We start from the raw sequence: 55,133 nt of genomic DNA, 5'->3' as shown, positions 1-55,133 counted from the left end.
ACACTGCTGAGGGGAGCAGCGGGCCGGTCAGGAGAGGTCTGCCACGCCATGTGGTCACTTCCGGGGCAGGTGGGAATCGAACTCATGAGGAAGTGGCTTTAGTTTCTCAGTGCTGCGCTCCAACTGGCAGCGCCACCAGAGAAGGCCCTCCCACAGGTTTTCAATGCCAAAAAAAAAAAAAAAAAAAAAAAATTCAGGGTCAGCCAATTACTGGAGCCTTGGTGCCCTCTGCTGGCCAATGCCTTAATCTGTATTAGTGTACTGAGTTTTTTTCAAAAGGGCATTTATTTCTTTATCCATCCATTTCTCTTCTCATTCAGCCACCCACCCCTCTATCCATTCATATATCTACTGACCCTTCCATCCATACATACATCCGTCCATCCGTCTGTCCAATCCATCCGTCCGTCCATCCATCCATCCTCCATCCATCCTCCATCCATCCAACCATTCACCCACACACCCACGCATCCATCTACCCACCTACTTACCCATCCACCCACCCACCCACCCATCTTTCCATTCACCCTGCACCTCCCCCACCTCCTCAGCCATATCCATCCACCCACCCACCCAGTCTCATTGTCCTGTAGCAGCATCCTCATTCCCTGGGGCTCTCATTGCAGCCCCACCCCCACCCCCAGGTCCTGCTCTGCACCAGGTCTCGTGGCAGACCTCAGCAGCACAGAGAAGGAGAAGCCCACATGGTGCGCCACTCTCCTGTTTGCAGGATGCCCTACATGGCATCATTTATCTCCACAATAGCCACCAGGAGATGTAAGCTCCCTCTTTAATTGACAGGGACACTGAGACCAGAGAGGCCAGGCAGCATGGTGTAGCAGGAGCCGTCCTTGGGGGCAGAGACCCTTTGCAAATGGAGGTGCCATCACTACTCTGTGGCCATAGGTGGGTTCCTATGAGCTGCCAACCATGGCCAACTGTAGCCTATTTGCTATCTACAAATTACAGCAGAACATTCCTTCACCACCTATGGAGTACAGCCCGTATCACAAGGCAGGCCAGGGATGCCGAGGCCACTGTTGACCTGATTATGTGACTATCTCCATGGTGGTCTCGGATAACTCTGGCCATGATGACATCAAATACTTTGCTGATGCAAATGTCTCTTGACCTATAGTCACAATGTTCCCCTCCCTGTCTCTCGTAAAACTTTGTCCCCCATGCCTATCCCACTCTGCAGATTTTATTCCTCATACCATTGTCATGATCAGTGTTTACTAGCCTGCAGGCTTTCATAAATGGCAAAGAATTCTGCTCAAGTAGCAGAGTCTGGCCTTGCAAACCTGCTCCGGGACTGCTGTGTCCCTCATCGGTTCCCGCTGGAAAGAGGCAGCAAAGTTCCTGTTGTAACACTTCAGCAAGCTTCTTAAGCTCTATGGACTGCAGTCCCTCACCTATTAACACACCAGAGTGTATTCCTTTGGTATACACAGCGTGCCAGGCCTGCCTTTGAGGTACACAATGAACAGATGGGAAAAGCCCCTGCTCCCCCACACTGGGCACTCTGGAGGTTAAAATGAGGATTGAATGAGACAAGATTATATCATAGCACCATGTCAGTGCTATTGTGTCATGTCATCTGTTACCACCTAGTTGAGGATCAGGAAAGAACTTGGTATGGTTTCCTGAGAAAAGAAGAGGTGAAGGACTGGTTGATATTAAGTTTATTATTTTGCATAGAAGAACTTGGGGGTAGGCCAGAGATGGGGTGGGGGTCGGAGTGAAAGGATTCACCAGAGACAGTGGAGAGAAGAACACGTTAATTTACTGAAATCTAGGGGAGCAGCAGGTGAGAAAGGAGAGGTCTGCTGTTCCAGGTGGGTTGGCTCCCTCCAAGTCCCCAGCTACAGGAAGCCTGGAATTCAGTTTTCCCAGAATTCTCCAAAAGTCCATCTCTCTGGATGCTTATTCTGGTCCCACTGCCTCCTAGGCCTTCCTCTCCTGTCCATGGTCAACTGCATGGATTCTCAAGATATAGCCAGGTGACATCTTGAAATGGTCTTTGCTTTTAGCTAGGAGTCTGTTCCCTCTTCTCTTCACCTTGGATTTCCTTCTAGGAGAGCTTTTAATGCTCCAGGCCTTTCTTTATGGCAGCAGACACCAGACTGTAGTCGCTTCAGTCCTGGGGCAATGTCCAGTCACAGGCTACACACTCAGGACAGATTGGGTAACGGCTAAATTTGGGAGATGAACCCTGGCAAGACCAAGGCCTTGCATTTTGGGTGAACAACAGGGCAGCGGATATGGAGTTTTAGCTGGACATCAGCTCTGTGTGGCCCAAGGTGAACAGCACTTCCTGAGGTCTCTAAGTACCCAGCACAGAAGGTTCCCAGGGAGAAATTGAGATACATGGAGATTTACGCTCAGGTTGGGGCCCAGGACTTATGGGTTGAGCCATCCTTACTCAGGCCCACAGCAAACATCCGGAAATATCTGGCATTCCTTGGTCTCTGCACATTTGCTTGGGTCACTCCTTTCTCCTGTGATTTGCTCCTAGACACACCGTTCCTTCTTCCTTCTTCAGGGTCTGGATGGACTAAAGGCTGCTGGTCTTTGACTCTCCCAGAGAAATGTGGCCACACCCACGTCTTCTGTTTGCACACCCAGAACTACTTTCTACCCTCTACCCCTCTCGGCCCCTCGGGCGACTCACATGGGTGATAACAATGCCTGCTCTTCCCCCACCCCGAGCCCCCACAGGGCTTCCCAGTGGGAAGCCCTAGAGGAGACCAGCAAGTGGAAGGAGTATGGCTGCTCTTCCAGCTGCCTGGGTCCCTCCCTGCAGGGACGCCACAGTCTGTTGTGTCCTCTCACATGGTGAGGCAGCCCCCTCTCTTTGGCCCCCAGAACCCCACTCTTGCCTTCCTCTGGGCCTGAGGAGTCCATGGTTCTCCTACCATTAACCTCAAGTTACAGCAGTCTTTCTTCTTCTCCTTGCTCCTTCTCTTTGTCCTCCTCCCCGTCTCTCCTTCTTTCTGTCTCCTCTTCTCACTCCTCCCCGGCCTTTCCTTCTGCTGCTTTCCTTTCTTCTCCTCCTTCCCGTCTTCTTCCTTCTCCTTCCACCCTCCTCCCTCTTCCTAACATCTTCCTGAGTCCCCTGTGCACTCTCTTTCTTCTACTTCCATAACTTTTGTGTATTCCAGCCCCCTTCATACTAGGTCTTTGTACGCAAGACCTCCTAGAATTATCCTGATTTGGGTGTAGCCTCCATTTCCTTCTGGGACCCTGACTTGTACCAGGAGTGGCCTCAGGAAAGAGAACCCTGCATTCTGGAATTAGCTTGGTCTTGTATTTGAGCAATACAGGGATTATCTCCTTGCTGGGGGCATAGGATGATTACTGGTAACATTTTTGGGGTGGGGGACAGGCTGGGAGGCCAGACGCTGGCATGTCATTTGTCTGTGGCACTCAGCCCTGTCACGGCAGTTCTGATTATAAACAGTGGAGGCGCCTGGCTTCCGGCTTTCACGACAGCTCCAAGGAGTCTCTTGTGTCCTGTGGGTGCAGAGAGGGTGTAACTGCGGACCAAGCCAGGATGTGATGGTAAAGTGGCAGCAATGCAGCATCGCCGCTCCAGGCCTCTGGGAGAATTCTGATCTGAAAATGTCCCCAATCCGCCTTTACCAGCACAGGCATCCCTTGCCTACCTGGTGCAATGCCTCTGCATCAAAAGTTTCCAGTATCTGCACTATCTTCTAGAGGCTGACACTATGCCCTCAGGCCTGCCCTCCCAATTCTCAGTGTCTCCAAGCCCACAGCCAGAGTCAAGTCCCGCAAAGCCAGGAGAAGTACAAGCCTGAACAGAGAGGAAGTCCACTCTGAGACACATGGGACTGTCAATCTATTAGCAGGGACATTTGGGAGTGGTTGCAAGAATGTTGCACCGAGGGAAGAATTATAAGACCTACTGGGTCAAACGGACAAGGGTGTCCTAGCTCCAGAGGATGATGTTTTTATTTGATCGCCCAGGATTTGTTTTAGTCATGTTAGACTGAATAAAGTTGTCACACAGTGATGGCATTACTGAATGAGGCTGAACCATCAGAACATCTTTGGGTTTCTTTCTTTCTTTTTTTTTAAAGATTTATTTATTTATTCATACAGAACTGGGGTATAGGCCAGAGGCTCAGGGGTGGCGAGAGGCTTCACCAGAGACAGAGAGGGAAACAGAACAGGCAGATCGACGAAGTACACTGCTGAGGGGAGCAGCGGGTGGGCCAGGAGAGGTCTGCCGCGCTATGTGGTCACCTCCGGGGCAGGAGGGGATCGGACTCATGTGGAAGCGGCTTTAGCTTCTCAGTGCTGTGCTTTAACCCGCTGGGCCACCAGGGAGGGCCCGGGTTTCTTTCTTTTTTTAATGTCATTTGCCTCCTACACATTATTTATTTTAAATATTTATTTATTTATGCATACAGAACTGGGGTATAGGCCAGGGAGCAGGAGGTGAGAGGATTTGCCAGAGACAAAGTGGGGAGCAGATCAACAAAGTATACTTCTGAAGGGAGCAGCAGCTGGGTCAGAAGAGGTCTGCGGTACCATGTGGGTCACCTCCCTGGCCGGGGATTGAACTTGTGCTGCAGTGGCTGTGGTAGCCTCATAGTGATGCTCTTTATCCTGTTTTGCCACCAGAGAGGGCCCCATCTTTGGGTTTCTGTGTAGGCAAGAGTGTGAATGCTTGGGAGTAAATAGATCACATATGCCTGCTCACACGCCTGCAGAAGCAGGGCCCTCCTTCACCAAAACAGTGAGGAATGCCATGTCCCTGAAGAAGTCCATGGTGTCCCCTGCAGGCTGGAGAGAGCTGTGGGGTGCGGTCCTGAAGCCCTCTGACCTTGGTGCACATAGTGCAAGCCCAGATAGGTGGCAGCTCTTAACCATCAGAAATAAACTGGGCACCATGGTTACATTAAGTCCACTGGCATGCAGTGGTTATTGGTTACTGGAGCGTTTAGGGGATGGTTGATTAATCACGAGCCCCTAGGGGGAGATGCGTGGAAGCCTCCCAAGGTGCCGTGACACACAGAGTAAGAACATGTTTAGTTCTGTTGGGTAGAAATCATCACCGTGTGGCTGGGTTGCCTCGGACCCAGGTCCCCAGCTGAGCATTCCAGAGGCCCAGAGCCTGGACTGAGTGGGATTCTGGGTCTCCTAAGGAAAGCGTATGCTGGGAATCTTCCTCCACGGGGTGCCGTGGTCATTTACCGGGATGAATGTTCTCTGGGGAAAGGGAAGTGTCTGGACTGTCCAGGAAGTTGCTAGACACTGGCTTTGCCTGTCACTGATGCCAGAATGAACTTCCCTGAGTACATCAAGTAGCAGCTAAGCCGTCTTGGTCTGGGACCTTCTAATGGAAGGTTGGTGGGGTCATATCCCTTCCTGCAGGTGTTTCCTCAGTCCTACATGAAATCGCTGCCTTGGCTCCCTGGCTGTGAGTGGAGTTACATGAGCAAAAAGCATTAGGGGAGAGCTCTGAAGTGGCTCTCCACCCGGCGTTTCCTTGTCGGGAGAGTGAGTCAAAATCATTGTAACCCTTTGCAGAAATGCAGAAATGAGCCCCTGCATCGAAGACTTACAAGATGCAGGGATAACAAGCCCTATCCCATCCCCATTTACCTTGCATCTTGACTGATACAAAGGGCAGGGGGGTGCCGAAGAAGAGCAGAGTTCGCAAGCTGAATTAGGGGGTGATGCCGGGTGGAGTTGCCACTCCAGATGTCTCCACTGGGGCAAATCCACACAGCCCCTCACACTTGGCACGAGACCACTGATCTGGCAAAGTCTTCTTTCCCATCTTTTTATCAGTAAGGACAAAAAACAAGGATTTTCCAGAGAGTACCTTTGGAAAAGGTACCTTTGTGCCTTCACTGTTTTGTCCCCAGGGCTATCGCTTCCCCAGTTCTCTGTCCTAATAGAGCTCAGAGGGACCTTCTCAGCTGGCATCCCAGAGAACATCCTGTATGACGGTGCCCCAATGGGTGTGTTGGGGGGGGGGGGCTCTCACTGCAAAGGCTCAGAAGCGGTAGCCTCACGTCCTCTCCCGTCACCCAGAAGCATCTGGCTGGATAGACTCTGCAGCAGTCTGCTGAGGGCAAGTTACAGAATGAGTTGGGACACAGCCTCTTGTATTCAAAGGATGTGGTGGAGACTTCATGCCAGCAGCCAGGTGTGTGTGCCATCTTCTTGAGTTCAGAATGCATAGGTCAGGAATTAAGGAATTCTCTGTCACTCCAGGAAGTGACCAAGAGATTATGTGTCTGTGCCTGGGACCTTGGACTTGGTGGTTTGGAGTACTTGGGCCTCAGACAAGGAGCAGTTCCACCAGACAGCACAGTAGTTCATTAGATGAGGTAGAAGCTGAAGTTACCTCTTGACCACTTTAGGCTCCTCATCACCCTAAATCAACCGGCAGAAAGGGGACTGTTACTTTTTAAGCCAGGGTGACAGATCCAAATGAGAAGGCAGTTCCATGATTGCCACACAGTGACTAGGACTGGCACCCAAGATATTAAAGGGGACCACAGTTGTACTCTCTTGTCCCAAAGGCCTGGTCCAGGTAGACCATAGGTCTGAGGCACACAGCAGGGGACAGAGAATGGAGGGGTAAAAATGGGACGGATGGTGTGATGATGGTGCCCGGGTGCGGTGATGGGAGAACTATGTGGATTACACCTGAGTGGAGAAGCCAAGTATTGTACAAAAATGAACAGTGATGTAAGGAAATTAAAAAACAATTAATTTAAAACATCAGAAAATGGTAAATGGGGGGAATCCAGAAAGCACCAGACCACTAAGCATGTAAGAGGTGCTTTGGGGAGGAAATTTTGGATCGCTCCACCAGGAGAGAAGTCCATCCACCTGGGGTGCTCTGAGACGAGAGGGGAACATAGAGAAATGGTAGATGAGGGTGGCTGTGATCAGCACTTAGATGACCGACCAGCTGTGGAGGTGAGGACCCTAGCAGCCAGGTGTTATATTGTTTGTTGTAAGCCCATCTTCTTACGCTAAGAACTTCTCATGCTAAGTCACAGTAATGACTAACATTTTAGATGCTGAATGGCTGTAACTTACATTGATAGCATTTTGCTAATACAGTAGTTAGGGAGACAGAGCAAGTCCTCTGTCTCAGGGAAACTTTTTCATGGTGAATGCTGAGACCAAAGGGTGGATCATGCCACCTCTACTGTTTGCCTGTCAGATGGTCCCTTTACCCTTCTCACTGAGCTCTCTGGCCTGGGAAGCGGGGGAAAATCATCACTCCTGTATGCTTGTTGACTTCTGGTTGGTCTTCTTGGTCCAACAAGAACCCTGCATCAAGAGATCAAAAGGAGGGAGGAATGGAGTGAGACATTTATTTCCATTGCTGCCTCCATGCAGGGTCTGGAACAGGCTGCACCCTTCAACCAAGGCCACCGCCTCACAGTGGAAACGTCTCTCCTGGCTTTATCCTTCCAGCATCCAGCAACTGCTTCTTCCCCTCATCCTGTTGGGCCTGGGAATGGTAATTGTTTTGCTACTTCAAACCATGTCCTATTTTTTATATCCTCTTCATCTTTTTGTTAATAATTCCTTTGTAAATAAGACTTCTTCAGATTATTCTTATTTGCATGTGCCATCTTTCTGCTAGCATCCTGACTGGCACAGCTTTTCTATAATGCCCTCCTTTCTTGTACAGCTCTGGGAGTTCTATCCATCCTACCCACCATCAGTTCTTTCATGTAAGAATGGTCTCCTTCCCAAGAGAAGATTTTACCTAGAGGAGAGGATCTTGTCCAGAGCATGGAGGCAAAGGAGAGGGAGATGGTAGGAATTAGTGGTGGGATGTGGGTGGACAGAAAGAAGGAGTCTATAGCGGTCTTCTTGGCAGAGTCAAGAAGCAGGTGGCAATGAAGTGAGTATCGAGGCTCTGATGGTGATTCTAGTCCTGACTTGGTTCCTGCAGAATGTCACTCCAATCTTTGAACTTCTCTGAGCTCTCATGTTCTTCCATTATTAGGTGCAAGGAGTAGTCGGATGTTAAGGTGCTGCCTGGGAGACTGCTGTTTCCTGGTGTTGGCCCCCTGTGTCATCCCCTACCTCTGTGTGTGTAAAATCTGGGGTTTGCTTCTAACCAATACAATCAGACAAGGATGATGAGATGTCGCCCCCACGATAATGTTGCATTGCAAATGTTATACTGTCTTGCCAGTAAACTCTCTTTCTATTGCTGGCTTTGAAGAAGTAAGCTGCCATGAATCCCATAGTCAGCAAATGAGGAAGCTGGGAAGAGTATTCTACCCCAGTTGAGCTTCCAGATGAGAAATCAGCCCTCAGTTGCAGCCTATGAGACCATAAAAGGAAGTCCCAGCTAAGCCCAGGCTTCTGATCTACAGAAAACATACTCATACATGCTATTTTAAGTCACTATGTTTGTAATTTGTTATACAACACAGACACTAATACTGCATAGTGTTTTTAAATGCTGCTTAAATTAGAAGAAAAATTGAATGCCGAAGAAGAGATGGCAAAACTTATATACATACATTATTAATTGGTATTAACACTTTTTCCTTTATTATGAAAGTTTTCAAATATATACGAAAGTTGGAAAAGTAGTATAATGGACCCAAGCACCATGGCCTAGATTCAAAAATTAAGATTTACTTATATTTGCCCCTCCCCTTTTTGCCTAACAATTGCAAAATAAACTTCAAACATCATGTCATTTCCTTCTATGTACATTCAAGTGTGACTATTTGGAAAAAAAAAAAGAGACAGATTTCTTACGTAATCGCATGGCCGTCACACCTTAAAAACCTTCTGGTGGTGCAAGGGATTGGAGTGCAGCACTATGAAGATACCTGCAGCCACTGCACTGTGCCAGAGCTCAATCCCCGGCCAGGTTGCTAAACCACATGGCACAGAGACCTCTCCTGACCCACCCAGCAGCGTATTTCATGAGATCTGCCTGTTCTACTCCCCACTCTGTCTCTGGTGAATCCTCTCACCCCGCACCACTGGTCTAGACGCCAGTTCTTGTATGCATAAATAAATACATCTTTAAAAATATTAACAACCTTGTATCAGACACGTCTCCAATTATCTAAAGAATGTCATAATGTTAGTACATTTTTTGGAACTTGCAGCTTGAAGCAGTATGCAAAAGAACCTTTAAATTGTTCCTTTTCCAGCATGGCTATGATAAGGAAAAAAAATCAGATGATGATAAAAGGATGATGCCTATTAAAGAGTTATTGGCATTTGCCACTTATGTTACATTGAGGGCATCAGAAAAATGAACAGGAGGCACTTTTGTGACAAAGAAAATTAAGAAGCAGAAGCTGAAACTGGAAATGACCTTGAAGACCTTGAGCCTCCTTTAGGCGGAGTCTCACACATTTCCAGACCTACAGTGTTTTTTAAGCTTTTGATCACAGCAAGGAGAATGAAAATGTGAGTTAAAAAGGACAGCGTCGGGGCAAGAGAGAATGTTGTTATTTTTATGTTACCTCCTCTGGGAATTGGTGGGATTCTAAGAACTCAGACTTTGGAGTCAGATGATATATTTTTAAACTGTGTGATTTTGGACATGTTACTTGATTTCTCCTGAGCTCTCAGTTTCCTTGGTATGTGAAGTCGGGATCCTATGATTCATTCCACAATATGAAATAAAGTGATGTGTGTAACCGGACGCAGTGACTGCCACTTAGCTGGTGCTCATGACTGTGAACATAATTACTTTGCTAACTTTGGCTGTTTCTTAGGATCACCTGCATAATTTTTTTATTAATATAATAGTTTATTTTTACATCATTCTGTACCCTTTTCCATCTCAGTTCTAGTCCCCATGGACTTCCTACCACCAATTCATCCATGTGCCATCACCATAGTCCTGTGCATTTCCCTCCCCCCACTGTTTTTGATCCCATTCCCCACTCCACTCCCATAAAATGTCTCTGATATATAGTTGTTTATTATTACTACTATTTTCTCCCTTGGTCCTTTATACTCCTGCTATGAGTGAAACCATCTGGTATTTTTTCTTTTCTTTCTGGCTTATTCCACTAAGCATGATCCCGTCCAGCTCCATCCATGTTGCTGCAAAAGGCATGAGTTTATCTTTTTTAATTGCTGAGTAATATTCCATTGTGTATGTGTACCATATCTTTTCAATGCAGTCATCTACTTTTGGGCATTTGGGCTGCTTCCATGTTTTTCCAATTGTAAATAAAGCAGCCATAAACATGGGGGTACAACATCTGCATAATTTTTCAAATCCTAAGGCCGCTGGAGCACTTCAGTTTATCAGACTTTCTGAGACTGAAGCCAAACACACCAATTTTTCTTAAAGTTCTCTGGCATTCCACTTCAGTGGAGCACCCCTGGGCTAGAGACAGGCTGAGCAGCTCAGCATGCACCTGCATGCCTAGGTCTGTGGGAGTGAAGCATAGCTCAGGGAGGTAGCAGGGACAGACAGGGGAAAATGAGTCACCAGTTAGTGTTCATTCTGGAAAACAGAGTCCTCGCCAGTACTTCGGTAGTGGGAACTTAGAATGGGGAGGTGATTGCAAACATGCTGGGATGTGAAGCTGCTCCGAGACAGTCAGTGGCAGAATGTCTCTCCTACCCATGTGTGCAGGGGTAGGAACAAATGTGTGAAGGAGGTGCCACCTGAGCCCAGAAATTGGGGTAACATAGGGAGGGGTGTCTGGAGAGGTCAGAACCAGGTTGGAGACATAGGCATCTCTGGGACGCCGTCCAAAGAAGAGAGGCTTTGAAATCTGGCTTTTCTTTTCTCCTGGGCTCCAAATTCCTGAGAGTGTCTCCTATTGGCTGAATTTAGACAGAAACCAATGGCAAGGAAACATCAGAAGTGAGGATTTCAGGGTCAGTCCCCTGCAGGGAAGTGTCCCTTTCATAATCTCAGTTGTGGGAGCCCAATCAGGTTTGGGAAGTCAGGGAATGGATCTGGGATCATACAGATATATATTAGGCACATCAATAAGACCCTGAAATTCTTCAGCAAAAAGATAATTACACTATGACATATCCTCTCTGTGTCTTCCTCTGCCATTGAAATTTTGTAGCTTATGAAGATTGTATGGTAATATGGAGAACTCGTGATGAGCTATCATGTTACATTAGCATCCTTCTTTACTTTTTCCTTTTAATACCACCTACCACATCCTAACATTTAAAAATATGAATCTGGGCCCTCCCTGGTGGCACAGTGTTAAAGTGCAGCACTAAGAAACTAAAGCCACTTCAGCATGAGTTCAATCCCCACTCCGGAGGTGATCCACATGGCACGGCAGACTTCTTCTGACCTGCCTGCTGCTCCCCTCAGTAGTGTACTTCATCGGTCTGCCTACTTTGCTCCCCACTCTGTCTCTAGTGAGTCCTCTCACTGCCCCTGCACCTCTAGCCTATACCCCAGTTCTGTATACATAAGTAAATAAATCTTTTAAAAAACATCTTAATCTGGCCCTCCCTGGTGGCGCAGCGGTTAAAGCACAGCACTGAGAAGCTAAAGCCATCTCCGCATGAGTTTGATTCCCGCCTGCCCCGGAGGAGACCATGTGGTGTGGCAGACCTCTCCTGACCCGCCCACTGCTCCCCTCAGCAGTGTACTTCGTCGATCTGCCTGTTCTAGTCCCCACTCTGTCTCTGGTGAAGCCTCTCGCCGCCCCTGAGCCTCTGGCCTGTACCCCAGTTCTGTATGCACAAATGAACAAATCTTTAAAAAAAAATCTTAATCTACTTATGTGCCAGTTATTACTGATTTTTTACCTACCCACCACTTTCACCCCTGTTAGAGAGTTAGCTGTATAACATGCACAGTGTTTGTTGTTGCTATGGCTGGTGTATCTCAAGCATCTAAAACCAAATCTGAAATAGAAGAGATCTTAACAAATATTTACAATAACTAAATTGATATGAAGCAAGCAAAATAGGGCACCCACTTCCCTAGGTATTTGTAATAGTTAAAGGATGTGGATATATAAAATCTCTAGCACACTGTGGATACTTATGTACTTAAAGGTTAATTTCACTTGGGTAGGAGGAAAGGAGTTTAAAATTGACTATGATATCTATTGAGTAAAGATTGACAAACACCCCCAGAAAAACTCTACTATAACTTTAAATATACTATATCTGCAGATGAAAAACCTCTACTATAACTTCAAATAATCAGTGAGGGCAGGTGTGCAGAACCTTGGACCTACATTTGGACCTGCAACTTCCTAGCTTTGTGTCTTTGGTCAAATTGCCTAACCTCTCTGGGCTGGCTTTTCCCTATCTATAAAATGGGAAGAGTGATGAGTCTTATCTGGTGGGTTGTATAAACAGCATCCAGCACAGAACTTGGCTCAAAGTTGATGCGTTTTAGTGTTGGTTCTTGATGCTCACCATCCTCTAGGAGTGCAACCAGGTCTGGAGCTATCCAGAGTGCTGAACACGGTGTTTCCCCCTTCCCTTTTCTCCCCTGGCTCCCTCCCTCAGTTTCTCTCTCCTTTACTCCCTCCTCCCTTTTTGTGCTTGGCTCCCTGGAGCTCTGGGGTCTGAACAGATTTGATTTTCCATATGGTTTCTTCAGGCCCCTTTGGGGGACAGGAAAGGAATGAGCCATGCATGAGGCACTCCCCAAGCAGAAGTCTCAGAATCTCACAGGCAGCGAAGTGGTGTCTGAACAAGCTGTGGTGGCAACAGCAGATCCCCAAACCAGAGCTTGCTCAGAGAGCTTGACACCAAGGACCTGGTGCGGAACATTAGGATCTGAAAAGAGGACCTGAGTCTGACCCTGACCCTGCAGCACAGCACAGAACAGAAGGTGGGTTTTGAGAGAGCTTACCTTATTCGGGGGGAGCAATAGATTGGGGTTAAGGAGGGTGACCCTTGGTTACAGGAGCTGAATAGGCCTTGTGCTTGCAGAAATCTCATCTCCCTCCCCTGGGTTCTATCATCTTCCCTATTTTAGCCATTTATTAACACAATTAAAGGCATATTCATCTTTTTCACCCATGAGTCTACAGAGTTGACTAGCTCCATGAACTTGGCTCCATGAACCAAGAAATACATAACCAATGTTAAGTGTCCCTCTCTCTGTGTTTAAAAATACATTTCTTTCTCAGCAGTGTGGCCCTTTATTTCTTTGTGCCAGAGGCCAGACCACTGGTATTTCACACAGGAATTTCATACAGTGAAGAAGGTGGGGGAGAGGTGTGGCTAGTTCAAAGACAAAAAATAACCTATTTTCTACCAGATGGTTTCGCTCATAGCAGGAGTATAATGAACCAGGCGAGAAAATAATAAGAATAATGAATGGCCATATACCAGAGACATTTTGTGGGGGTGGAGTGGGGAATGGGATCAAAAATGGGGTGGGGGAGGGAAGTGCATGGGACTATGGTGATAGCACATGGGTGACTTGGTGATGGGAAACCCACAGGGATTACAATTGAGATGAAAAAAGATGTACAAAATGATGTAAAAATAAACTATTATATAAAAAAAGTTAAAGGAAAAAAACCTATTTTCATCTTTTTTTTAAGATTGATTTATTTATGCATACAGAACTGGGGTACAGGCCAGAGGTGCAGGGGTGATAAGAGGATTCACCAGGGACAGAGCGGGGAGCAGAACAGGCAGATCGACGAAGTACACTGCTGAAGGGAGCAGCAGGCGGGTCAGGAGAGGTCTGCCACGCCATGTGGTCACCTCTGGGCAGGCAGGGATCGAACTCATGTGGAAGTGGCTTAAGCTTCTTAGTGCAGTGCTTTACCCTCTGCGCCACCAGGGAGGGTCACATCATCTTTTCTTTTTTAAAAAAATGTTTATTTTTACATCATTCTGTGCCTTTTTCCATCTCAGTTGTAATCTCTGTGGACTTCCCACCACTAATTCACCCAAGTACCATCACCATAGTCCAGTACACTTACCCCCCACCCCACTTTTGTCCCTGTTTCTCATTCTACCCCTGTAAAATGTCACAGGTGTATAGTTGCTCATTATTACTACTATTTTCTCCCCTGGTCCTTTATGTTCCTGCTATGAATGAAACCATCTGGTATTTTTCTTTCTGGCTTATTTCACTAAGCATGCTCCCTTCCAGCTTCATCCATGTTGCTGCAAAAGGCATGAGTTTATCTTTTTTGGTTGCTGAGTAATATTCCATGGTATATATGTATCACATCTTTTAATCCAGTCATCTACTTTTGGACATTTGGGTTGATTCCATATTTTCATGTTGTTTTTTTTTTTTAACTGACAACCAGAACATAGGAACCAAAGGATCTCTGGACACCTAAACATCTAGATTAAGCCCTCCTTGTTTAGATGGGGAAAATGAGATGTGGAATGAGTATGTGCACCACTGCACAAATCAGCAGCAGAGTGAGGGCTAAAAGGGACACACTTTTCTGTGCCCCAGTTTCCCCATCTGTACACAGAGGAATTGATCTTGATGTTTAAGTCACCAGTGGTCCTTCTACTCTGGTGTTCGATAAAAGGCAATTCTTGTCATTGCCTAAATTTGGGAAACAAGGCCTAGTCCTAACTTAGTCCAGACTCTTGAGGACACCTCATATGAGTCACTGTCCCAGGCAGAGTCAATTTCCTCCTGTGAGATAGAGGCTAAGAGTTCTCTCCTTAGGGCCTCTAGGAGAAGCAGGTGAAGCAGTGGACCACAGAGCCACACACTGAGGGAAGAGATGACAGTCATTAGTATCAGCACCCTATGCTAATGTTCGCAACTGGAAATCATCAGCACTCTGAGAACCCAGAACAAGTGCAGCTGCCCCAAGAAGTCCATCCCAAGGGGCAGGGATTCTGGGCAATCACATTGAGTCTCACAACACAGGGAAGAACAGAACAGAATAGAGGCTGGTAGAAGAGCAGCCCTCCCTGAGTCACTCAGCCCCAAGAGGGGACAGCTGTAGCATCACAGGCCAGAAGGGCCCAGGGCTGACCCATTTAACAGAATGGCCACTTCTACAGATGAGGAGACTGAGGCTCCAGTAAGTGCAGGGGGGAAACTCTAGCCTCCTGCCTTCTCATCCAGCACCTCCCTGCAAAGATCCAAAGATGGTAATGATGGCGATAACTCGTCCATCTCGTGAGCACTCATCTGACTTGCTAAGGCACTTGCCTTTGCTTAGCACTAAAGGTGCTTTTGTAAGTACCTTTTCCCAGGACTTTGATGCCCATCCTGCAACATTTCAGTTACTCACTTGCTCATGACATGAGTAGCCAGTTTTCACAGAAACTCTCTCTACCAGGTAGCTATTCTCATGTCTACTTCCCAGATGAGGACACTGAAGTGTGTTAACAGGGAAGTTAAGACTCTACCCAAGATTAGGGGCTGGTCATAAATCTCAAGGCTCATTACTCCTTTTGTTTCCAAGGCTCATATTCATCTACATTGAATATACTTTCTAAAGAGCATTTCTACACAGACCATTGCTATGGCATACCCATCATGGAAGGCTGCCGGCTGCATAAAGGGTGTGGTGGGAAGATAGCTGAATCCTGTGGGTGAGAAATGGGCACTGGCAGGGTAGTAGGTAGAGGCCCAAGCTGCAGGATGGGCACCAAGGTCCTGAGCAGTAAGGTGGAGTGAAGACTGGCTTTCTCCGAACGTCCTGATCAAGGAGGCCAGGTAGGAAGTGAGCTGAAGAGACTTGTTCAAATCCCGTCACTCTATTAACTCCACTCAGTTTTTCTTAGTTTCCTCATCTGTACAATAGGCTAGAAGACCTTTGAACATGGCTCCAAGGGGGATCACTTGTATTGTAAATCCTCTAGCCATGGACATTGGGGGAGCTACTCTTACCCAGGCCTTGCTTCTGCTGTAAGTCCAGAGTCCAGCAGAGACAAGAGCTGTGGGATGTGCTGGCCTTGAGGATTAGAGGCAGGGGAGGCTCTGAGGACTACCAGGAGAACTTGGCCCACCTTGGAGAATGAGAAGAAAGAAATAACGGTAATAGGTCGATAGAGCAGGCTTTCTTTAACACCCGAGCACCATGAACTGTGCTAAGAAACTTATTAGATCATTGAATCATCACACTAACTTCATAAAATAGGTTTCATTATTCATAGTTTGCAGAAGAGGAAAACAAGTCTCCAAAATTTCAGAGATTAGTCTAGGGCCACAGAGTGGCAAACCCCAGCCGGACCTGGGCAGCTCTGACTGTGGACACCACCTCCTGAGCCACTGAGCCCCAGCCCAGGGCTGTGCAAAGGCATGAAGAGGTCGTGAGCCAGTCCTGGGGTAGGGAGTGTTAGAGCCTGGAGCTGGGGATCTTCAGACATCATGGAGTCAGCCCCTCACATACCAATGGAGAGGCTGAGGTCCTGGGAATGGGTGGCTGCCTCAAAATCACCTAGGAAGTGTCAGAAAATGTTGGAAAGCAAATCTTGTTCTTATGTCCCTTTCCCAGGACTGCTGGGGTGCTTGCACCCTGAAGGCTGGTACCAGATGCTGCTATATGGGAAGATCTACCCCCCCTGCCAAGGCCTGTGGGGGTCCACTCTTGGTCATCCAAGGGCAGATCCTTTCCTGCCATTCTTCTCTGTGGTGCTTTGGGGTACCCTCCTCTGGGTTGGCTTCCTCCCTGATCTGGCCCTGGGAAACAAGACCTTCACTTTTGGGGTCCTGGGTCCATGGGACTGTGACCCCATCTTTGCCCAGGCACTTCCCAGTATGGCTGCCCAGCTGGCTGTGGACCGAGTCAACCAGGACCCATCACTGGTGCTGGCCTCACAGTTGGCTCCCGTGGTCCTTCCCACAGACTGTGACACTCCTCGCGCCCTGGCCACGTTCCTGACCCACAAGAGCATGGTAGCTGCTTTTGTGGGCCCTGTCAACCCTGGTTACTGCCCAGCTGCAGCCCTGTTGGCCCAAAGCTGGGGCAAGACCCTCTTCTCCTGGGCATGTGGGGGTCTGGAAGGAGGGAGTGAGCTGGTACCCACCTTGCCTCCGGCTACCCATGTGTTGCTCTCCATCATGAGATACTTTGGTTGGGCTCGGGTGGCCATTGTGTCCTCCCACCAGGACATTTGGGTGGCTACCGCACGGCAGGTGGCCACGACTCTCAAGATGCATGGGTTGCCTGTGGGGCTGGTGACCTCTCTGGGACCTGGGGAGCAGGGGGCCACAGAGGTCCTGAAGCAGCTCTGCAGTGTGAATGGCCTGAAAAGTAAGTGTGTGTGTGGGTCTTTCCCCTCTGGGAAGCTTGTCCTACTACTAACTACACAAGATATGCAGCCAAGCACTTGGCAATGACCTTACATTTAACCTCCCAGCAGCTCTGTGAACTGGGCCTGCTCAGGTGTGTACTATATACTATAGCTCAAGGCAGTAATGTGTCCAAGTCACACCCCTGGCAAATGGAGCCAGAGCCAGCTTTTGAGCTCTGATTCTTGCATCGATCATGGTGTGAGCCACGAGATCTCTTGTTTCTTGCTTGGTACAATGAAGGAGGTGAGCCATCTTTGAGCCTCAGGAAGGAAGTTAGAGCCAATGTTGGTTTCTTAAAATTAGAGTTGAAACCTTCATGGACTTGCTGATTGATTGATTCCTTATTCCTCACATTTCTCAAGACCCACCCTCCAATCCTATGTGGGGTTGCATGGGTAAACAAGACAATGGTGGCAGGGCTCTCGAAGGGAAAAATGTGTGATGGGCAGGCATAGCAGGTGCTTGTGATGGAGAGGTCAAAGCCACCCAGAGAGCAGAGCTCTGGAGAGGTGGAGGCGGTCTTGTGGGATCTGGGATGCTTCTTAGAGAAGGTGACATTTGAACTGTCTTTAAGGGAATTAACCAGGGAAAGGAATGGTGGGCAGAGTGTAGCGGGAGGTGGTAGCTGAAAGACAAAAGGGACCTTAGAGTTCATTTACATTAGGGTTTCTCAGACTGTGGGTTGTAGCCCATTTGAGTCCAGAAGCCAATTAAATGAATCAAGAGTAGCAGCACACACACACGATGTGGGGGGGGGGGAGAGAAAGAAAGAGAGAGGAAGGAAGGAAGGGAGGGAGGGAGGGATGAAGGGAGGGAGGAAGGAGGAAGGGACTGCAGTAGCAACTGGGACCACAGCCAAAGCAAATGTTGACCATTTTTTGATTGGGTCAGAAGACCCATTCCTGGGGTGCTTTTTGTCTTGGGTGCCATCGTATGGAATGTATTTATGTCTGTATAGGACTTTAGACACCACCAGGGCCACAGAGATTGCAAACAAATGATGAATATATAAATAAAACATGGACTAGCTTCGTGGAATAGTATGCTGCCAGGAAAAGGAATGCCATTCTGTTCCAGCTATTCCATGGTTGAGCTTGGAGCACATTATACTAAGTGAAAGACGCCAATCACAAACAACCATATACTGCATATTTCATATTTAAATGAAAGGTCTAAAACAATCTAGAAAGTAGATTAGTAGACTAGGGCTGGGGGAGGCAGGAATGAAGAGTGACTCTAAGAGGTAAGGGCTTCCTTTGAGATGATGAAAATGTTCTAGAACTAACTAGTACTATTAAATAGAATTAAATAGTTGCACAGCTTTGTATATATACAAAAAAAAAAAACCCCACTGAATTTAGTGCCTTTTAATGGATAGGAATTATCTCATTTTCAAAAAGAGCCTCAAAAGTAAAAAGGATTACAAAGTGGGAACCTGCCTGCTTGGTCCATATCCTGAGTGTAGCATCTGTTCAGGTACTAAGTGTAGTAGGATGGTGGTTAACATATCCTGGGGTGACACCTAGTCTCTCTGCCCCACATCTGACAATAGTTATGATAAACATACTTCTTAGTGCTCTTATAATACTGAAAGACTAAATGATTGCAAAAGTAATTTAGGATAACACATAGCAGGTTGTTGATAAATATTAGCAATGGTCAGGGCCAGAAGGTGGAGGGAAGGTAGGTTAAAACGACTATATGGACAGACTGGAAGGACATGTGAGCATGAAATACCATCATTTGAGGGAATTTTTTTCTCACCAAATCACCCTGATTTGATGGCTATGGCTGTTACTGTTTTAGGGGGAGCCAATGAGGGGAAATTTTGCTTTCTGCCAGATTTATGGGGGGTGGAGCTAGAAACTGGCTGCAGAGGGAGGGGGCAAAACTGAACGTTCTGAGCAACCCTCCGGGGGCCATAGATTCCAGGCTTCAGGGTGAGCCTGGCCTCTGTCTGCAGTTGTGGTGCTGTGCATGCACTCGGCGCTTCTGGGGGGCCCCGAGCAGATGGCCCTGCTGAGCCAAGCATGGGCCCATGGCCTGGCAGACGGGAGGCTGGTCTTCCTGCCCTACGACGCCATGCTCTTCGCCTTGCCCTACCGCAACCGCTCCTACCCAGCCCTGGGAGACGGTGGACCCCTGCAGGAGGTCTACGATGCCGTGCTCACCATCAGCCTGGAGTCGGCTCCCACAGACAAGGCCTTCAAAGCTGCTGGAGCCAGCGCAGAGGTGGCTGCGTGCTGGGAGTCAGAGCAGGTAGGTCAGTGCAGACCCCCACAGGCCCACACAGGTACGCACACGCTCCTCACCTGCTCTGAGCCTTCCTGACTTTGCCAGCTGAGCACCTGGCTGGCCAGTCCCAACTCCACCATGGGCACGTGGCCTGCCCCTTAACTTGACAAATTGTCTGGTCCCCGAGTATGGTCTCTCTCTCTCCTTTCTTCTTATTTCCCATAGTCAGTCTTTTGACTTGCCTCATCATTTGTTGTTGTTGTTGTTATAATAGTTTATTTTTATATCATTTTGTGCCTTTTTCCATCTCAGTTGTAATCCCTGTGGACTTCCCACCACTAATTCACCCAAGTACCATCACCACAGTCCCCTGTACTTCCCTCCCCCTCTGCCCCATTTCTGATCCCTTTCCCCACTCCACCCCGGTAAAATGTCTCTGGCATATAGTTGTTCATTATTATTTTTCCCCCAGTCCTTTATGCTCCTGCTATGAATGAATCCATTTGGTATTTTTCTTTTTCTTTCTGGCTTATTTCACTCAGCATGATCCCTTCCAGTTCTACCCATGTTCCTGCAAAAGGCATGAGTTTTTCTTTTTTGATTGCTGAGTAATATTCCATGGTGTATATGTACCACATCTTTTTAATCCGGTCATCTACTTTTGCTGCCTCATCATTTTTTGTTATGTCTCTCTTGCTTCTATTTTTCTACCTCCAACACACTCCTCTAATTCTCATCTGTTCTTTCTCTTACAATCATTCTTCTCCTGTTTCTGAATTGTGAGTAAAATGTGAAGATCTGACAGAGATTTTTGGGAAGGTGGGAGAGTGGGAGGCTTTCTGAAATCATTGCTGGGTGTGTGGGGTTGGTGAGGGGTTTAGTTTAGAAGGCTCAGCTGCTTGAGTCTCCTTTGGGGTGTCTGCTTCCTGGTGATATGAAGACCAGTGTCTAGAGCTGGTGACAAGCACACAGACACTGATGGAAGTCCATTAAAATAGTCATTTATCTGATAAATGGCCCTCAGGTGCTACTGTGCCTGTCTTGGACATGGCGATGAACAAGACTTACCTGATTTTAAGGAATTTCTATTCTGTTGTTGGGGTCGGGGGGGATAGTCCTTGTAACATGTAAAGCAAGTTCATCTAGCAATGATGTGCTAATAAAATAAAAACAGGGTAGAGTGAAGAGTGGCTGGGGTGGATATCAGAGAGTAGACAGAGAGGACTATTCTGGGGGGGTGGTGCTTGAGCTGAGCTTTGAATGACAAGGTGGCAACAGATAAGATGTGTATGAAGAGTAACTCAGCTGGAAATGGCATATGCAAAGGCCCTGGGGTAGTTTGGGCTCCAATGGCTATAAGAACAGACAGAAGGGAGTTTGAGTGGCTGGACTCTTGAAAGTAGTGGTGAAAGGAGCTGGGGATAAACTCGGGCCCTCATTATGAGAGGCTGTAAGCCAGGATGAGGAAACGGAAATTTTCAAAAGTGAACTGGGAAATCACCATGAGTTTTAAGTAAAAAAAGTTTTTTTTAAATCACTTTGCCTGCTTCATGGGAAGTGGCCTGTTGAGGGCCAGACTGAGCAAGGAGAAGCTTAGGAGGCCCTTGCATGGTCCAGGGGAGACATAAGAGGGACGGGCATGTAGAGGTGGTGGGCGGACAGTGGGTTCGGAATAAATTCTGAGTAGAAAGCTGAATAAAGCTTGATGATGAATGGGGTTGGGGGGGGTGGAGAAAGAAAGGTGAGAGGAATTGGGGAATCATACCTGAGCTTGCAAAACTGCTCAGGTGGTAGTTCCATTTCCTAAAATGTGGGAGGAGTGGGGTTTTGTAGGTGGAACCAGACAGAACCTCTTTTGTTCATGTTCATGTTCTCTTTTGGACATGTTAGTTTGCTTTGATTGGCCTGGGAGACATCAGAGTTGCTTGTGGTGGTGCTTGTCATGATGGTGGTGGCTGTGGAGACTGAGGCTGCTGAAAGGAGCTAAGATAATGGGGGGATCAAAGAGAGGACTGTATTGGGGGAAAGAAAAGGGGGAATAATCCACATATTTGCTGCTGGCAAGGTGCTCAGGACTCAGAGATGTCTGGCAACCTGTGCCATGGAGTGATGGAGTTAAAAGATGCTCTCTTCCTCAGGCGTCCCCCCTCTTTGGAACCATCTATGATGCTGTGGTGCTGTTGGCCCACGCCCTGAATCGCTCTGAGAGCCATGGGACAGGACTCTCCGGGACCCACTTAGGGGACCACATAAGGACTCTGGATGTGGCTGGCTGTAGCCAGAGGATTCGGACAGATGAGAAGGGCAGGAGGCTGGCTCAGTATGTGATCTTGGACACAGATGGCAGAGGGAGCCAGCTGGTCCCCACCCACATCCTGGACACAGGCACATGGCAAGTGCAGCCGCTGGGCAGGGCCATACACTTTCCTGGAGGGGTCCCACCGGCCAGAGACTCCAAATGCTGGTTTGACCCCGATACCTTATGCATGAGAGGTAATTCATCATTTATATAGCTACCCATCTGTCCATCATCCATCCACCCATTTATCCATTCATCGATTCATCCATCCATCCATCTGTCCGTCCGTTCATCCATCCATCCATCTATCCATCCATTCATCCATCTATCCGTCCATCTGTCCATCTGTCTATCTGTCCATTCATCTGTCTCTTGGTCTATTCATCCACTACCCATTCTTTAAGCCTCTGCATGTAGACAGTCTTATGTGGGAACAAGAACAGGTACCAAAAGAAGACTCAACACTGTTGAAAAAACTAAACCAATGGTTGTGAAGTGCCAGGAAAGCCTGGGAAGGCTTCCCCTCTGCTCAGCAGGGCTATAGCATTGATAGCGGGCACCCCCACTCTCAGTTCTAAACTACATAGCATCCCGTGATAAGGCCATTACCCTCTGCAGGCCCCCGCAATGAACAGCTCTAAAAGGCTTGGTGACTCGCCCAAGCTCACACAGAGAGGTGATAGTTGAGCTAACTCCATTCCCAAATCTACTGATTCCAAAAGCAGAATTTCTCTTATTTTATGACCACAGGAGGGTAAGACATTTTTCTGGTTCCTAACTTGTATTCACAGTTGCTAAACCACCAAGGGGTGCGCTCACCGCTATGTTCACCCCAACGTAGGAGAACTGGAGCCGGGAGAGAATGAAACAGGAGCCTGGGGTCTGGAGTCCAGAATCCATTTATTAGGACTGTCTATGGGTATATATAGGGTCTGTACGTGTAGGGAAAAACAGGAAATGTGCCCAGGGCAGGGAGTGGGGTGCGTGTTTCTACCAGGCCTGGGGCTTCTTGTAGCTTCTACTTGAAACAAAGTAGTGGGCTGCAGCTATCTGCAGGACAGAGAGCACTGTGCTCTGCTGGCTTGTTTGTTGGCCTTACTGGGGAGTGTGCTCACCCATGCACAACATTAGCCAGGGCAGGCAGGTGCACTTTCGACACCTCCTATGGAAACAATTCAGCCCAGCTCATCACCCCTAGGAAGTGGGGCTTCAGTGAGTAGTGAGTTGTAGAATCTGAGAACCACAACATCCAAGACAGAGCTGTGTCCTCAGCAGGGTTAGAATCGTGCTGGTCCAGCCTCTGACCTTCCGGCCCCTGCCAGCCAGTGACCCAGCCTTGGCCAGGAGCTGGGCTGGGCTGGGTGCTGTCCCCACACAGCGGGCTCTGGGGTGCCTGGGCTCCATGGTCTCTTGACAAAGCAGACAGGAGGGTGACCTAGGCTGGACCCCAAGCCGGGAGAGGCCTGGGTGGACCACACTGGTTCCTCAGGTCAGACCATGAGCTGCGCTACATGGGGAGCTACAAGTCCTGCTTCCTGCTTCCAGCCCTGCCGCCACCCTGCTCTGGGACCTGGGATAGTCACTGCCCCGCTTCAGCCTCAGTGTCTCCATCTGTAGTAGGGGAGGGGCATACAGAGGCCAGAGAGGATACGGGCTTTTCCCAGAATGACCACGGCCTCCCAGGCCTGGGCGTGGCAGAGATAGAGGCTCTCATCTGGTACAGTGCCACGCTGGTGGGCTCCTGAGGGGCTGGCAAGCTCCGTGAGGACCCCTGGGCCACTGACCTCAGGCTTCTCCTATCTCACCAGAGTCGTCACTGTGGACCTCTCCACACATTGTTACACCAGCCCCCCGGGGCCTCGGTCTTCCTTATGCTCTGCTCTCCCTTGAATACACCAGGCTCCAACTTCAGAACCTTTGGCTGCTCCCTAAGTCCAGAATGTTCTCTCAATACATATTTACACGTGTTCCCTCACCTCCTCCTGATCTGGACTCAGTTTCCTTCCTAGGGACTTGGGTGAGAGGCAGGATGGTGCAGTGATTAGGATGTCAGAGCAAAACCACCCTGTCAGCCACTCATCTTGTTTCCTCTACAAAACTGTGATCCTGGCCATAGCTCCCTCCAGTGGTCATTGTCGGGAATAACGGAGTTGGCGTGTCAGCGCGGTGGACCAGGTGTTTGGTGTAACACCACCACACCAGCATAATAATCAGCACTGCAAGGCATGTGGCCCAAAACTGAGCACTCGTGGATGGTTCATCAGGCACAGGCCTTGGCTCCCTGCACGTAACCAGCTTGTCACTGCAGGTCAAACTCAGATTGGGGCCCTCAGCAGGACAGTGCTCCTCTTCCAATAGCAGGAAGGAAGAGAGGAGCAAGAAGGAAGGGAGCACCCCCCCTACCCCTGCGCCCCACCCCCCAACCTTTCCCAGGCAGCAGAGGTCATTGTCTTCTTTCCAGAATGGGGTCTGGCGTTTTACCATTGTGCCAGCCCAGACGGATGGCAGGGCTGTCCGAAAAAGTAGACCTTAGCAGCCTCATTCATCCTAGTCCTGTCTGGAGGATGACCGTTGGAGATTTGAATTCAGTATAAGGAGGGCTCGGCAGAGTGAGTGACCGTAGAGTTAACCCCCAAAACAGGTGGTGAGTGACATACAAGAAAAGGGTAATGATGGACAAAAACACTTTTTATTCAGCCCTGCTCTGTCCAGGCTCTGTCTTTGGTGCCAAAGAATCTGAGATGAACAAGGCCAGGCCTCTGCTGTCCAGCTGTCTTAGTCTGGTGGGAAGGAGGCTGAGGCCACTGTGTGCTCAGGAATGTGGTGGGGTCTGAGCAGGGCACGAGGGGCCCCAGGGCAGGGACCTGCAGTGACAAGCTGGTTACGTGCAGGGAGCCAAGGCCTGTGCCTGATGAACCATCCACGAGTGCTCAGTCTTGGGCCACTTTGACCCTCACTCCTGGGAGGGGTGGCTGGGCTGTGTCCCCATTTCTAGGGAGGCCTAAGGAGTGGAGGCAGGAAGTGAGTGAAAGGGGGTGTCCTTCTGCATGTCGTCACTGTGCGGGCTCACGTTTGCCTTGCTCCACCTCAGGTTTGCAGCCCCCTGGCAGTCTCCTCTCTCTGGTCCTGGCCTGTGGCTTGGTACTCGCCGGAGGAGCCCTCACTTGCCTGATGAGGTAAGACCTTATCTGTGCCTGCGCTCACTCTGCCCCTCTGAGCCCCCACCCCACCGGGCCTCTCACAGGGTCCACAGCCCTGGTAATCCCAAAGGACTTTCCTTCTTGTCCCCCAGGACAGCCCACACGCCTGTCCATCCTGGCGCCTCAGGTCAGGGCTCCAGGCCATGTCAAGGCCACGGTGCCTCCTGAGGAGGTCCATTTGGGACCTGAGGGAGAAAGAAGCTTGGGTTCTCACACAAGATGTTCCCTCCCTGCGCTTCAGGCTGTGTCTGTATGTGGGGGCGCAGCCAGGATGACGCCCTGGAGCCACCCGTCTGTGCTGAAAATCCTTCCTGGGAGCTGAAGTCCTGTGTCCCTCAGAATTTCATCACTTCCAGGATGGGGCAGCGCTCACCTGAGGCTCTGGCTGCCTGTGAGGGCTTTGGAACATGAGGCTGGGAAGGGCAAACACCTCAGGCTCGGAGTTGGGGTCAACAGGGTCTTTGGGGGCAGTACCCAGAGGCAACCTCTCAGCACAGCTGGGACTTCTGGGGAAATAGCACAGAAAACGGGAAGAGGGTGGGGAGAGCTCAGACTGAGTGGGCAGTCACGGTCACATCATCCTCTGTCCTGCACTTCCTCCTGCAGATGTGGCATCCAGAAGCTGCAGCTGCTGCGGGGCCCGCATCGGATCCTGCTGACAGCAGAGGAGTTCACCTTCATCCATCGGCCTCTGGGCAGACGGGTGGGTGGGCGAGGCACTGGGCTTGGTGGGCAGGCCAAGGGCTGAGGCCCCGCCCAGGCTCTTGACCCTGTCTTGCCCTCACAGAGACTGAACATGGACAGTGTAAGTGACTCGAGAAGTGTGGCAGATGGGGGGAGCCTGAGGTCAGTGGCCCAGGGGTCCTCACAGAGCTTGCCAGCCCCTCAGGAGCCCACCAGCGTGGCACTGTACCAGGTGAGGGCCTCTATCTCTGCCACGCCCAGGCCTGGGCAGCCGTGGACATTCTGGGAAAAGCCCATATCCTCCCTGGCCTCTGTATGCCCCTCTCCTACTACAGATGGAGACACTGAGGCTGAAGCGGGGCAGTGACTGTCCCGGGTCCCAGAGAGGGGCGGCAGCAGGGCTGGAAGCAGGAAGCAGGACTTGTAGCTCCCCATGTAGCGCAGCTCATGGTCTGACCTGGGGAACCAGTGTGGTCCACCCAGGCCTCTCCCGGCTTGGGGTCCAGCCTAGGTCACCCTCCTGTCTGCTTTGTCAAGAGACCATGGAGCCCAGGCACCCCAGAGCCCGCTGTGTGGGGACAGCACCCAGCCCAGCCCAGCTCCTGGCCAAGGCTGGGTCACTGGCTGGCAGGGGCCGGAAGGTCAGAGGCTGGACCAGCACGATTCTAACCCTGCTGAGGACACAGCTCTGTCTTGGGTGTTGTGGTTCTCAGATTCTACAACTCACTACTCACTGAAGCCCCACTTCCTAGGGGTGATGAGCTGGGCTGAATTGTTTCCACAGGAGGTGTCGAAAAGTTCTAGACTTTTCCCCACCTCCCCTGGGAAATGTCATCTCTTTTCTTTCTTTCTTTCTTTTTTTCCTACTCAAAGGAGGCTTTAATAATGCACAAAGCATGTTCTGTCTGCTTCTCTGAATTAGCTGACAGGTTTTGAACGAGGCTGAGGAGGCAGGACCCATCAGCGGCAAGGGGGGAGGCAGCTGTGGGCATTGCCCACTCTGGGCCAGGCAGGCAAGGACAGTGTCCCAGCCTGAGGTCCTTGCCTCCCCCACACACACTCCGTCCTACCTTTGAGTCACGTCACCGGGTTGGGTGTCTGGTTGTTAGCTGACCTCAGCATTGGGAGCCAAACACTGACATGCTCTATGTCCTCCTTCTCTTTACCCTTGGGATGTAGGTGGGGGCATCATCCTCACTGTACAGAGCAGGAATATGAGGCTCAGGGAACTGAAGCCACCTGCCCGAAGTCACACAGCTAGACAGTGGGGAAGTCAGGACTAGAACCTGGGTTTCAGCCAAGGCCCATCCCAGTCTCTTCCCAGGCTGCAGTAAACAGCTAACTTTTATTTCACTGGCCAGGCTCTGCCCAGCTCAGAGCACACAGAGACAACACATCTATGGAGAGCAATCTCCATCTGAGGGGCTGAGGGATATGCCCGAGGTCCATGGCTGGTGAAGACCAGTGGGTGAACTCTTGCTCTTCCTTATCAGGGGGAATGGGTGTGGTTGAAGAAGTTTAAAGCTGGAGCAGCCCCCGACCTGCGGCCCAACTGCCTCAGCCTCCTGAGAAAGGTAGGTGGGGAGAGATGGAGGGGGGCTGCTGGCGCCAGTGATGTCAGGAGAGGGGCCCTGCTGGCCTGGAATGGGCCATCTGGACGGGAAGCCTCTGGCTCAGTCAGTCACATGTCTGTCGCCATCACATCCCAGCACACCCAAGTCACAGCATCATCACCAAGACCTCAGGGCACCATCCTCTCCGCAGGGTCACTAGGAGACGTCATCAGCATCTCTGAAGGCCCTTGGCCTCTCCACCCCTCATCTCCGCCCTCCACCCCTCCAGTGCTCCACCCCACCCACCCCTCCATCCACTGACCATGATCTGTACACCTAACTGACTGTGTTCTGGGTTTGGGGGATACAGCAGTGAAGAAGAGAGACAGGGTCCCTTCCCTCGGGGAGTTTCTGTCACTCGCCATCACCTTGTCACTTAAGCACCTTCTCCTGGCAGATTGTGACCTTCCCTGGCAGCATAGTGGGGAGGAGGAGAGTCAGGGAGACCCCAGATAGATTCCTGCCTCATGGACACTTCGCTGTTCTGTAAAATGGGGTTCGCTGTTCTGCCTAAGGGGGTTATGAGGATCAGAAAGAACATGGAATAATCCAGAGCTGTCCTGGGCTAGTAGTGTGCTTTTGGTAAGTGGGGAATTTTATTATTATTCCCAGCATAACCACCAGTCAGGTTCAGAGCAATTAAGTGACTGGAGGCTGAGTTAGGCATTTCCTGGTGGTCAACTGTAACGAATGTGAGTAAATGTCTCTTAAAAGTAAAGGTCCTGTGTGGTCAAATAAATTTGGGAATTGCCGGGATTAGACATAGCGCTTCTCAAAACCTTTAATGTGCTGTTCTGAATATTTGTTCCTCTGTACTTTACCCACAAATGGAGCGTTTAAAACCGTACCATTTTATAATATTTGACAATTTTGTCATCAGGGAATTTGGGAAGGATCCTTCTGAACACTGGTCGGGGTCCCTCGGTGGTAGTCAGCTTGTAACTGTGACGTCCAGGGCTGGCCGCCGTGACTCCCAGGCCAGCCAGCCCCATGCCCTGTTTTGTAGATAGTTTTATAGCTGATGGAACACAGCCCTGCTCGTTCAGTTATGTATTTATTGTCTGTGGCTGCATTCGCTTGACGACAGCGGAAGTGAGCGTTTGACAGAGACTATGGCCTAAGACATTTACCATCTGGACTTGAACGGGAATTTTGCTGACCCTTGATCCAGAGGGCCCACAAAATTGTAAAATATTATAAAATAGTTGTTGTTGTAAGCCCTCTACTTGTGGGGAAGAGCACCAGATCATCAGAACAGCACATTAAAGGTTCTGGGAAGCAAAATGTCTAATCCCAGCAATCTGCGCTCACATGCTTGGGCAGGTGGTAGGGAAGTCAGTGCAGCTAGACCTTCTCCCCACACTGTGATCTCAGGGCTTCTCCAGTGTGTCGACTCAGGCACAGGGAGCTTTTATTGCCAGTTAGGGTCCAACAGAGAGCGCTCCAAGAGGCAGGACATGGAAGTTGTCAGTGTTCTAAGAGGAGACCACTTCCCCAAAGTAGCCATGATTCAAGGCCCTTCAGATTCAAGGGGAGAAGACAAAGATCCTACTTCTAGATCACAGGATTTGAGGCCACCTCTTCATATATGCTAATGTGCTTATGAATCTCTAAGGGGGAGAGTATTTAGGTTCCCCTACTTAGCTGACCTCTGAGCTACTTTTCTGAGAAGAGCTGTGGCAGAAATGGGTTGTAGCTGCTTGCTTGCTCATTCATCCATTCGTTCACTCGTTTACCCCACCACCTACTCATGCATGTGTACACATACATATGTATATACTATTACATCTACTCATCTACTCATTAGTCATCCTTTGATACATACCTGTGCTGACTCCATCATCCATTCTTCTTCCATCCATTCATTTACTCATCCATCCATCCACTCACTCACCCACCTCACCATCCATCCGTCCATCCAAACATCCATCCATCTATCCATCTATCCATCCATCCATCCATCCATCCATCCATCTGTCCATTCGTCCATCCGTCTACCCGTCCACCGTCCACCCGTCCATCCGTCCATCCGTCCACCCGTCCACCAGTCCATCCATACATCCATCCGTCCATCCGTCCATCCATCCAACCATCCACCAATTAACATTCTGATGTCTCCCTGCTCAATGCTGCCCTGGGAAATAATGTGTGGGGACCAGGCATGGCTTGAACCTGGCTCATCCTTCAAGGAGCTCCTTTGGGTTGCTAAGGTGCCCCCTGTTCAAGCAGATGCGGGAGCTGCGACATGAGAACATTGCTGCTTTCCTGGGCTTCTTTGTGGCCCCTGGGGTCAGTGCTTTGGTGTTGGAATACTGTGTCCGGGGCAGCCTGGAGGATCTGCTGCGTAACGAGGCTCTGCGGCTGGACTGGACCTTCAAGGCCTCCCTGATGCTGGACTTAATCCGTGTAAGAAGCCTCCTTGGGCCTGGAGCTGCGGGGGTTTGGGGTGGGGGTGGGTGGGGAAGGGCAACGAGACAAAAGATGCCCAGGTTTCCCAGCCCTGGGTTCTTTTCATTTGACTTGAGAAAAGCTAAACAGTGTGGCATAGAGTGAGTGGAGGCAGGAAGATTTCCTGGGCTCTGTGAGAATTCTGAGAGGACCAGGGGTTCTTCTCACTCATATAGCCTAATGGAGGCTCATTGTGTCCACTCCAGGGCATGCGGTATCTGCACCACCGACATTTCGCTCATGGCCGCCTCAAGTCCCGAAACTGTGTGGTGGATGGACGCTTTGTGCTCAAGGTTACTGACCATGGTTATGCGGATCTGCTGGATGCTAAACGGGCTCCCTGCCCCAGGCCGGCCTCAGAAGGTCAGTTCCGGGCTGGGTAGGAGGCTGCCAGGAGGCCTCTGTTTGAAACAGATGTGTATGAGGCAGGGGCAGGGGTCACCTCCTGCCCTCTGAGCTTCCTGTGTGTGACCTGGAGTTGATGGCTTTTCCTCTCTGAGCTGTAGGCTCCTTGCTGGGAGTGAGGGAGGACAGGAGCATCTCCTTCCAGAATCGTATGGAAGGCTGATGGCTTGACAAGTGGAAAGCACCTGGTCAGGAGGGTCAGGGGGTGATACATTGTGGCCTGGCCCTGTGATTGCAGAGCTGCTGTGGACAGCTCCAGAGCTTCTCCGGAGCCCTGGGGTGCCCAGGAGGGGCACCCTCAAAGGAGATGTCTTCAGTGTCGGCATCATCCTGCAGGAGGTCCTGACTCGAGGCCCACCCTACTGCTCCTCGGGGCTCTCAGCGGAAGGTACTGAGTCCTCCTCCTCCCTTGCCAGTCCCCCATGAGGGGGACTGTAGTTCAGGAGCTTGGGGACCACCAGGAAACCCAGGCTTAAAAATAAGCAAACAGACACACACGCCTGGTTTGACCATGCGAGTTGGGTTTCTTTGACTTAAGCCCGGTAACTAACCATTTCCAGAGATGAATACAGGTTTCTGGGTGAAAGTTCTAATGTTTCCTCCCTCTTCCAATGCCATTGTCAAGGGTGCCGATGCCCTTACCTGAGCTACTTCCCCTGACAGACTCTGTCAACACAGGTCTTATTTACTTACTAAGTGAGTGATGACATGATGACTTACCTTTTCTGAGCCTTGGTCTCCTCATCTTTAAAATGGGAAATCTCTACTGCAGCACAAATTTGAATCCCAGCCATGGCATAGCCGACTTCTGGCCCACCCTCTGCTCCCCTCAGCAGTGTATTTCACTCCATCTGCCCGTTCTGCTCCCCACTCTGTCTCTGGTGAATCCTCTCACCCCCTTGCACCTCTGGTCTGCACCCCAGTGCTTGTATGTAGAAATAAATAAGTCTTTAAAGAAAAATGGGGATCCAATAAAAATGTACCTAGCATCTTGCTCATATCTGACTTGGTTCTCTGCCAAGAACATCTTTGTCCCCATCTTTTTGGGTGTGTGAGGTAACTACTCACACCGTCCCACTAGCACCTTGTCTTGGGCATTCTCTTCTTTGTAGGAATATCTCCTCCTCTTTGAGTTTTCTTTTAAAGTTTGCTGATGCTCCTCCAGCTGTCCCTCTGCTGTCTCTGTCCAGTTCCGGGGACCTATCCCCTCCAGAACTCCTGACATCTCAGCCATAATCAGGACAGTGATGGGGCCATGCTTGCCATCCCTCACTCCTGGTGAATAATTTCTCACTCATAAAGAGCCTGGTCCCGCTTCCTTTCTCCACAAAGCCTGCTCAAGGAATAATGAGCATCCCAGGCCCCAAGTTTACGAGGTGGAGGAGTGGCAAGGAGAAGCGCCTCTGTCGGGCCATTTGTTCACCACTCTGAGCTGCCCCCTCCCCATCTGCCTGCGGGGACAGCAAGAACCAGCCCCTGTCAGTCCTCAGCCCAGGTCTCCAGCAGACTCTAGGTGCGGAACCAGGCCCAGGACTCCATGGCCACCCTAAGATTGGAGTGTTAGTCCAAGGCCTACTACTTCCTGAGGGTGCTTTCCCAGTCTCAGGGAAGGCATGTTAAGAACACAGGATTTGAAAGACACCAACTGCGCCCAGCTGTGTACCTCTTCACCTCACAACTTTGAGTCAATTCCTTTTGGGCCCTTAGTTTCCTCATGTGCAGCCATGATGCCTGCCTCCCAGAGCAGTTGTGAGGATTCAGCGAAATGCTTTAGACAGAGTGCCAGGTTTCCCGGGGCTTGTAATCAGCAGCAGCTCAGGTGGCTTTAGGGTTGTGCTCAAGGGTGATTCCTGGGCCCTACCTGCTCACCCACAGAAAGCAGGCCCTGCTTACTGGCAGATGGCTTTTTTCTAAGTTGCTGGATGGGCCCTCACTTAGAGTCTCCACAGCCTCACACATGCATTTCTGCCTCGGACAAGAGTGTACTCTTTGCGGAGGGGATATAAGTGGGGCTCAGAGTGGAGAAAAGGAAAATGTGGGTCTGGGATTTGGGCCCCAGTCCCCTGCCCATGCTCAGTGCTCCTGCCCTCACTCTCTCGCCTCAGCTCTGGAGCATCTCCCCAGAGACCCACTGTGGGGCTGGTGATGCAGCCTCTTCAGTCACCAGCACCGCTGGTCAGTAGCTGTGAGTTGCTGCATGTGACCAGTGGGCCTGGGCAGTGAGGGCACATGAAGCCTCCCGGCGTGGCTGGGTGCTCCGCAGCACGCTCACACCTGAGGCCTCCCTGCCACTTCAGGAGAGCCTGGAGCCTCCTATGCTATTTGACTTTTTTTTTTTAAGCTTTATTTATTTATACATACAGAACTGGGGTACAGGCCAGAGGTGCAGGGGCCGTGAGAGGCTTCACCAGAGACAGAGTGGGGAGCAAAACAGGCAGATCAACGAAGTACATTGCTGAGGGGAGCAGTGGGCGGGTCAGGAGAGGTCTGCCATGCCATGTGGGTCACCTCCAGGGCGGGAATTGAACCATGCTGAAGTGGCTTTAGCTTCTTGGTGCTGTGCTCTAACTGCTGTGCCTCCAGGGATGGCCCGCTATTTGACTTTTAATATCTGCTGACCGAGAAAATACTCCCAAACAAAATCTGCTTTGAAATTGGCGACAGTTTGAAGTGGGCTTGTATTTTACACAGCAAACACTATCTGAATACTTTTGAAGAAAAGAGCATGTGTGATGTGTTATTGGTTCCATCAGCTCACACGTCTTTGTAACACAGGCACATCCCAGCCCCTTTCCCAGGCGGCCTTGTGTCTGATACATCTAGGCTGAGAACCTCAGCACCCCAAAAATGGGACAAGTGAGAGATCAGGTTGCATTCTAGGATTTTCCTTTTTTAACCAGCCCATGGCTGTAAGAGACCTCGCCCTCTCCCCAAACCTCAGCTGCCTTGTCTGTAAACTGGGACAGTGGCTCATGGCCTACCTTTTAACAGGGAGCCCTCCCTCCCCCCGCCCCCCACCAACCACACCACCAAGACATGCGCAGGGATTGAGATTCAGAAAGAAGCTTCTGCTCACAGCGCCACGGGCTCCTCCTCACCCAAGAGAAGAGGATCCCAGCCCTGCTCAGAGAAGTTGACCTGCTATACCTCATCACAGCCCTATAGGGTCTGTGCTATTGTCACTTTCCCTCCCCAGCCACCCCCCACCCTTTTTCTTGAGCACTGAAGATTTAGACTTTACTGAGATTAGGCTATAGTGATGGTTTCTCTGGCAAGCATTCTTGGCTACAGCTGGAGAGGAGGCCATTGTGTGTTCTTCTCTGGGTGAAAAGATGGAGTATGCTGTCACTAACACAATAGGCCAGCTTGATTTGGGAGGGGGTATAATTGGCATATAACAATATATTATTTCACGTGTACAGTGTGGTGTTTCGATATTTGTGCATATGGCAAAGTGATCACCTCCATAGTCTAGCTAGTCACCACAGTTTATAAATATACAACTTATTGTTATAAAATTTTTGTGTGAGAACTTGTAAGACCTATTTTCTTAACTTTCAAATATGCATACAGTATAGTAAGTATAGTTTCCATGCTGAACAGTTAGTTACTACTATGTCCCTTTAGCAGTGAGGAAACTGAGTCTTTGAGGGGTGACATTGCCTGTACTCAACAAGACCAGGTAGTCTGGGAGACCCTGGTATCAGCCCCTCTTCCTCCCGGGTCCCTTTGAATCTCTCTGCTCCCCCAGCTGCATAACAGCTGCCTGCATTGGGATTATCTCCACCAGTTGTTAAGTAGGGAAACTGAGGCACGGGGTGACGCCAAGCAGCAGGGCCAGAATGAGAACACCGATCTGTCTGACCTCAATAGAGTCCGGAGGTATCTGTCACAGGGAGGAGGGGCAGACAGGGAGATCAGGGCCAGGCTTTTCTTGAGAACATAATAGTGCAGATGATGATGATAAGCACAGTCCTGCTTCACACTTGTGGAGAGTTGACTCTAGAAGGTGTCCAGGCAGCGGGGCTGTTGGAAAGAGCCTCAGTGTCATGGTTTCCAGCACCCTGCCTCTGGCAACAGGACAGCAGCCATGTTGTGGGTCTCAGGATGGTGAAAACCTCCCATGCCGGGGGCTTGACATCCACCGTCTCCTCACTCCATACCCTCTCCAGAGGTGTTTTATTAAGCTTGTTTCACAGATGGGGAAACTGAGGCACAGAAAGGTCACTGTCTAATCTACCTTCTCTCTTACAGAGAGGTGGTGGCAGACCCAGAATTCACATCCCACTTAAGCCTCCTCCCACTCCCCCGTCGTCCCCCATAGGCAACCCTTTCCTGGCCACACCCAGAGACAGATCCAGGAAGGCTTCAAGCTCTAACCTGTGTCCATGGGCCAGTGTGGCTGGAAGCACAGAGCAGAGGCCCAAGGAGTATGCCTAGGGTCTGATCCCTATACCCTCACGGTCGCCCTGCTCGCCCTCTCACGACCCAGGCTCACCCCCTTCCATCAGGGAACCTCAGGTCCAGCGGTTTCTGGGTGTTCGTTACAGAAATTATCAGGAAAGTGGCATCCCCCCCACCCCTGTGCCGGCCACTAGTGTCTCCTGACCACGGGCCACCTGAATGCATCCAGCTGATGGAGCAGTGCTGGGAGGAGACTCCAGAGAACAGGCCCAGCCTGGACCAGATCTACACCCAGGTCAGTGCTCCCCAGAGGTGCTCGAGAGAAACGGTCGCTCATTTTGCCTCATACGATCCATGGGGGCTAGAAGTCCTATGTGGAAAGGTTGCAACTGGCTGGTGCCATTGCCCCTAAGGGTGGGCATGGGTCCACTCTCAGAGGAAAGCCCTCTCAGAGCTGGCTTCCAGGTTCATCTGTTGGGTGCCTTCCTGAGTGCCAAGTCCTGTGCTAAAGCTGCGCTTTCTTCCTTTAATCCTCCTAATAACCCTCCAAAGCAGCATTGCTATTATGTTGTCTTCACGGGAGAGAAACTGAGGCACAGAGAGGTGATGAGACCTGCCAGAGCGGCTGAGGGAGTGGAAGGTGAGGCTGGTATCCAAGCCCAACTTGTCTGTCTGCCCAGCTGACCCTGGGAGCCCCCTCCCATACTGGGCCCCCTGGCACCAGAGCAGAGCCACCATTTGAGGCTCTGGAGACAGCACTGTCTCCCCGCACCAGTGAGTGGAAGATATGAGGGGTCCCGGGGCACCTCAGGCCTGCCTTGGGGACTGCAGTGGGAAGGGAGAGGCAAGTCTGCACGAGTTTGTCGGCAGTGGAGCGTGCAGGCCTGACTGAGCTGGTTAATGGCTCCCACAGGGCCAACCCATCAAGCCCAAGGTGACATTTCTGTGCCTTCCTTTCCCACCCTCCACTCCCCAGCTGCAGAGGAATGTTGTCAAGGAGAGGTCCAGACAGGCAACCAGGGAGCGGGAGCGAGGGGGAGCGAGGGGCAGGAAGGCAGAGCGAAAAACCACAGGTGTCCTCTGAAAAGTTTCCCACACCTCCTCTTCCCACATCCCCTTCACACCTCAGCTCTAATGCATCCAAATCCATGCTGCCACCCACCTCCCGTTTTGACCTTGGCCAAGATGATTGCTCCGTTGAACCTCATGTTCCTTAGAAGTTCCCTGGAAAAACTTACTTTGGTCTAACACGGCCTATTGGAGTGGTGATCATGTGCGAGAACTAAGTTTCAAAGCAAAAGGTAGTTTTCCCAAGAGGTAAAAGTGGGTGAGGTATAAGAGAAGGAACGCTGACTTTGAGGTCAAAAGACCCAATTTTATGTTCACTTACCATTGTTCTGGGAGTCCTAGCCAATGCCATCACAAGAAAATGAAGATTAGAAAGGAAGAGAAAAGTATTGGTATTTGCAGATTCTGTGACATAGTATAATTCCTTGAGGGTGGCTGATGATAAAGTTAATACAGAAAAGACCTCAGTTTGAAACGCAGTTCCACCGCCCCATTCTGTTCATTAATCTACTTACCCACCATCCATCCATCAAGCCATCATTTCTAATCCATTTATCTATCATCTGTCTGTCTTTCTAGTCAACCATTTAACTACATACCAACTCATCTATCTATCTTTGAAGGTACTAACAAAACCTGTTCTATAGTGTAGGAATCACTGAAACTGGGCTACGTGTTTGTTACCCACTTTTTGTTTCGAAACTTAGTTCTCTCACGTGATCACCACTCTAGTAGGCTGCCTTAGACCAAAGTAAGTTTTTCCAGGGAACTTCTAAGGAACATGAAGTTCAACGGAGCAACAACTCAGTGTTGTTCTGAGTATAGACTCCCTTGCAGTTCTCTCCCTGCCTGTCTGTCCCATGCAGCACTATCACATTTTTCTCTCAACCATCTGTGCATTCCACTGTCAGAGCACCATCTGTGGCTACCGGTCCAGGTGCTCCAGGCAAGGACTGTGTCTGGTTCATTCCTGTGGCCCAGACACCCAACCTAGGATAAATTGGATGAATTGAGATTTTCACTCCATCTTCAGTTCCAAAGCATTACTCAAGGCAAGAAGACCAGTGTTGCTGACTCCATGCTGCGGATGCTGGAGAAGTACTCCCAGAACCTGGAGGACCTGATCCAGGAACGGACTGAGGAACTGGAGCTGGAGAAGCAGAAGACAGAAAGGCTGCTCTCTCAGATGCTCCCTCCGTGAGTGGCCCCTGAGATTTGATTGTGTCTGTAGCCTCAGCAGCTCTGAGCATGGGAGCTGGAATATAGCAGGTGCTCATTAAATCTAGGTTCCATGAATTCATCCAGTTCATTGTGTATTTATCCAAGATGCTTTCAGAGTTCTGAAAATATCAGAGTCAGGAATTGAGCTGGGCACAAATGTATTAAATTTTTACTATCTCGATCCTTTGGAAGCGGGGAGAGAACACAGCTCAAAGGGTGTTCAGAGAGGGACAGGTATTTGCCAGAGGTCAGTCCACACACCAGCACACCTGTTGAGACCCTTTGACCCAAACTCAAGATATCCCCCCCAAAAATCCCGACCTCACCTCTAAACTGGAAACGAAGTTCCCCTTCTGTGACTCTAGTCCTCTCTACCTCTACAGGTCTGTGGCTGAAGCTCTGAAAATGGGGGCGACTGTGGAGCCTGAGTACTTTGACCAGGTTACCATCTACTTCAGTGACATCGTGGGCTTCACCACCATCTCAGCCCTGAGCGAGCCCATGGAGGTGGTGGGCCTGCTCAATGACCTCTACACCCTGTTCGATGCTGTCCTGGGCAGCCATGACGTGTACAAGGTGAGAGTTGTGTAGATGGTGCTCCCACTCTCCTTTCTTTACTTCGGTGTTTGTGTCATGTGGTTACTTCCAGTCACTTATTTATGTGATTTTATCACCTTGCTGTTGCTATGTAGCAAACACTCCCAAAAACAAAAGTGTAAAACAGTGCTTTACACAGCTTATGGATCACATGGAAAATTCTCTGAACTCAGTTGGACCCACACATCTATGGTTGGTTGGGTGTAAGAAGGCAAGTTCTGATCTTGACTGCGCTCTTTCACATCTCTGGAACCTTGATTCAGACAGCTGAGTTCTGCTCCACTCAGTCTCACGTCCCCCAGAAGCCTAGTGGATGTTGTTGGCAAGGTATGGAGGCTTCCAGGAGACAAGGCAGAAGCACAGAGATCTCGAGGGCTGTGCTGGGATTAAGCAAATTGCGATTCTGATATGTTCTGTCAGTCAAAGCAAACCAAGTTCCATTCAAGAGGCAGGGAAGAAAATTTCACCTCTTATGGGAAAATTTTCAGAGACATGTTAGAATAGGTGTGGCTATAGAGAAGGGTGAGCTTCATGGATCGCAGAGTTCTCTTGTCCATTCATCTGCCCTTTTAAACAACTTATATTCCTAGGCTATAATGTGCCAGACCCTTTGTAAGAGCAGACAGATGAGCCAGTTCCTGTCTCAGGGATCCTGACCGCAGGAAGCTCTCAGTGCTGCAGGTGAAGATAATAACAAATAAAGTAAACAAAACCATCAGAAAGGCAGCAGAGGCTGAGAGGCCCTTAATTCAGCTAGGGATAGATGTGGAATATAAAGAACATGGAAGGCTTCCTGGAGGAGGTGCCCTTTCCATCCCTGAACATTGTATGGGCGTGGTTGCAGAAGATGATGAGTCTGGTGCAGGTGGAGGATGTTGACTAGAACATAAAGTGGGCCAGTGGGAGCTGTGGGAGGGTGGAGAACACTGAAGAGGGTGTCAGGGGTTTTGGCAAAGCCCTAAAGACCCTACATGATCAGTTCCCTGTGCTCTTCTCAATCCTGGGTTTGAGTTCTGACCAAGAGACCAACATCTGTGTGACTTTGGACAAATGGCTTCCAGAGGGTTTCTGTTTCCTTATCTATCTATCTGGAATGAGGACCCCTGACCTAAGGATTCTCAAATGATGGGCAGGTCCTATTCCCCGTGTGGCAGTGCTGTGCACACCGTGAATAACCTTCCCCTCTACACAGGCTGTACCTTCCCACTTCAGCCTTGCTTCAGTAGTTGTGCATCTTGGGTCGGCTTCAGGCGTGGTGGTGGAAGTGGAAGGGACCTCCCAGAAAACAGCCATCCGCAGGCTCCCCTGGCCTTTGCCTTTGTGACCCGCCAGTCCCTGTCTAGCCACAGTCCTCCACTGAGGTAGGGAAAGCAGATGGCCCAGCGCTGAGGCCGAAGCCAGGGGGAAAGAATGCCTGGCAGGAAGTTTCAGATAGAGCACTGACTCTTTGAAGGGCCAGGCAGTCTGCTGGGAGCTATTTAGAGTATCCCCACAACAATAATTGCTAATTCGTATTGAGCGCATACAGTGCACTGGATGCTAGTTGAAGTGTTTTCTATGTATTAACCCACTCTAGTCCCATAACAACACATGAGTTAGCACTGATACTTCTAGTTATAGAAGAGGAAACTGAGTGGCTAAGTGACTGGGGGGAGGTGAAGCCAAGATTTGAACTTGGGCATTCGGTTCCAAGACCCCCGTCAGAGGTGCCCCCCGTCTCCATGTGTGGATGTCCTGGGGATAAAGCACAGGCTCTAGTGACCCCACGGCCCTCTGGGCACCAGCCCCGACAACCTCCTTGGCCACTCCCCTCTGCACTCTTGTTCCTCTCATAGATTTGCTCTAGCCACAAGGCCTTTGCACCTGCTCCCATCCTCCTGGTCTACTGCTCATCCCCTCTGCTCTCAGGTTAGCTTCCTTGCCGTTCCAGACGTGACTGGGATGCTGTCTTTACTACCCTGGAGTTTACCTCTAAATCCAGACTTTATGGTTCTGGCCTAAACCACTCTGTTCCCAGTGCCTGCCAGTGTCCAACAACATATCGTAGGGCCTCAAGAAACATGTCGACCGAATGAGAAACTCACTGAATGAGGCCCAGAGACAGAAGACTTTTCCTGAGGTTGCACAGCTGGCAGGTGGCAGAACTGGGAAGGAAACTGTAGTGTGCACAGCCCAGCTCCATCCACTGGCACCACACTGCCCAACTCCACCCCCGTAGCCCTGAGCCACTGGCATCCCAAGGACACAGCCAGCCTCCTGTTCTGCATGCAGGACCCTATGTTCCAGCCCTGCCTGTGGTTCGAGCTGGCGTCTCTCATGCCGACTGGGTTTCCATTTTGCCTCCAGAGCCACCCTGACTCCACGGGCCCCAGAAAAAGATTCCTCATCTCCTCTGGCTGAGCCCCACGGCTTTGATGTGCCCTGAGTCACCCCAGGCCTGTCTCTTCCTCCCCCGCTAATCTCTTCTCACACATGTGTCCCTCCCAGCTCTGAATCATGCCTTCCTTCTGATCTGCTCTGAACTCTGGCCAAGGGGTCTGCATCTTTCTGGCAGAGTGAAATGAAATAAAACAAGGCCTGCACACCCCTCCAGATGTGGGGAAACAGGAGACCCATTCGTCACGATGTGTGAGCACGTCTCTCATCACTCACACTCTCCGCCTCGGTTTCCCCTCTGTCCCCAGCAGGATCTGGTTACTGCCCTTTAATCCAGGCTGGGTTGGGAGGCAGCCAGGCCATCATTACCTGGTTCTGTGGGGGTCTGTGATCCCTCCCGGCACACGCTGAGTGAGCACTTTTATAGACGTGACTCCAGAGCCGAACCCATGTGGCTGTGGGGGAGGCGAGGACTTACCTAGCCACTTGGGGGGGGGCGGGGCGGGGAGTTAGGCCCCAGCCACACTGCTGAGCAGCTTTGGACAAGTCACTTTACTTCTCTGAGTCTCAAGTTCTCATTTGGAAAACAAATGTAAATGTCTAAGGTTTAAGATCACTCTGCAGATTTAAGAGTGTGAGAGAAGTGTATCAGTATTCACTTACCAGTGTGGGGCCCGCACCAAGGTCTCCCCCGAAGGCATGGGACTGTGGTGGCAACTGTGGGCGATAGCTTAGGGATTGTCACAGGACATCTCACTGAACCCTCTCAGTACCTCTCAGAGGGATGGCTCTTTACTCCTATTGGTGCAGATGAGGACGCAGGCTCAGAGGGGTAAGTGACTCACACAGCTCATACAGCAAGCCAGTGGTGGAGTTAGAATTCACATTTGTGTTAGTTAGCATGGAAGCCTCTGCTCTCACCTGCCCTCTGGCTGTGTTCTCTCATCTGAGAAAGGACCACACCTGGACCTCCCTGGCAGCTGAGTGCCCAGCATTAAGAGACCATAGTGTGCGGAGCTAGCCCAAATTAAATCTGCACTGTGTGACGCCGGCAAGTGAGTTACCTTTCTGGGCCAAATTTCCACCTGCAAAGTGATCATCATGATAGCACCTGCCTCACAGAGTCCTTGTAAAGACCTAATACGTTCATATTTATAAAGGGTTTGGAACAGTATCTGGCACGTAAGAATTGTGGCTTTAGTACTCAAGGGAGCACTTAGTCCTTCCAGTCTTGCCAATCACAGAATACTTCTTTCTTTGGGAAAGAAAGGGTAGCAGGGTAAAAGCTGGGGCTCACTTATGACTTTCCCTCTGAGAGCACTGAATGGAAGCTCACAGTGAGGTAGCCCTGCCCCACCCCACCACCTCCAGCCCACAAATGCTGGATGAACAACAGCAGACGACAGAGAGGGAGAGGGCGGTCTCGGTTCTGAGGAGATATCTTTTCCCCAGCCGGTGACCAGGAAGGTGCAGTGACCTCATCAGGTGTGAGAAGGGCTGGGCTCAGATGTCAAGTGAGATCAGTCTGGGGGAGGGGGCGCTTCAGGCAGAGGATTGGGTCATGGGGCATAGATCTGAGCAAGTGTTGAGTGACTTGCGGAGAGTAGAAAAGGTTCCTGTTTGGAAGTGTGGGGACCTGGGAGCCATGTTTGGGACTAAGTCAAGAAATTCTGCAAATTGTGAGTCTCTTATTGCTAGAACATGAAGTATGGATTTCAAGCCGCTGGTTGTAGGGAGAAAATGTAAGTGTATGAACAAATTGCTTGCCCCTGGTAGGGTAAGGACAGCCCAGGTGAGGGAGAGATTTGGGGGGTGCAGGTAGTAGGCCACAGTCCAACCTTTTAGGAATTCAGTGGCCCCTCTAAGCAAGGGAAGCATCGCTACTGTGAATATTGTCCACCAGGTGCTGAGGAAGGGCAGAGAGGCCGCTTGGTCCAGCCTGTGTGTGCTGCAGGAGCGACAGTCCAGGGGCCGGGCGCTTAGTCCCACAGAGGGGAGGGCCAGGAGACGGGCCACAGTCACGGTCTTCACTTTGGGTGACCTGGCTTGTGGCAGAGGAGACCAGAGCTCCTTCCTCTCCGCGTCCTCAACATCTAGAACAGAGCCTTTGGGCCAGAGAGGACACTGAGGAAAGGATCGTGAGTTCAGAAAGCAGAGCAGGAACCTACACTGAGAGGCAGGGCGCAACCCAACTCAACTTCTGAAATTGGAGTTGCCAAAAACAACCATCTCAAAAATATGGAATTTTCTGGGGCCCTCCCTGGTGGCACAGCGGGTTAAAGCACAGCACTGAGAAGCTAAAGCCACTTCCGCATGAGTTCGATTGCCGCCCACCCCAGAGATCCACATGGGGTGGCAGACCTCTCCTGCCCGCCCGCTGCTCCCCTCAGCAGTGTACTTCGTCGATCTGCCTGTTCTGCTCCCCACTCTGTCTCTGGTGAAGCCTCTCACCACCCCTGCACCTCTGGCCTGTACCCCGGCTCTGTATGCATAAATAAATAAATAAATCTTAAAAAAAAAAATACATGGTACTTTCCATCAAGAGATGTGGGCAGGCCAGGACAACCACTGGAAAGTGGTCAAATCACTTTAACATCCCTTCCATTTCTTTTTTGTTTGTTTGTTTTTAGATTTTATTTATTTGTGCATACAGTACTGGGGTACAGGCCAGAGCTGCAGGAGTGGTAAGAGGAGGCACCAGAGACAGAATGGGGAGCAGAACAGTGACGAAGTACACTGCTGAGGGGAGCAGCGGGCGGGTCAGGAGAGGTCTGTGCACCACGTGGTCAGGCCAGGATCGAACTCATGCGGAAGTGGCTTTAGCTTCATGCAGAAGTGGCTTTAGCTTCTTAGTGCTGTGCTTTACCCTGCTGCGCCACCAGGGTGGGTCTGTCCCTTCCATTTCTAAGATTCTGGGATTCTCTTTTCTTCAAGACCATTCCCCAAGAACTCAATAATGATGACGATAGACAGAAGTCTTCATTTGCTGAGATTCTGTGATGGGCCTGATTATTTAAAAGACTTGAAATGCTTTACCTCTAGTATGCATTCCACAGAAGAGGAAACTGAGGCTTGCACAGGTGAAGTGGTCTGCCAAGGTAAAGGACAGAGCCAGGATTTGAACCCACACCAGCTGACTTCCAAATTCACCTTCTCCCCAGTACACTTTGCAAGGCCACTGGGCACAGAAATAGGATAGACACCCAGTATTTCCATGCTCTTCTGCGAAGCCCTGACCTACCACTGTGGCGCCGAGCAGACAGAGTCTCTGCCACGGAGCTCTGCACCTGGGGTCTGAGGAGGCGAGTGGCATCTGGTTGCCTGCAATCCGACAAGGCGATCTGACTTGTGGAGATGCAATTGCTGCTAGCTGGCTGGAAGGGAGACCCCGTGCAGAGGTCACGGTGGGCGGGGACGGGTCACGGTGGGCGGGGACGGGAAGAGGGTGTCAGGAGCCCGGGAGGTGCCTAGCGGGAAAAGTGGGGCAGGCCATCGAGGTGTGTTCTTGGGCTGGAGTCTGAACGCTGTGACTCGTAGGTGGAGACCATCGGGGATGCCTACATGGTGGCTTCGGGGCTACCTAGGCGCAACGGGAGCCGGCACGCAGCGGAGATCGCCAACATGGCCCTGGACATCCTCAGCTCTGTGGGGGACTTCAAGATGCGGCACGCACCTGACGTGCCCATTTGTATCAGGGCTGGCCTGCACTCCGGTATGGGGGGGGGCGGGTTGGAGGGTGCGGGGCGCGGGACAGGCTGCCAGCCCCACCCTGGGCAACCCACCAGCATGCTTCTGGAAGTCTGAGATTTTGAAACCTCTGAGAGAAAAAAGTTTCTTTTTTTTCCCCCCATTACCTTAGTGCCTTGAGATGTTATAAATCACAGAATCAAGGGTGCTTAGATTCGTATCCTTGCCGCTCTCTTGTCTCAACATTTATCAGGGCATCTAAGTCTATGCCAAGGAGGTAGGACAGAAGGCGGTAGTCATGCAAACAACTAAATATTTGCTTTGATGGGACTGGGAGAGACCTTAGCGTAGCTAGCACATTTTTGGTGTGTGTGCCTGGACCCCAGCCTCCCTCTCTATTTTCATCTGCAGGAAAAAGTCTGAACGGCCTGCTCCTGGCCCCATCACCTCCCTTCCATTTGGTCCTCCATCACCCACACTCTTCAGCTTGCAGCTGACATACGGGCTCTCTGCCTCGGTACCTTTGCACCTGCTCTTGCCCTGTCCACTCATTCACTCGTCCTCTAAAGCACAACTCGTACACCACTTCCTCCAGGAAGTCCTCTGGGCTGGGCAGAATCCCCTTTCGGAGCTGGCACAGCAAGCTTCAGCCTTACCTCCCAGGTGGAGCCCAGAGTGTGGGATGGGAAGGGCAAGACTCCAACAGGGCCCTCTGTAGGGGCCAGGACCTGCTGAAGTTCAGTTGGCACATTTGGGTTTCAGGGCCCTGCGTGGCAGGGGTCGTGGGTCTCACCATGCCTCGGTACTGTCTCTTTGGGGACACTGTCAATACTGCATCCCGGATGGAATCCACGGGCCTGCGTGAGTAAATCCTATTTCTATTCTGCTATTTGAAACGATGCTTAGTAACCAAGTCACCAGGGGGTGGCAGCGTGCCCAAGTGCCCTAAGGCACTTTAAGATGTATGCCACTGGCACTGTTAACTTTCCACATGGTTCTTATGATGATCTCATGAGAGAATTAGTATAGAAAATAATGACTCAAGAGGCAGGAAACCTGGGTCTTAGCCCTGCCTGCGACTAGCTTGTTGAATGTCCTTGAGCAAAATGTTCTCCCTCTGGGTCTTGGTTCCCCCATCTTTGCAATGAGAAGAGCCCTTCTAGTTTTTCTTAGTGACATTTTTAGACCCTTGCTGGCAGCAGGAGCTACCTTTATGGCTTGGGTAGAACAACTAAAAAAGCTGAGTCCTTCAGACTCCAGCCCAAAACACACCTCGATGGCTTGCCCCACTTTCCCTGCTAGGAACCTCCGGGGCTCCTGAGTGCATGTTCTACATAATTACCTGTGATCCCCTCACTGGGGAGTCCTTCCCTTAAAGGAAAAACCAACTATTTATCTGGACAGACTCAGCCTTCATAGGCATCTTTACAGTAGGAACTGTGTTCCTAGAGATTCTGACTTCATCCTGAATTCCTCTTAACCCTTGACCTCAATGACTTGTTTTTCCTCGAGGTCTCTATTTTAGCAGCAAATGGCCCACTGAAGGACCAGAAAATGTATATTACATGAATCAGAATTGTGTGTATTATTAATGGAAAATGGAAACTGGAGCTGTTCCAGCTTAATGATTTTACTAGGTACGCTGCCACCAGGTGGTGATTTGAAATACCTTTCTCCTCAGCATTCAGAATTCATGTCAGCAGAAGCACTGTCCAGACACTGCTCAGCCTGGATGAAGGCTACAAAATTGACATCAGAGGCCTGACTGAACTAAAGGTAAGAGGGTTTCTCTTTTGGAACTGATAGGGAAATTCGCCGACGGTTCACTTTCTACGGGCAACAGAAGAGATTCTCATCTTATTGGTGTGGCTAAAAGAAATGTAGTCCTGGGGTTGGGGAATAGAGCTGATAACCTTCACATGTCCTCGCCACTTCCCACATGCTACAGAAACATTTCTTCGTGAGCACCACTCCCTCATTTGTCTCTTCACGAGGAGAAAGGCCAAGGCAGAGCAATTACTTCTATTGTTGACCTAACAGAACAGCACCTGGACACACAGCATACATGAAATATTTATTACAGAAATAATGAAAGGAGGATGGATGTCCTCATTTTATAATTGAGGAAATGAGAGAGGCAAAGTGACTTGTCCAAAATCACACAGCATGCAATCGAGACCTGGAAAGCCTGGCTCTTGGACTCCTACTCATCCCTCAGCACCCTAGAACAGAAATTCTCTATCATGGAAGCGTGCCCTGACGAGGGAATAGCCCTCCTCTTGCTTCGTGCATCCACCAGTCCTACAATCAGCCCCCTGCTATTGCAGGTGTGATACCGGGTTATTGCCACAGTACCACACAGTCAGAGATGAGTATGTAGCCTCTGAAGGTTTTTCTTAGCATTAGTGTTCAATAAAACTAAAAGTGCACTATGCCTATAAATATCTTTTGTCCTACCACACTTCCTCTGAGTTCCCCAACCCCTTAGCTAGAGACAGGTGGTATGGGGAGACTAGAAGAGCCTAAACACTGAATGACTGAGACTGGTGACTAGGCCCCTAGACTCACTTCATTGCGCCTCGGAATGTCAGAGCAGGAAGGTGCGGTTTCAAAGGGCGTGTCCACAATCACATAGCCTATGAGGGCTGGCATATGTGGGGTCCTTGCTCCAGAAGCTGAGGTTTGGGGAGAGAGAGCCCGACTATGTCAGAGCAGTTGTGTCTCGTTTGTGAGAATGGTTCTGGGTGTCCTGAGGAACAGAGGGTCCCGCTGACAGAAAGGGGTACAGAGAAGGCATGGGGGAGGGGACGGCATGCTAACTTCCTGGCTGGCCCAGGAGCTGCAATTCCCCTCCCTGGCCCAGGGTGGGATCCAGAAACTCTAGTGTCAGCCCTGCTCCCTGTGATTCTCAGGCCCCTGCAAACGCTTGACTTACAGGTGATCGCGTTCCCATCCCAGGCCGCGTCGTCAGGTCCTTTAGTAACTGGGCTGAATCACGATCATCGAAGTTGTGGGCATCTTAGCATCCTCAGATCCTAAGCTCACACTGCAAGCCCAGATGCTTGGATTGGCGCATCACAGGATTCATGATTTAGTGTCACTCCCTTCTCTAACAATTATATGTTAACTTACTTGATCCTCAGAACAGCTCTGTGAGGTACTGAGGAAAACGAAGCCCTGAGTGGTAAAGTTGGCGAACGTCACATAACTAGCAAGAGTCAGGACTGGGTCCCAGACTTCTGCCTCTGGGCACCAGGCCGCTCCACTGGGTTGCCAGCACCATCCCTCTGCCCCCCCAACCCCCCTCACTGCTCAGGCGGCTTGTTCAGCCCCCTCCTCTCTGTTCCAGGGCAAGGGCACAGAGGAGACTTACTGGCTGGCCGGAAAGGCGGGTTTTCCCAGGCCCCTTCCCCCGCCTCTGGACATCAAACCTGGGTAAGAGGAATTCCCCCCAAAAGCTTGGCCTCTGTTGTTTGAAATTTGATATTTATGATTTGTCTGGCTATCAAAGTATTGCATGCCTTGTGTGGAAACCTTGGAAAACCCAGAATTCTTTCTAGATTAAATAATCACCATCTTTCCAGGGCGAGAGACAACCCTGTTAGCACTTCAGCGGGGTCTGTTTCTGATGCTTTGTCATAGAAGAGATGGTGCTGCCCACATAACCCAAGAGAATGTCGCATGCCCACCCATGCTCGCCTCTCCCACGCAGTGTTGCCTCTATTGTTTAGCCCTCGAGGGGACTGGGACGAGGGGACGCTGGCAGGCCTGCAGCGTATGGCCACGCCTCCAAGCATCTAGAAGCTTTCCCTTCTGACATCACAGGCAGTGAGCTGGCCCCCAGGACGGGGCATGTGTCTCCATTCAGACTGTTTCTGCAGACGAGGAATTTACAGGCCAAAGATCATCACATTTTCAGGGCCAGATGAAACAGTCTCAGAGCTGTTCCTGCTTGGCTGTTTGCCTATTCCTTTTGTCTTCTCTTCTTCGGGACCCCATGTCCCTCACTGAGAGGGCAAAGTGGGTGGAGAAGCAACACCTCACTGCCACATTCTGCCTCTCACTCCCTTCCACCCATGCCCCGGTCAGTCCCCACAGGGCAGGGAGGGAGGGGCACAGAATTATAGTTTCTTAGAAGTGAGGAGACCGAGGGGGCCTCGGGGACCTGTGGGTTCATCCCACCCAAGCCGGGCCTGGAGAGAGACAGCCACCCAGGGCCTCAGAGCACCCCCACAGCGGGGCTCCTTGCCCAGAGTTTTTCCTTCATCAGAACTTCCAAATGGCTCTCTCAGCAGCTCCAGGACACCCCCCACCTCCCATCTCCAAGGCCAGAAATGTGTGGGACATGCGTGGGCTTCCTGGGAAAAGACCAGTCCACAGCAGCCCACACCGCGTGCTCTCCAGGCAGATGGACAGGTGTGGGCGGGGCTGCTTATGGGAGCCCCTTACAGCTGCGATTTCTCTTCCACTGCGTCAGGGCGCCCAAGGATTCAGGACCCAGGCAAGGGCACACGCGGGCACGTCACACTGCACCCTCATCTTCATAAAGACACACTAGCCCTCCGGGCGAGGGTCGGACCGTGCTCACAGGAGGCCTCACACAGACCAGGTCTTCAGCCCTGCCACTTTGTGCAGCAGCTTGCTGGGGCAGCCAAGTGAGGACAGGCTGGAGCCAGGGCCACAGGCTGGTTGTGTGGCCTCGGCAAGTGCCTCCACTTGTCTCTGCTGTGGCCTTTTCTGCTTTTCTCCCCTCCTCCAACACCCTTTCCCCTGCCCCCACCACAGCGCTCCCTGCCCTGCCCTCCTCTGACGCCCACATCCTCTGTCACCTACCTCGCTTCTCACCTCCACTCTGGCCACAGTTCTCAGAAGACAGGGCTGCTGATGCTGGCTCCGTCTCCTCACCTCCACTCCCTCCCTGTCCAGCTCCCTGACCAGCACCCACAATCTGGCTTGTACCTCTGAGTCCCCAGTGGTGTTGTGGGGCACAGCCCGTGAGCAGCTTTTGTTTTCAGCCTGAGCGGTCGGAGGCATTTCTCCTCTGCCTTCCTCTTCCTAGAACTGTGCCCCTCCACAGCCTCCTCGGCACAGCCCTCGTCCTCCCTTCTAGCTCACCCCCCAGCTCCTCTCCTCTCAATGCTGGGGTTCCATTGGCTTCTCCCTAGACCTTCTCTTCCCATCAGACCCTGACCACACCCACCGTGGGTCCCTGAGTTGCCCGCTCAGATCTGCTGATGCAGAGGTCACCTGCCTTGTCCGCCTGGGCTTCCTCCAGATTGTCTCCTCGTGAGTGGCTTTGTCATGCTCCCTCTGAAAACCAGATGCTGTTCTGGAACCTTCTGGCCCTGCTTCCAGCCCAGCCCAGCCCACCAGCGCCCTACCTCCATGCGACTCTGCCAGGCGTTTAACCCATCTACCCGGCCCCACAGCCAGAGTGATTTTTTTTTTGTTATCTTTTTTTATTATTATATTAGTTTATTTTTACATATTTTTGTGCATTTTTCCATCTCAATTGTAATCCCCGTGGGCTTCCCATCCATCACCAAATCACCCATGTGCCATCACCATAGTCCAGTGCATTTCCCTCCCCACCGCTGTTTTGATCCCATTCCCCACTCCACCCCCACAAAATAACCACAGTGATATTTTAAATGAAACACAGACCCCAACCAAAATGAAATTCCCTGCTCAACACCCTCTGGGTCTTCCCGCCTCCATGGGCTCAAGTTCAAACTCTCTGAAGCGACGTCTGAGGCCCTGCGCGGTCAGCCCATGCCCACTCCTCAGCTTCGTCTCTCATTTGCTTGGGGACTCTTTGATGTTCCTCAGCACACATGAAGCGTTTTCCTACCACAGGGCCTTCTTGCTTGCTCTTGCTGTCCCTGGAACACCCTGGCCTGCTTCCTTTCTATCCTACAGACCTCAGCTCTGAGGCTCCAGCCTTCACGAGGTGACACTGAACATGTCACCCTCCACTCCACCCGCCAGCGATACAGTCCCTGCTTGTTACTCCCTGGTATTTCTGGCTGACGTGTCTGTGGAACTTTCCCCTACCCACATAAGCCTGGCCAGCAGATGTGCCCGCATGTCTGCCAGCTCCCCAGAACATGAGCACTGAACCCTCAAGCTCCCGCTGGCTCCCCAGTATGGCAGAGCAGGCTCTGGGCTGCCCAGCTCCCCTGGACTCAGCTCCATCCTGGGAGTGGGGTGTCAGGCTAAACTCCCTGTGCTGGTGACTCCAGGGCAGAAGTGCCAGAGGCATTTTCATGTTGCTGGCTCAGGGAGGGAGGAGTGGAGATTAGCCCCAGGGGCTCTACCCCTCACTGGAAGCCTCCCAGCCTCCTGGCAGGCAGGGGCATGTTCCAAACCCACCTGGGCCCATGAACTGAGACCAGGCACCTGGGCCTACTCACACAGTGACCACACACACATGCATATACCCTACTCCTATTGCAGAAGTCAGGTAGACACACCCTCATGGAAAACACCACCACATGCCCCTCCATGCCGGGAGTTTTGATCCTAGACAGACAGACACATAGACAGGACACAGACATATAGACACCACAGGAAGGGCTTAGGGTGCCACTGGGTGGGAATTCATCTTGGGGCTGTAGGTACCAAATTTCTGCTTGAACTATATGCCCTAACCTGATTTATTTATTTTATAATATAAGAGTTTATTTTTACGTCACTTTGTATTTTTCCATCTCAGTTGTACTCCCCGTGGGATTACATCAAATCGCCCGTGTGCCATCACCATAGTTCAGTGCATTTCCCTCCCCCCACTGTTTGTGATCCCATTCCCCACTCCACCCCCACAAAATGTCTCTGGTATATAGTTGTTCATAATTATTGTTATTTTCTCCCCTGATCCTTTATACTCCTGCTGCCATAGCCTGATTTTTAAAAATTCAAGGTATAAAAAATGTTTTCATCCTCACTTTATTATTTATCATATCTGCAGACAGTCACTTTCCACGTCGGGTGGGTGTGTGGCGAGACTGGTGGAGAAAGGGGGAGGGAACAAAGTGTCTCTCCTGTGTCTTCCGTAGCTGTGACCCAGGTGGCCGTGGGTCACACATCACAGGAACGCTCCACTCAGGGCCCTTAGCTCTCCTCTCCCCTACCGACCAGGCACGAAGATGTCCTTACCGGTTTGCTGTGTCTGTCACTCCGAGCCTCGCTCCCTCTCTGTGTAAAGCTGCTCCACCCTCCCACCCCAGGCATGTGGGAGAAACACACGAGAAGAAGAAGCGTGCAGACTGGGGTCCAGCATACTCCAAACTCACCCAGCCCTTGCCCGAAGGCCTCCTGGTGTCCCAGGGTCACATCCTGAGCAGGGGCAGAACTGGGGCTAGCAGTCCATCTCAGGGAGGCATCTGATGGAGGTCTCATGCACAGACAAGTCAGCAACTGTGTGGCCTCCGATAAGGCATTTCACCTCTCTGAGCCCCCACCCCCTAAAATTCAAGGGGAGAGGGCTGCTGCAGGAGTTGAGAGAAGCTGAGGGAGTGAAAGAGCGCCAGTGAGCAATGCTTGCTCTAAATACTTCCCCTGGATGGTGGTTTTATTTTTATTTTTTAAAGATTTATTTATTTATGTATACAGAACTGGGGTACAGGCCAGAGGTATAGGGGTGGCGAGAGAATCCACCAGAGACAGAGCGGGGAGCAGAAGAGGCAGATTGACAAAGTCCACTGCTGAGGGGAGCAGCAGGCAGGTCAGGAGAGGTCTGCCACATCACGTGGTCACCTCCGGGGCGGGGATCCAACTCACACTGAAGCGGCTATGTCCAGCTTGCAGTGCTGCATCCTAACCTGTTGCGCCACCAGGGAGGGCCCGGGTGGTGGTTTTCCTCTTCTTCTTTCTCTTTTTTTCCTAGGGACCCCTGGCAGGACCTCATAAACCAAGAAATCAAGGCAGCCTTTGCCAGAGCTCGACAGGACAGGGCAGGGCGCTGGAGCTCAGGGAAGGTCTTGGCCAGGTCCTGAGGAGAAGGACAGAGCAGGCCTGCACCAGCCCAGAGGCCCTTGTGCTTGGACTGCCCTGGCCCCTCTTCCCCCCACTTGTCTCTCTGCAAAGGCTTCTCTCGCTGGGCTCCCTAGTAAGCCAACAGAAGCTCATCCATTCATCCGGTAGCATGCTATTAATTGACCTGTTCTTGTAGGGCTTCTCTGGATAAACTTGCCTCAGAAACAGTAAAAATAAAAGTATTGCCTTCCTTTCATGCAGTGTTGTGTTCGTGACAACAGTTTGGACTCAGAGCTTGTTATTCCAGCGCTCACTAACCCACACATCATGAACACCCACCCATTGCCCAGCCAAGGGGCCCTACTGAAGGGGGTGATCATGTGGAGGAACAGGATGGCACAGGGCTCCAGACTCTCTGTCTCGCCACCCCTAAAATGGGTGTTGACAGGCAACACAGGCTGGTTGTCCCACAAGCCTCTACTGAGAGCAGCACCCAAGGGCCCTACTACCTCCTCCTTCCTACCTTCCCTCCCCATGCCAGCTTTACCCATTGGGGCCTTGAGCCCTGTGTTGAAGTCCAGGATCAGGCTCCCAGAATCTCAGGGGAGAGAGGGGGAATGACAATTCCTTGGTTCTTAGAAAATGAGACTTCTGTCTTAGAGGAAAAAAAAGAAAAGCAAACCCACAACCAACTCATTAGAGTAGGTTTTTTTTGTTGTTGTTGTTAAAGATTTATTTGTGCATACAGAACTGGGGTACAGGCCAGAGGCTCAGGGGCGGCGAGAGGTTTCACCAGAGACAGAGTGGGGAGCAGAACAGGCAGATTGACGAAGTACACTGCTGAGAGGAGCAGCGGGCCGGTCAGGAGAGGTCTGCCGCGCTATGTGGTCACCTCCGGGACAGGTGGGAATCGAACTCATGAGGAAGTGGCTTTAGCTTCTCAGTGCTGTAATTTAACCGGCTGCGCCACCAGGAAGGGCCCTCATTAGAGTAGTTTTGACTTCACAGAGCGCTCACCATCCCCCAGAGGATGATTGGAGGGGGCACCCCATGGGGGGTGGGGGTAAGGAGAGAGGACAGGGGCCAGGGGGAAGGTTCAGCCCTAAACAAATTCATCCTTCTTCAAAAAGTCCCTTGGGGTGGGGAGGGGGTGGTGCTGGAATTGAACTGGGGGCCTGTGGGCCCAGCCCGAGCTGTGAGTGCATGTGTGTGTGTAAGAGAGGACAGAGGGAAAGGCTGTGGAGGAGGCGTGTATGGAGCCTGTGAGGTAGACAGCAGGGACGTATCTCTGAGAAACGCCGAAGCTTCTCAGACCTGCCCAGGCTGGGCCTAACCTGGTGCCCCAGAAGTTTCCGCATTTCCTCAAATGCAGAATGGAGGTGATCACCCCTCCCTTCATCACATTGTGAGAATTAACTGAGGGGACTGTGGAAATACCACGCAGGGCAGGGCCCGAGCAAGCCTGTGGGAGTGTGGGCTGTGCTCCCCTTTATGTGTGTCCATGCCTGTGAGGCATGGATCCCCCTCCCACCTCTGCAAAGCCCACTTCAGGCCAGCAGATTTTTCTCTCTGGGCCGATGCCTCTTCATCTGTGAAAGGCGGGTTTGCTCTAGGTGAGCTGGGAGGAGCTTTGGGCAGGAGACTGGGCGCACTTCCGAGCATCCCGTGTGGTAAATGTGTAACAGGGACAGGTTTCATGGACTCTGCCCCCACTCCAGACACTGGGACTACTAATCCCACCAATATCAAGGAGAAGCACGCTGGGACGTGAGGATGGAGCTGAGCAGCCAGGTTGGGATAAAACCAGACATGTGGGCGCTGGGGGGCTCTTGGCCTGGTGGTTCGAGGCTGGTTTCTGGCTCTCGATCGGTTTTCAGGGTGCTGCGGTGGAGTCCAAGTCAGCAGAACTAGTAGGACATTCTAGTTTAACTTGCTTTTCTCTCCCTCTTTCCCTGGATTGTTCCTTGACCTTTTTCCTTGTAAATAAATCCATTATTGAACCTTTGTGTGTGTGTGTCCATAGTACGATTGAATCTTAAGCACACGGGTGAGGACCCACAGACAGGCAACCCAATTCACACTGGGGTGCCCTGTAACAAATGGAGACCAGCGTGGGCAGACACGAGGAGGCCAGAATTCAAACCAGGGCTCCTCTTGCCCACCATGGGAAGTCAGGGGACCTGTAAGCCTCGGTCCTCGCGGCATGGTTGGGTCCGGCCCCTGGCCCTGCGCTGCTTTGAGGGGCTGCTATTAGGTTCAAGGAGCCCGTAGTGAAATGTGACTGTGCAGGCCTGTTGTGAGCGAAGGGAGCACTGTCACCATGGCTTAGGGTACACTGCATGTGGACAGAATTACCTGGCTTGTGTGTGCGATGTGGGTGTTGAGTTCAAGGGGTCCTGAGCAGACGGTGACGGCGTACCCTGTGTGTCTGCTCTGCGTATGTGAGCTGGTCTGTGGGTCTGTGTGCCTGTTCTCGGCTGGCATCGAGAAACGCTGGCTCAGCTCCAGATCGTGGCAGACAAGCAAATGTTGCAATCAATTCTTGTGAATGTTTTGGTTTCTGATATATATCAAAGTTATGTTTCCACTGTCTGTTTTTTTTTTTAAAGATTTGTTTATACATACAGAGCTGGGGTACAAGCCAGAGGTGCAGAGATGGTAAGAGGATTCACCAGAGATGGAGTGGGGAGCAGAACAGGCAGAGTGACTGAAATACATGGCTGAGGGAAGCAGTGGGTGGGTCTGGAGAGGTCTGTTGCACCATGTGGGTCACCTTCCTGGCCAGGGATTGAACTCGTGCTGCAGTAGCTGTGATAGCTTCATAGTACTGTGTTTTATCCCATTGCACTCCAGGAGGCCCTCTACAGTCTATTAAGTGTGCAATCGCATGTCTACACAAGCCATGTGGGGGCCTTATTTAAACATGACAGAGACACGAGTGAGCACGTGCTATTGGAAAACTGGCCTTGATCGACTTAAGGCAGGTGGCCACAGACGTTCGATTTGTTGCAAACACAGTATCTGTGAAGCTCAAGGAAGTGATGTGCCGTGAGCCAAGGCACACCTGACTGTGTTTGTGTGTCCAGGTGAGTGTGTGTGAGTCTGACACAGGCGGGTCGCTGTGCGTGTGTGCGCCTTCGCTGTGTCTGAGTGGGTCTGTCTGGGCACCACAGCCCACAGGCAGCAGCGGCTCCTGGCGTGATGTCCAACTCTGTGTCACATTGTGATGTGATTCAAGTGCATGCCCTGTACATGCGTGAGCTCCCTGAGGTATGCCTGGGGCCAGCCATGGGTCCCTTGCTCTTGGTCCTCTGCTTGTCCTTGGTGCTGCTCAGCAGAGAGGGTGAGGCAGCTCTGTTCCCAGAGGCTCCCTGGGAGACCCCTGGGCAGAACTAGAAGCAGACTCTGGCTCCGAGCTGAGACATCACCTGTGAACAGGCCTCCCATGCCGGGGTGTTCGTGCCTCCCCACCACCCCAAGGAGCAAGGCTAGTGTCCACCTGACCGTGCAGGGCTCGTTCCTTCACGTGGGAGGCCTTGGGCTCTTTTCTGCCACGTCTGCCTGCTGCCTGCTGTGGGCCAGACCCAGAGGCTGGTGCTTCACACATATTATCTCAAGCACAAACACTCAGGAAGTAGGAATTAGTGTGTCCACTTTCCAGATGAGCAAACAGAGGCTCAGAAAGG

The 55,133-nt window shown here is 50.9% G+C and overlaps 1 protein-coding gene across 1 annotated transcript; it reads left to right on the top strand.

The window, feature by feature from the left end:
- The first annotated feature begins 16,474 nt into the window (after positions 1-16,474).
- On the top strand, positions 16,475-51,467 carry LOC101618522 (olfactory guanylyl cyclase GC-D-like). The gene is made up of 18 exons (XM_012725216.1): positions 16,475-17,195; positions 19,200-19,495; positions 21,610-21,964; positions 24,862-24,946; positions 25,577-25,673; positions 25,758-25,886; positions 27,148-27,228; positions 29,497-29,673; positions 29,922-30,078; positions 30,359-30,508; positions 34,671-34,819; positions 36,626-36,789; positions 37,197-37,389; positions 43,324-43,498; positions 44,236-44,334; positions 45,155-45,249; positions 46,823-46,908; positions 51,359-51,467. Exons 1-18 carry the CDS (start codon positions 16,475-16,477, stop codon positions 51,465-51,467), a joined length of 3,318 nt encoding a protein of 1,105 aa, XP_012580670.1.
- Positions 51,468-55,133: the final 3,666 nt, after the last annotated feature.

Source organism: Condylura cristata, unplaced genomic scaffold (genome assembly GCF_000260355.1).
Source record: "Condylura cristata isolate star-nosed mole 26May11 unplaced genomic scaffold, ConCri1.0 scaffold00015, whole genome shotgun sequence".
NCBI lineage: Eukaryota > Metazoa > Chordata > Mammalia > Eulipotyphla > Talpidae > Condylura > Condylura cristata.
The sequence above is the reverse complement of the archived record's forward strand: the minus strand, read 5'-3'. Positions and strand labels throughout refer to the sequence as shown.

What these genes read in the sequence shown, in the direction of transcription:
- LOC101618522 (XM_012725216.1), top strand. Translation starts at nt 16,475, where the DNA reads ATGCTGCTATATGGGAAGATCTACCCCCCCTGCCAAGGCCTGTGGGGG. An exon ending in TGGACCAGATCTACACCCAG is followed by an intron (nt 34,820 to 36,625) that starts GTCAGTGCTCCC and finishes CTCCATCTTCAG; the next exon opens with TTCCAAAGCATTACTCAAGG. An exon ending in CAGGGCTGGCCTGCACTCCG is followed by an intron (nt 43,499 to 44,235) that starts GTATGGGGGGGG and finishes TTTGGGTTTCAG; the next exon opens with GGCCCTGCGTGGCAGGGGTC.